This window comes from Artibeus jamaicensis, unplaced genomic scaffold, assembly GCF_021234435.1.
Source record: "Artibeus jamaicensis isolate MK-2021 breed Jamaican fruit bat unplaced genomic scaffold, CSHL_Jam_final contig_241, whole genome shotgun sequence".
Lineage (NCBI taxonomy): Eukaryota > Metazoa > Chordata > Mammalia > Chiroptera > Phyllostomidae > Artibeus > Artibeus jamaicensis.
The window spans coordinates 7,137,371-7,209,459 of record NW_026521509.1 but is presented as its reverse complement, the minus strand read 5'-3'; the positions used below and the strand labels follow the sequence as shown (position 1 = coordinate 7,209,459).

General features: G+C 36.8%; 2 protein-coding genes across 2 annotated transcripts; one reads left to right on the top strand and one right to left on the bottom strand.

The window, feature by feature from the left end:
* Positions 1–15,246: 15,246 nt before the first annotated feature.
* Positions 15,247–41,640, bottom strand: LOC119057660 (charged multivesicular body protein 1B2). Its single transcript, XM_037156542.2, has 8 exons — positions 41,457–41,640; positions 30,384–30,481; positions 29,086–29,232; positions 28,660–28,728; positions 28,478–28,585; positions 23,931–23,974; positions 21,501–21,573; positions 15,247–17,287 (listed from the first exon to the last, which is right to left on the bottom strand). The coding sequence occupies exons 1-8, from the start codon at positions 41,470–41,472 to the stop codon at positions 17,243–17,245; spliced, it is 600 nt and encodes a 199-aa protein (XP_037012437.1). The 5' UTR covers positions 41,473–41,640; the 3' UTR covers positions 15,247–17,242.
* A 25,049-nt stretch (positions 41,641–66,689) lies between these two features.
* On the top strand, positions 66,690–67,865 carry TENT5D (terminal nucleotidyltransferase 5D). The gene has a single exon (XM_037156532.2). It carries the CDS (start codon positions 66,690–66,692, stop codon positions 67,863–67,865), a length of 1,176 nt encoding a protein of 391 aa, XP_037012427.2.
* The last annotated feature ends 4,224 nt before the right edge of the window (positions 67,866–72,089 follow it).

Here is a 72,089-nt window from a genome sequence, read left to right as displayed (position 1 = left end):
GTATGTAAAAAAGTTAGCAAAAGGCTGCATGTCTTTTGTGCGTTAGCTCCTTCACCAGTCAACAGTGTGGGCCCTGCCTCTCTCTGAAGCTTTCCAATGCCTCCACCTGGCTTATGGTCAAAACAAAACCAGGATCAACTGATCAAGAAACAAAGCTGCTGGGGATAGGCTAGAATGGCAAGAATAAATGAACAGAAAATTCATTGGCCAAGAAGGGACTAGAGTATATGCCATCGGGCAGTTCAAGACCTTGGTCCTAATTAGAGCACCAGGCAGACTTCTCGCTCATTTCCTACTTCTCCCCCTGTAAAGCCAGCTGTCCCCAAACCCATTCTGTCCCTTTGCTCTTGCCCTTCTTGCTACCTGAAATACTCACCCCCTTTCTTCCATCAATAATCTTCCAAGGCCTATTTTTTTAAAAGATTTTATGTATTTTTTTTAAAGAGGAGAAGGGAGAGAGAAAGAGGAGAGAAACATCAGTGTGTGGTTGCCTCTCACGTGTCCCCTAGTGGCAGCCTGGCTGGCAACCAAGGCATGTGCCCTGACTGGGAATCAAACCAGCAACACTTTGGTTTGCAGTAAGGTTTGTTTTCTTCACACAGCCTTCTCAGCTTCTCAGATTCTTCAAAGCCACAACTGCAACATAATGAAGTGCTAAAAAAAAAACCTGAAGGGAGACAGAGTTTACACCTTTGCCACTGCCACTTTCTAGCTGTTTCATCTTGGGAGAATCACCTAAACTCTCTGAGGTTCAGTTTCTTTAGTTAAATAGGAATAAATAGCCACTTGATATTTTATTACAATTCATCCCCCCTCTGAAATCATGCTACTCGTACCCGTAAGACCGAACACTTCATAGTCTGTATTTTAATTATTTGTGAAATCACTTATCTCACTTGCTGTGATCCCCTGATGACAATTATAACTGACTCAAAACTTTCTATTTGAAATTGGCAGAAATCCAGCTAAAACTGGGATTGGCAATAAAGAAAATTTATTCATAACTGAAAACTAGGAAGATTCAGGGGTTCAAAATAACACAAGGAATCGGTCTCTATTTTTCTTTCTGTGTGTGACTTGATGATGGGGAGGGGTGGCATTTAGCAGCTATATTCCTACATCTAAGAAGCTTGAAGTGCAGTGGAAATAAATGACTTCTTTTAAAATTGTCCCAGCAAATATTCTGCAGTTGATTCTTAGTCCAACTTGCCCAGTCCTAAACCAAATGTCTATGGTTTAGGAGTCAGTGATACTGATTGGTCAAACCTGAACAAAATGACAACCCTACTTATCTCAGAGTGATGTCAGTCCTACTGGACTCACATAGACTGGAAGTGAGAAAGGAATGTTTTCTCAGAGAAAAAATGAACATGTATGACTCTAAAGAAGGAAAAGGTCCTGGCTGGTGTGGCTCAGTGGATTGAGTGCTGGCCTACAAACCAAAGGGTCGCAGGTTCCATTCCCAGTCGGGGCACATGCCTGGGTTGCGGGCCAGGTTCCCAGTTTGGGTGCGTGAGGGGCAACCACACATTGATGTTTCTCTCCCTTTCTTTCTCTCTCCCTTCTCCTCTCTCTAAAAATGGATCAATAAAATCTTTTTTAAAAAAAGAAGGAACAGGTGATGGGACAAAAAATTAATGGTTACTTCTTCCTTTTTCTCTTTTTAAAAAGTTAATCATGACATTTTTTGAACTACACCCTCTAGGCATCACAGCCAGTCTCCTCAGACTTCTGCATTCAGTTTCATCCTAAGTGGCCTTCGAGTTCACATACACCCTGAAGACAACCATGGAGGGGAATATCTTAAAAGCAACTATCTTGAATGTCAGATCACCTTCAGTTCCCTCAACTTTCACATCTGTCCAAAATGGAGGAACGCAGACCAGATTTACCCACCTACTTTAAACAACCAAGAAAGAAAAATAAAAAGATAACAGTTTCTAAGATAGTGGATATCAGGCAACAAAAGACAATGATTTCTGAGAAATAAATGAGAGACTTCCGCCAAGATGGAGGCATAGGTGGATGTGCCGTGCCTTCTCACACAACCAAGTTTAGAGACAACTAAATATTAGCAACAGAAAACACAGCCAGAACACGGAAAATTGAACTTTTCGGAAGTCTGTTAACAACAAATTCTTCAGCCTGACTGGTAAGGGGCGAAACCAGCGGCTGGGGAAGCTGGATTGCACAGGAGGTCTCGGTCAGCCGGACTCAGGCACGGAATCCAGACGCGCGGAATCCAGGCGCAGGGTTGGACCTAGTGAGTGACCAAGCGAGCCACCAGGCGAGCGACTGCGGGGGGGGGGGGAACAGCGGGGGAGCGGTGCTGCGTGTTGACTGTGGTCGCGCATTTGTGCACGGGCGGAGAGGCGAGGGAGTGGGCGATTGGACCGGGGCCGCAAGCAGCAGTGGAGGGCGCCGCCATTTCCCCGCTCTGACCCCACCTCCACATACAGCGTCATAACCCAGCGACTCTGAGTGCCCCGGCCCAGGTGAACCACCTAAGACGCTAATCCTCACCCAGCTGTGAGAAACAGCAGAGGGAGCCCCCATTTCCCCGCTCTGACCACGCCCCCCACATACAGCGTCACAACCCAGCGACCTGGGAATCCGAGGCACCGCTTCTCACACTTAAAGGGCCAGAACAGACCAAAAATGTTGCAAGAATATCTCAAAGCCCCAGAGCCCATAGATCTAAGCGATGAAGAAATAGCAAAACTCTCAGATGCACAGTTTAAAACACTGGTCATCAGGATCCTCACAGAACTGGTTGATTATACCGACAAATTAGACAAATATATGAAGGCAAAACTAATTGAAATGAATGGAATTGCACAGGACACCAATAGCAATGAAAAGGAAACTGGGACTCAAATCAATGGAGTGGACCAGAAGACAGCAAATAATGGTCAAACAGAAAAGAGTCAAGAAGCAAGAATTCAAAGAAATGAGGAGAGGCTTAGGAACCCCCAGGACATCTTGAAACGCTCCAACATCCGAATTATAGGGGTACCAGAAGGGGGAAAGGCACAGCCACCAGTGGAAAACTTATTTGAACAAATAATAAAGGAGAATTTCCCCAATCTGGCAAAGGAAATAGACTTCCAGGAAATCCAGGAAGCTCAGAGAGTCCCAAAGAAGTTGGACCCAAGAAGGAACACACCAAGGCACATCATCATTACATTAGCCAAAATTAAAATGAAGGAGAGAATCCTAGAAGCAGCAAGAGATAAGGGGACAGTCACCTACAAAGGAATCCCCATCAGACTGTCAGGGATTTCTCAAAAGAGACCTTACAGGCAAGAAGGGGCTGGAAAGAGGTATTCCAAGTCATGAAATCCAAAGACCTACAACCAAGATTGCTCTATCCAGCAAAACTTTCATTTAGAATGGAAGGACAGATAAAGTGCTTCTCAGATAAGATCAAATTCAAGGAGTTCATCATCACCAAGCCCTTATTATATGAAATGTTAAAGGGACTTATCTAAGAAAAAGAAATTAAAGAAACATGAACAGTGAAAGGACAACAAACTCACAGTTATTAACAACCACACCTAAAACAAAAGCAAACTAAAAGGACAGCTAGATCAGGAGTGGAAACATAGAAATGAAGATCTCAAGGAGGGTTAGCAACAGGGGAGTGGGAGGAGGAGAAGGGGGGAGAAGGTATGGAAAATAAGTAGCATAGACAGTAGATAGAAAATAGATGGGGGGGGCAAGAATAGCATAGGAAATATAGAATCTAAAGGACTTGAGACACATGGTCATAAACTAAAGGGGGGTAATGGTGAAGAAGGGGGGTAGGGTAGAGGGGAATGAAGGGGGGAATAGAACAACTGTAACAGCATAATCAGTAAAAATAAATAAATAAATAAATAAAATAAATAAATGAGATGAGCCTTAAAATTGCCCCAGGTTACTGTCTCCAGAGATTTTTTCAAGGCACAGAGCAAGGAAAGAAAACAAGAAAAGGGAGGCTTAGTTGGCTAGGGTTCACAATAGGAAATACCAGAGAGGAGAGAGGTACAGAGAAGGAACCTTGAAGAGTTGCAGATGGTATTTAGCTCATACTCATCACTGAATTAATGTAAAGAAACTACTAGAGGAACAACTATTTAATAGGATCACAAAGAATATACTCATCTAGGGCTATAATTTGTGCCTATTCCTAGCAGTCAGATTAGAAAACCTCATAATTTACAGGCAAACTGGCACTCAGAAAGCACCTGCCTCAGTGGTGGGGAATAATGAGGCTTGAGTCTAGACTCCAGACCAAATGCTCACGTCCTGCCTGACAAATCTTACAGTGAATACCAGGAATTATCTACCTCTTTGCAAGTAACTTAACTGTCGCTCAGAATAAAACCCAATGAGATATAAATACCATTCCAAAAATATACACTATCCAAAAATATAAAGTTGATATCCAAACAAAAACTAGCAGGCATGAAAATAAGGAAGGAAATGCATGCCATAACAAGAAATGTCAATCAACGAAAAGTGATTCAGAACTGATACAGATGTTAAAATCAGCAGGAAAGGACGTTAAAACAGCTATTGCAATTATATTCCATATGTTTGAAAAGCTAAGTGGAAACATAAAAGATTTTTAAAAGTTAAACTTCTAAAATGAAAATTATAATGTTTGATTTTAAAATTCATTGGCAGTGATTAACAGCAAATTACAAAATTACACATCTCAGAAGAAAAAGTTAGTGAACTTGAAAGCATAGCAATACAAGCTATACAAAATTAAACACAAACAGAAACAAGAATTTAACTGAATGAAAACAACATCAGTGAGCTCCTGAACAAGTTCAAGAGATCTAATATATGTATGTGTAGTTGAAGTACTCGAAAGAGGGGAGGCAGAGAAATATTTAAAGAAATAATGGCTGAGCAATGGCAAATGTGGTCCAGTGGATTGAGTGCAAACCAAAGGGTCACTGGTTTGATTCCCAGTCAGGGCACATGCCTGGTTGCAGGCCAGGTCCCCACCAGGGGGCACATGAGAGGCAACCAACTGATGTTTCTCTCACAGGTTTCCTCTCTCTCTCTTCCTCTGTCTAAAATTAAATGAAATCTTCTAAAAAGGAAATAATGGCTGAAAAGTTACTATCTTTGGTGAAAATTATAAACCCATAGATCCAAGAAGTTCAACAAACCCTAAGCACAAGAAACACAGACTAAACTGTACCAAAGCATATCTTACTCAAATTACTGAAACAAAAGATAAAGAGAAAATCAAAATCAGCCAAAGAGGGGAAAAAGGCATCATATGCAGAGGAACAAAGATAAAGATGGCAGCACTTTTTTTCTCATCAGAAACACTTCAAGCAGGAAGACAGTGGAATGACATTTTTAAAGTGTGGAAAGAAAATAAACTATCAAGAAAAATTCCATGCTTTCATTAATAAAAACTGGATTTCTTAATGTCATACAAGCTTTGTTTGGAGAAGAAATAGAAAGAAGGCTGTTTTCCAAATGTTTGCTGAATGTGCCAATAAGAAAAATGGTCATTTTAATTTCATGCAGTAGTAGAAGCCAATATATTTTTCATACTTTTAAAAAGTGTACTTTTACATTTATTTGGGCTATTGTGAGATTATTATCTATCTCCTCGATTGGATGGTAAATTTTCAGGGGTGGGAAGGAATGGGGTTAGAAGAACCTGTACCTGATATTGCTTGTAGTTTTCTCCCATGATTCTACTCCCAGGACTTTGAGTCACACTTTTTAAATGTTTTCTGAAGGGACAGATTTGTCAGGATTTGTGAAGAATGATAAGTTCATCCCTGGATTTCTCTTTAAGGCTTTTTTTCCCCATTAAAACAAAGTTGTATTTTAATTTGCTTTTGTTTCTTTTTTAATGCTTACTAATTACCATAATGGATGCTGCTAAGAAACTATGAGCTCTTTTGATCAAGACATCATCCTACAAAGATGACTGGATGTGGCTGGACAGTTATGAAAACTTCTCAGTGCTGAAGAGTCGTTTCTACAGGCAGCAGTACAGAGGCCACCCCTCCTGAATCTCTCTACAGCAGAAGTGGTTGATGCCTAGAAATCCTGCAGAATGAAGCCAATAACATTTTAACAACTGGTACTCTGAAGACAAATAAAATGAGAAAGCCCTGATTTATCTTGGAGGATGTGCTCCCATTGTGGTCAGTTTCAAGCTACTTGAAGTTAAGCAGCTCACAACTTTCCTGAAAGTTTAACAATAAGCTGTTATGAGTCAGTCCTGGAAAGCTTCAGCGTACCACTGATTCCATGCTATCAACATGTGGGCACATGGTTATCTCATTCCTGCCAAGTGACCATTCTGAAGCAAAGGTATTTAGAATTGTTGTTTGGTATTTAAGCTCTGAAAAATTAAAGAGCACCCATAAAATCTGGGGGCTATGAATGGATATGCTCTAACTATGAAATAGGATTGTTAGCGGCATCCTGTAACGCCCTCTTCCTTATTGAATTTGGCCCCTTTTTTGGCCTTAATAAATCTGGACACCTGCAGCCGAAATCAATAGAAATCTGGTAAGAGTAACATTTCACCATGGAAAGTAAGTATGCCTGGGGAAGATGAGAGAACAGGCCTTTTGGGATGTTCAAAGTGATTCTGCTTATTAAATTCTCAAAAATTTAGTGTAACTGTCATAGATTTTATCAATTTTCAGGTCATATCAGTTTGTCTTCTAAAATACTGGAACTAAGGTGTAACAGTGTTGGGAGGCAAATTGTTCACTTGTGATGATTTTTAAATGAAATACTGATAGACTTTGTAAATTATTTCTACTGTGTGTGGCAGAAAGGGAGAACGGGGATGCTGCTGGATTTGATTTTAGCTCTTTTCACATGATTGCTAGGTAGGTGCTAGGTGCTCTTCCACATGGAATTTCATGTATAAAATAGGGTGGTGACAATGGACAATGGTGGGATTTCAAGCACCCCATACCTTAAAAGTCTAGGAGATAACTTATCATGAGTGTGACTTTTCAGTTAACCACACATAACCCTGCATTTGCAGCCAATTCCTCTACTTTGGCTGGCAAAAGGTGGGCCTTCTTCACTTTAGGGCTCAACACACCACCCTCCTCTCAACCAACCTCTTACAGTGAATTGATAAAACTCTCACCTACTCTGACCAAAACAAAAAATATCATGTCGCATCTGTAAGCTACATAAGGGAGGGAAAAGAAGTCCTGATCTGGGCAAAGTTTTCCTTCAGTGTGTTAGGGAGTTGAGGCCAGTGTGTACTAGCTGAGTCAAGTCCAAAGGCACAGACTGTTAGAAATACCTCACATGCACTCCTCAGTTCAGAGTTTCTAGATTACTGACTTACACAGACTGTGCTGTGCACAGGCTGTGAGGGCAAATCCTATTTGACTATGTTAATTCTATGGTCTCTAAAAAAGAGCAGTAACGCTGCTTAATAGTGCATGGCAGTTCAGCCTGTTTGCAGATCAGGACATGAAGAGGGTGTGGGAGGTGAGGGAAGAAGGAAGATAGGGGCAGAAATATGTACAGAGTGTGATATGGAAACAAAAGCCCTCGGACCCAGAATCAGAAATGCTGGGGTTTCCTGTTAGCCCTGCCACTAATTTCTGGTGACTTGCCCAAGTCTTTTTTTTTTTATAATAAATTTTATTTAGTTACTTTTCAAGTACATTTTTTTATCTATTTCTCCCATCCCAACCCCCCCGCCCTGTCTCCCCTCTCCCTCCAATTTCCCCTCCCCCAGTCCTCATCCCTGTGTCTCTCATACTTGTTCCTCAAAATCCCTCCCATTTTTTCCCCTTAAATTCCCTTCCCTCTCCCCTCTGGTCGCTGCCCACTTGTTCTCTATTTCAGTGTCTTTGTTTTTATTCTGTTTGCTTGTTTGTTTTATTCTTTAGCTTCCTGTCAAAGGTGAGATCATATGGTATTTGTCCTTCAATGCCTGACCTATTTCACTCAGCATAATGCTTTCCAGTTCCATCCATGCTGTTGCAAAGGGTACTACCCTTAGCTACTGCCCAAGTCTTTTTATTCCCTAACTTCCATTTTTATCATCTGAACAATGAAGGTGGTGGACTAATGGTTTCTAAAAGCCTTTCCAGGCCCAAGATTCAATTTCTTTAACCCCTCTGACAAGGACCCTTACTCTATTAACCTTAAGGAAAGTGACAGCTTCTCATGACCTTGTATAAGCTCTATGGTCTAGCTCAGGTTATAAAGTGAGGTACACATATACACTGTTTTGATCATGACAATAGCTTTCTGAGATAGGTGGAGTGGGCGTGTTCGTCCTCAGTTGACTCATGAAAAAACTGAAGCTCAAAGGCTAACAATGATCACTTACTCTTTGTCATTGTGTTAACCGTGTAACATAAACCACCTCTCTTAATCCTCTCAATGACACTAGAGGATTTTTATGGTAGGTAATACAATTACCATATTTTGCCGAGTATAACGTACAGTCACGTTTTTGTTCACATTATACATGGGATTACCATCTCCATGGTATGTAATCATTATACCCATGTATGATGTGCAACCTAAAAATAAGGAAAAATACCCTCAAAATGTTGGCCAAAAAAGTATGCATTATACATGGCAAAACATGGGGTATTCACATTTTACAGATGAAACTACTGAGTCACAGAGCTGCAATGACCTGCCCACAGTCTCCTAGGTGGCAAGTGCCAGTCTGGTTTCAGAGCCTTGCACCTAACAATGATGTCATGTAGTGCCTCTCTTGTCAGAACAGAGATGGGAATTTGCTTTTAGGAACAGGAGATAAGGACAAGAAAAGAAATTCCCAGAATTAAAGAAGCTGTGGGTGGGTTACAAACCTGCTTTGGGCAGGGAAACTCTTTGGGAAAATGTGAATACACTGTGTCTTTGTTGTTTCCTAGCACTTCCAACCCTAGCACCGATCAAGACTCATTCCATAAGTCCTACTCTTCAAAACTTGAGGAGGTGGTAAAGCAATGTCTACAAAAGGGGTTCTCATCTCCATCAGCTAGGTAAAAACCTTTAAACAGCCTCAGCTTCTAGAATTAGGTTCCATTGGTAAAATTAAGATTCAATTTGTAAGCTTTCTAAGAGATTGTAATGTGCACTCAGGTTCCAGAACAAATGTCTCTCTCAGTCTTGGCTGCACATCAAAAGTGGTGGGACCTTTACACAATGTACTATTACTCAACCATAACAAAGAAGGAAATCTCATCTTTTGTCAATGGCACAGATGAACCTGGAGAGTTATTATGCTAAGTGAAATAAGCCACTGACAGAAAGACACATACCATATCATTCCACCTAATGAGCAATATAAACTAACAAAGCAGAAATAACTACATAGATATAGAGAACAGACTGACAACTGTCAGAAGGGGCATGCAGGGGCTGAGTGAAATTAGATGAAGAGATTAAGCAGAGAAAAAAAACCTCACAGACACAGACAACAGTATGGTGATGACCAGAGGGAAAGGTGGGTGGGGACACATAGAAGAGGGTAAAGGGGGTATAAATGTTGATGGAAGGCTAGACTTTGGATGGTGAACACATCATACCACATAGAGATGTATTATAGAATTGTACACTTGAAACCTATATAATTTTACTAACTAATGTCACCTAAGTATATTAAATTTATATATATGTATGTATGTATATGTATAGAGAGCCTGTTCAGAAAGTACCCAGCCATGTAATATGAAATGAGGCATTTATTGAAGAAGATACAAGACACCAGAAACATTGTACATAAGACAATGACGCCTCAGTGCCCTTCAAAGCAGGCACCTTGGGCCCTCACACAGATCTCCCAATCGCCGTCAGCTGCCCTGTTGTATTTTCCTGAATCTCATCAATGTCTGAAATCTCTTCCCTTTCAAAGGTAATTTTAGTTTTAGGAAAAGCCAGTAGTCACAGGGCACCAAATATGGGCTGTAGAGGGGCTGAGTCACCTGCATGATTTGGTGTTTCACCAAAAAACTCTGTAGGAGACAGTGATACACACGTGAGCACCTTATCATGATAAAGCTGCCAGTACCAGTTGCCCATAGCTGCAGCCTTATGAACTATCTGAATAGTTTCCATGGAGGAATATTCGAGCTTAACACAAAATTGGATGCAGATTCCTTGGTTGACTTGCTCAGTCATTTTGAGTATGACAGCCACACAGTACACATGTTCATTCAAAGGCGTGTCTACCACCCCCACTGACTAGTACAGTGAAGTTGTTATTATTTACACATGAGCATTCCAGTCCACTCTCTTTGCTGCCAGGTTACACTGATGCCATGCAAACCATTCTCATTATATTAACAATGGCTGGACATTTTCCGGATGGACCTCGCGCGCGCGTGTGTGTGTAATACACAGAGCTTTTAAAAGTTACCAAAGTGTCTAACCTCCAGAAATTCAGAGATAACTGTTCTGGGGTATCACCTTGACTTTGGGGATTTTTAAAGCCCCCCCCCCCAGTGATATTAATGTAGAGCCTAGAGCCAGGGTCAAAACTTATGGACCTGGAGTCAGAAGGCCTGCGATCTACTATTGACTCCATCACTTACTAGCTTGAGCTAGTTACGTACTCTCCCTGTCATAGTTTTTCATCTTAAAAGTACAGAAAATAATACTACTACCATGTGGGTTTATTCTGAGAATTAAATTAGGTAAGCCTTGTAATGAACGGGTATCTGGCATGTAATGAGTGCTTAAAAAGTTATAATGATAAGCTACTATGCAGGATAGGAAGTATTTGATAAATTAAACCCTACTCAGTCAATTGTTCTCAAACTACAGCATGCATCAGAACCACTTGTAGAGTTGTTAAAACACAAGATTGCCTCTTCCACCCATTCTTTAAGTCTGGGATGGGACCAGTAAGTTGCATTTCTAACAAATTTCCAGGAGATGCTGATGCTGCTGCTGGTTTGAGCATTACACTTTGAGAACCACTGTATGAACTTTAGCAGTTTACAGTTCCCCTCCAAAAGACTACTGAAGTTTTAATGCTTGGTGCTGTCACTCTCCCATCATCTCATTCATTTAATCTCTACAGGACTTAATGTTTGGTTGAATGTAAAGAAGAAATGATCAAAAGTCCATACAGAAAGGCCTTGTTAATTATTACATTACTTCAACACCCTAATCCCTTTATGGAAGTGACATAAAATCACTGTGCGCTAACACTGTGTTCCAAACTTTTTCATCCAAATAATTTCATGACATTTTTATAAAGCAAAAGCTAAACATGTCAATTCTGGCATGATCAAGTTTAAGAATCTTATTCTAGGAGCTGAGGTTTACTTCAACAGTACATTTTATGACCTTTCATTTGGAACATGGGAACCACCTTCATTATAATGGTCACACAACATATTAAATAAAGACTTCTTCCCCTTCCCTTTCTGATGTTGAGAACAAACATAAAACAGAAGAAATAACTTATTTTACTAGGCATAATTTTTCCTTTAGTGTTCTATTGGATTTTTCTAAGCAAAGGTAGAAAGGCTTTTAGCTATCTGGCAGACAAAGTAATTCACGAGTCATTGCCTAATATATATTTATTAAGTACCACAGGCATATCAGTTGTTTCTTTGTAGTCAGGCATTTTCAAAAACTTGGTACCTGCCACTACAGTAGGGTAGTAGGATATTTACAAGAATATAATGAGTTGGCTGGATGGATTTTATTTTTGCAATTTCCATTTAATGATTTTTACCAGTTTATCTTTTTGCTTGGAAATATTTTTCAGTGTGGAAATGAAAAACTTGAGTATGTATACCACTTTGTAACAAATTAATTACATTTGTTAACTTATGAAAATAGCTATGATTTCCATCCAAATTGGAAGAAAGTCCTGCTTTTCTTATAGCTCAGATGGCTCAGGAAAAAAGCCAACAATCCTCATCTAGAAAACACTTTCCTAAACACCTGCTTGTCTCGAGATGAACTACCCCTAGTCAAGAATTGATTAGGCCTTAACTGGTATAGTTCAGTGGATTGAGCACCAGGCTGGGAAGCAGTCACCGATTTGATTCCCAGTCAGAGCACATGTCTCCATTGTGGGCCACATACCCAGCAAGGGGCGCTCAAGGCACAACCACACATTGATGTTTTTCTCCCTTTCTCCCTCCCTTTCACTCTCTAAAAAGAAATACAATCTTTAAAAAAGAGAATTGATTAGTATTTTTCACCATCTGTCTCAGCAATAAAATCAGAAAATTATATAGAAGAGATAAAATGTAGATGAGGTACAACAACACTTGTCTTGAAATTCCAGCTAGAATCCAGGTATAGTAGTGTCGTGACAACTGGATTTGAAGTGAGACACCTCTGTAACAAAATCCTAGCTCTGATTTTTAGTAACTGTCTAAATCTTGGCAATTTACTCACACAATCATCTGTTTCCTCTTCTCTAAAAATTGGGTTAACAAAAATTCAACTCACAAGAATCTTTTGAAGATTAAATAAACCATAGCATATTAAAGTACCCAGAACCACTCCTAACACATACCTACATGTTAAACAAATATATTTCATCTATCTGGTCTCCTCTTCTGTAAAACAGGTGGTGGGGTGAAGTAGATGTTCCTCGGGTCTTCTGAGACAAAAGATTCTAAGATCCACACACCTTAAAAAGGCATTTGAGATTCTTTGGGGGAGGATGGTAGAAAACAGAATGGAGAGAATATACCCATATTACAACAACTCACTTCAATTTACAAAACCAATATACAGCAGGTCCTTGAATAATGTCATTTTGTTCAACACCATTTCATTATATTGGGTTGGCCAAAAAGTCCCTATGGTTTCTGTTTTTTGGGTTTGTTTGTTTTTTGGTTTTTTTTTGTAAAATAACAGACAGTTTTCATTTTCACCAATAACTTTATTGATTTGGATATTTTGAGTATGTCAGCTATTTCCTGCTACAGGCATCTAGTGAGTAAAAGCCAGGGGCACTGCTAAATGTCTCCCAATGCATAAGACAGCCCCATAGCAAAGAATTATTTGGCCAAAATGTCAATAGTACCAATAAACTTCACAAACCACTTTTGACACATTCCATCAGTCACAGCACCTTCTCCATACACTGTGCAAATATTTTTTTTGCATTTCAGTTGCATCTTTATCTCTCTTGATATAATAAAGCATAAGTTGAAAATGTTGCATATATTCTTCCATCTTCAATATTAAAATGGCTACACAAAAATTCACCCATTTTGATGTGTTTTTCAAATGCATGCTGATATGACAGCTGTCACAATACAATCTAATGAAATTGTTTTTGAATGAAGTTAAAGACAACTAAGCACTACTAGAGCCATCATACAGAAAAAATGAAACAAACTTTTTGGCCAACCCAATTATACTGATGAAATGCAGTAAGAACTTAACTCCTGTTTATATCAATAGGCTTTAGCAGCGATTTTCGAACTTTCATCTCATGGAACATATAACGTAATTACTAAAATTCTGCAGCACAGCAAAAAATGTATTTTTGCCAATCTCACAAAAATTGGTATAATTTTGATTCATTCAACACTGCCTGACTACTGTTTGTTGGCTGTTGTCATCTTACTAGACCAACTAAGGGAAAAGAGGCCACTGTCCCTGACTAAAGTCAGGTACTGCATGTCTTAAAAATTCTTGCAGCACACTGGTTGAAAATCTCTGGTACGTAGTAAAATAGGTTTTGCTGTATGTCATTTCGCTTAAGGCCACAGAAAATATTGATGACTGTAAATGAGAATCTTATACTTTGAAAAGATTCATAAAAAGGAAATCAAGACCCAGAATGTGATAAGAGAATTATCTAACTTACAAATTAATATCAGAGCTAGGCCTAGCTACCCAGATCAATGTCTGTAGATTGGATTCAGGGCTTGCTTTCTTTTTTTCCCCTCTACCATTTACACTACAGCCAACACTTTTTCTTGAAATTGTTTATCTATTAACTTCAGTAAATCCATACAAAATTAGGCTAAGTTTGTCTTTGGCAGCCTATCCATCATTATATTCTTATTTTCTTAAGCGATATAGTACCCTTAGACTCTCTTCAGATAGTCTGTCCAGAGGTTCCATTTCCATAACTTTGTAAACTATAAAGCAAAATCATCTCTTAAAATTTACCTGTTCTCCTAAAACATCAATTTCAAAGAACCTATGCACCACAATGTTCATAGCAGCACAATTTACAATAGCCAAGAAGAGTCGGAAGCAACCTAGGTGCCCGTCAGTAAATGAATGGATAAAAAAATTGTGGTACTATATATACACAGTGGAATTCTATGCAGCAGAGAGAAAGAAGGAGCTCCTACCCTTTGCAACAGCTTGGATGGAACTGGAAAGTATTATGCTGAGTGAAATAAGCCAGGTGTCGAAAGACAAATACCATATGATCTCACCTTTAACAGGAAGCTAAACAACAAAACAAACAAGCAAACGGAATAAAAACAAAGACACTGAAATAGAGAACACAGGGACAGTGACCAGAGGGGAGAGGGGAGGGAATTTAAGGGGAAAAAATGGGAGGGATTTAGAGGAACAAGTATAAAGGACACAGGTACAATAACTAAGGGGGGTGGAAATGGGAGGGAGGTGGGGAGCAGGGGGCAGGGTAGGCTGGGATGGGAGAAATAGACAGAAAACTGTACTTGAACAATAAATAAATTTTTTAAAAAAAGAAATAAAAAAATTTACCTGTTCTATCCCCTGTTCCTATTTCCTCTCTATAGCAGTGACTGGTAATAAGTTAACAAGATAAGTAATCCAACGCATAATGCTTATGCAAATTGGTTCACAGGAAGGTAAAAGAATTGAGGCATCAGGGTACAGGATTGGGGATATCTTTGTCGGGGGCGCTTTTTAATACCTCTTTAAATGACAGCCACATTGTCTACAGGGTAAAAGTGCAGTGAAATGTTTCTGAGCACTTGATCTTATATATTCTATCTGATGGTATAGTCAAATACTTAATTAGACTGATAAGGAACTAAAACTAAAGGTAAATGAAAAGTGCCATGGTGACTACCTTTCAAGAGAGCATAATCTGACATGTGTTACTTTCCAAATTATCCAATCAGTTATCAAACTAGAAAAGCAATTTATACTAACAAGGTAAGAGTTTGCAGACTGTAGGGCTCCTGGCCTAAGAACAAATTGTAAAAGATAAGTTTTTAATATATTTATGAGATAATACATAAATCCAAAAGTAAAGCATGGTATCTATCAAAGAGCAATATTTTTTAAAAACAAATCTGATATGGCTGTTAAACAAAACTATGAACAGTTATTTTTAGATCAGAACCATGTATATTTCTAATTTTAAGGAAGCCGTATTCACAATTAACACTTTTTATTGAATTCAAATAAGTTCCCATCAATGGAAAATAAGATTAATGTTTCATTGGTATTTAGTCAGTAATAATTTCTTCTATGCTTTCCCAGGATGTTCCAATATAAGCAAATTTACCCTTTAGGTAAAAAGGACAAAGCATCAATTACAACCAAAATTGAAGATTACCACATTGAAGTCATACCATATAGTCAGTCAAGTACCAACAAAGTGAAGTAGGTTTAACTGAAACTTAGCAAAAGAGTAAGTTCTCATTTCATTAACCAGTGAAAACAATCTTCATTTATGCATGCTCTCCTTTACCATAGAAAACATATATGAATGGGAAATACTTAGCAAAAAAGTCTCCATAATTGCACTTTGAATGCCTTCATGATTTAACAATGGTTAAGATTTTCTAAACAGATCTGCTCTTCAATAGAACTAAATGAGATGTATTTTAAATAACTTGCAAAAAAGAACTAAATATTAAAATTCCTTCATGGATCAATCATGCAGTAAGTAATGAAAAATACCCTACCTACTTAATGTAAGTTATTAGTGTACTAGCTAAAATATAACTTGGTCACTTCTCCACATTTGAGACTGCTACAGCAGAAAATTGCAAGCATTTGTTCATATTAGGTGGGTAAAATAGAAGTATTTCTGGGAGGATGGAACATAGTACACCTGGCCATCAAACACTTTTCCCCAAGGATCCTGGCCTTCCACAGTCTGGCCTGACCCTGCAGACTCTAGTCTCTTTTGGACCTTAGAACCTTTCTGCGCTCCCTTCCCTGTGTGGTACACCAACTTCCACTGGTCTGGAAGTGATTCACATGGCTAGACAAAACATTTTATCCTAACATTTATTTTGAGGTCATTTCTTCCAGTTGTTAAAACAGTTTTTGTTTGAGATAAAAGGACAAACACGTTTAACCAGGACTTATGGTAGTTATAACATGACTTGATTAAGTTTTGTTTTCTTTGTTATGTTTTGTTGGCTGCTTTAAAAATATAGGCTAAGATTCTTAGAAAACAATCAACAAGCTTATTAAAAATGTAAATGACATTAAGAACATGTAAATTAGTCTTTTAAAATACAGTGTACTGAGCAGAGTAGAAATAGAAGAATCATTTAAAATGTGTTCCAGTTTTATTTGACAGTATGAGAGGTTAAATTTCACCAAGTCTGAACAACAGTGATAGTTAGCAAAGAAAAAATTTTTAAACTAACCAAACCATGATTTTTTTCATTTAATGTTGTACAGCTTTTCTAGTTACATTGAAAAATTATCAATGAAAATTTTTTTAATTTCAGAAATTCAAATAATAGTCATTAAATTACTGGGTAAAAATTCCAATGATGGTCATCTACATTTAAAAATTGATGAATCCAAAGTAAAAGTTAATGGATTTGTGCTTGAACAGCAAAAACACACACAAAACATAAAACACAAACAATAACAATGTCCATTGTATGACACTAAACGAGGTGTTTTTGGCTATGTAAGCATGTTCAGTAAACATGCTTTCCCTGCTTTAACTTTTATGCATCACATGTGAGTACACACTTAAAACAACTTTGAATTAAAGAGAAACCAAAACCTTTCATCTATAATTTCTTCTGTAGTACTTGGCTGCTAGATTTTTGATGCAATTTTTAAGGAAGATGTTTCATGTACAACAAACTAATGCCAGCTTGGTTCAATGTAATATACAAACTCTAAAATCTGTCAAGGTGGGAACTCTCTGGAATTTCTGGAAGTACTGGAAAGAAAGCATTCTATATAAACAGTGTTCAAGCATTCTGTAACATATAGTGTTCATAGTATAACTGGAGTGCAACTTATCTATATACACACATGAAACAGAAGCAGGTGAAGTAAACAAAAGCACCAGTTCTTTAAATTATACTTGATCACGTAGACGAGCAAGTCTCTGTGAGAGTTCATCCTGAAGAAATAAAACTTTAAAAGTCAGAAGGCAGTGACATATATACAGCACTAATATTTTAAATAGCTCACATTTTAAATAAGATTAAATTAGTCTAAAAAATTCACACAAAAACCAACACTAAGAATTTACTTTTTTAACCGTTTCAAGAACTAAATAATGCAGAAGCTATGAATGGGGGCAAATTCAATCTCTAAATGACATGTGCATGCAACACAGACTGAAAGTGAAGAGATGGAAACAAATATTCCAAGCAAATGCACAGGGAAAAAAAAAGCCAGGGTAGCAATACTCATATCAGACAAAATAGACTTCAAAACAAGGGCCATAAAAAGAGATCCAAAAGGTCATTTCATGATACTTAAGAATCCACCAAGAAGACATTAACATTATAAATATATATGCACCCAACATAGGAGCACCCAAATATACAAAGAAAATCTTGGAGGACTTCAAGAAACATATAGACAGCAACACACTTATACTAGGGGATTTGAACACCCCACTGTCAAGAACTGGTAGATCTTGCAAATAAAATATCAACAAAAATATTGTAGTACTGAACAACACCCTAGATCAAATGGACTTAACTGATATATATATAGAGAGCCTTTCATGCCAAACAAGTAAAATACACATTCTTTTCAAATGCACATGGAACATTTTCAAAGATGGACCACATGACAGGACACAAAACAAGCGTCAACAAATTCAAATTGAAATCATACCAAGCATTTTCTCTGACCACAAGGGACTGAAACTGAAAAACAGCCCCAAGGGAAAAGACCCAAAACACTCAAAATCATGGAGATTGAATAGCATGCTATTAAACAATGAATGACTCAGGAATGAAATTATGAAAGAAATCAAAAAGTTTCTGGAAACAAACAAAAATGAACTCACAACAACCCAAAACTAATGGCACACAGTGAAGGCAGTCATGAGGGAAGTTCATAGCAATACAGGCCTACTTAAAAAAGATATACACATTTCAAACAAACAACCTAACCCTACACCTACAAGAACTCGAGGAACAACAACGAAGACAGCCTAGAGCTAGTAGAAGGAAGGAAATAACCAAGATCAGAGCAGAATTAAATGACATATACATGAAAAGCACAATTCTAAGGATCATGAATCCAGGAGGTGGTTCTTTGAAAAGATAAACAAAATCGACAAGCCTTTAAGCAGGCTCATCAAGAAAAAAAGAGAGAAGACCCAAATAAACACAATCAGAAATGAAAGAAGAGAGATTACAACTGACACCACAGAAATACAAAGGATTGTAAGAAACTACTATGCAGAACTGTATGCCAAGAAATTTGAAAACCTAGGTGAAATGGACAAATTTCTAGAAAAATATAATCTTCCAAAACTCGATGAAGATGAAGTAGAAAGCCTGAAGGGACCAATAACAGCAGATGAAATTGAAGCACTAGTAAAAAAAATTCAGGCCAATATTGCTGATGAACATAGATGCCAAAATCCTCAACAAAATATTGGCAAACCAGATCTAGCAATACATTAAAAAAGATCATATCCCATGAACAAGTGGAATTCATCCCAGGGATGCAAGGATGGTACAATATTCTCACATCAATAAACATAATACATCACATAAAGAAAAGCAGACAAAAAACATAGGATCATATCAACAGATGCGAAAAAGGATTGGATAAGGTGTAGCACCCATTTATGATTAAAACACTGAGCAAAGTGGAAATAAAGGGATCATTCCTCAATGTAATAAAGGCCATATCTGAGAGACCTACAGCCAAAATCATAGTCAATGGGCAAAAACTAAAGCCTTTCCAACGAAGATCAGGAACAAGAAAAGGTTGTCCACTTTCACCACTTCTATTCAACATTGGAATTGGAAGTCCTAGGATTGGAAGTCCTAGCCATAGCAATCAGACAAGAAAAGGAAATAAAAGGCATCCCAACTGGAAAGGAGGAAACAAAACTGTCATTGTTTGCAGATGACACGATAGTGTACATAGAAAATCTTATAGACTCCACCAAAAAACTACTCAACCTAATACGTGAATTTGGCAAAACAGTGGGATACAAAGTCAATACTCAGAAATCAAAGGCATTTTTGTATGCCAACAATGAAATATCAGAAACAGAAATCAGGGAAAAATCCCATTTGATATAGCAACAAGAAAAATAAAATTCCTAGCAATAAACCTAACTAAGGAGGTAAAAGACCTGTATTCAGAAAAGTACACAACACTGAAGAAAGAAATTAAGGAAGACACAAAAAAATGGAAACATATACCATGTTCACAGATTGGAAGAATTAACATTATCAAAATGGCCATACTACCCAAAGCAATTTATAGATTCACTGCAATACCTATTAAAGTACCAATGATATATTTCACAGAGAGAACAAACATTTCAGAAACTTATATGGAACCATAAATGACCCCAAATAGTTGCAGCAATTTTGAGAAAGAAGAACAAAGTAGGAGGGATCACAATACCTGATATCAAACTGTATTACAAGGCCACTGTAATCAAAAGAGCCTGGTAAAAACAGGCATGTGGACCAATGGAACAGAACAGAGAGCCCAGAAATAAATCCAAGTCTCTATGGTCAATTAATATTTTACAAAAAGGACAGCAGCATAAAATGGAGCAAAAATAGCCTCTTCAACAAATGGTGTTGGGAGAACTGGACAGCTACATGCAAAAGAATGAAACTGGATAACTAACCTACTTACACCATTTACAAAAATAAATTCAAGGTGGATAAAAGATTTAAATATAAGTTGTGACACCATAAAAGTCCTTCAGGAGAACACAAGCAGGAAAATCTCAGATATTCCATGCAGCAATATTTTCACTAGAAATTATGTCCCCTAGAGCAAGGGACATAAAAGAAAGAATAAACATATGGGATCTCATCAAAGTAAAAAGCTTCTCTACAGCTCAAGAAAACAGCATTAAAATGAAAAGAGAACCAACTATATAGGAAAACATATTTGCCAATGATATCTGAGACAATGGTTTAATCTCCAAAATATATAAAGCACTCACATGACTCCACTCTAAGAAGACAAGCAACCCAATTAAAAAATGGGCAATGGAGTTAAACAGACACTTCTCTAAGGACGACTTACAGAGGTCCCAGAGACATATGAAAAGATGCTCAGCATCACTAGCCAGCACAGAGATGCAAATTAAAACCACAGTGAGATACCACTTCACACTGGTAAGAATGGCTATCATAAACAAAGCAACAAACAAGTGTTGGAGAGGTTGTGGAGAAAAGGGAATCCTAGTGCAATGTTGGTGGGATTGCAGACTGGTACAACCACTGTGGAAAAACAGTATGGAATTTTCTCAGAAAACTAAATATGGATCTGCCTTTTGACCCGGCAATTCCATTGCTAGAATTATATCCTAAGAACCCTGAAACACCAATTCAAAAGAACCTATGCACCCCAATATTCATAGCAGCACAATTTACAGTAGCTAAGTGCTAGAAGCAACCTAAGTGCCCATCAGTGAATAAATGGATCAAAAAAATATGATACATTTACCTAATGGAATACTATGCAGCAGAAAGAAAAAGGAGCTCCTACCCTTTGCAACAGTGTGGATGGAACTGGAGAGCATTATGCTGAGTGAAATAAGCCAGGTGGTGAAAGACAAATACCATATGATCTCACCTTTAACTGGAACCTAATCGACAAAACAAACAAGCAAGCAAAATATAACCAAAGACCTTGAAATTAAGAACAAACTGACAGTAACCTGAGGGGAGAGGGGAGGGAATAATGGAGAGAAAAGGGTGAAGGGTTTACAGTAACAACTATAAAGGACACATAGACAAAAACAAGGGGTAGGTGAAAACAGGGGAGGTAGGTGGAGAAGGCTAGGGTGGTGGGGAGGGGTGGAGGGAAAATGCAGAAAACTGTAGTTGAACAACAATAAAACTCAAAAGTATTTAATAAAAATAAATAAATAAAAAGATTTTGATTAAAAAAATTTTTAAAGAAATGTACATGCAAATACAAAATGTCCATCATTGAGGAGTAAAGACTAACCACAGTTTGCTAATTTATGATGACGTCATATTATAGTAGAAAATCTCTTTATTAAAAAATGGTATATATATTACTTATATATAAATATAATATATACACAATACATACTTAATTCAGACATCAAGTTCATAGCAATCAAGACAAAATCTGACTACCTGTTCCGTGGAAGCAACACTAGTGCCAACAGATCCAGTCTGACCCTGTGGTAGTTCCATGTTGAGGTCAAGGCTACAATTTTTAAATGATTAGCATAAACAAATGTTAATATAGGTAGTTTCCATCTTATGCAATTATAAAAGCAATAAAATAGGCTTATTGCAAATTAAAATATTCCACCTAGCATTTTACCTTAATTTAAATAAAAATAAAACTGGTTAAATGTTATAAATATAAACAGAAAAGCTAATAAAAATTATCTGGTCATCTGAACAAAAGAGCAAAATAAAAATCATACAATGTATTCAATTTACTGGTGGTTACTATATGCGTTGTACTATAGAGGAAAACTAATATGCCCCCCCAAAGATAGAACATGTTAGATAAATGTAGCCTCAGGATCTATATCCAACATTTAAGCTACTTCAAGTTCAGTGAGTCTAGCTTCTAAGCTACCCTTAGCAGGAATCATTACTGGCATCTACCGGTACAGCTTAAGTTTAGAAAAATTAAGTTCACTTGCCCAAGATCCACCCTAGTGAGAAATAGGATTTGAGAACAGGACTTACTGCCTCCAGGGCCTGTGATCATAATCTACATTGTACAACATAGAAAGTAACCTTTCCACCTGCAGACCAGTGCATGTCGACTTCAGTTGGAAAACACCACAGAGAATACAATACCTTTAATAGTCATTAGGAGGGTCTAGAGACAGATTTTTACAGAAATGTTAAAGATATGCTATACTAAAATTTTGTTGACGGAATCACAAACTCAAACAGAATTCAGACAGAAACATTTTTAAGGATGGGCATCAGTATCTCTACATCAGAGCTTCTATCAGTTTCTACCGCTCCTGTCATCATCCATTATCAACATACCTAATTTCTCTCAATTTTGGCCCCCAACCATGTCCTCGCCCTCAGAACAGGTGGCAATGTCTACATGCATGTCTGACTGTCACAGTGGGGCAGGGCAGCTACTAGTGTATTATCGGTAGAGGACAGAGATGCTGCTGAACTTCCTACAGTGCATAGGACAGCCCCCAGGATTACGTAGTACAAAATGCCAACAGTGTCAAGGTTGGCAAATCCTGCTCTAAATGTTCTCAAAAAGTTATCTACTGAACTTGATTTCTGCTGAGGGTTAGCAAAGCTGTAATGTGGCAATATTCATTTTATAAGACCTCCTTTGCTGTACTTTCAAGCCTAATCTTGTTTTTAAAGAGTTTATTTATTTATTTGTAGGGAGGGGAAAGGAGGGAGAAATAGAGGGAGAGAAACAAGAATGTGTGGTTGCCTCTTGAGTGGCCCCCCCACTGGGGACAAGGCCCACAACCCAGGCATGTGCCCTGACTGGGAATTGAACCAGGGACCTTTTGGTTCTCAGGCCAGCACTCAATCCACTGAGCCACAACAGCCAGGGCTCAAGCCCAATCTTCTTAGTCTTCAGTGGGAACAGAAACAAGTCCTTAGCCACACATCGCTAAGATGGAGTCCTCTGAGATCAAGATGAAGCCTTGGTCTCTTAAGTACTTAGTAAAAATCACCTTTCTTGATAGCTTCCCTGTTGGTATGTGGGCTATATCAGGATACTAACAAGGAAAAACAATGTACAACCTAACCGCTAGCCCCGTTCTCAAATATTGGAAACTGGATTTATTAACCTGGGTTTTAATTCATTATTGACACATTAGTTATCTAAACAGCTGATAAACTTAACTGTTCAGTCTAATCAAGAATTAGCTTAGACACTAGAAAAATATTCATCAATGCTATTTTCTAGGTGTCTCCGATCCTTCTCTTTTCAACACAAAAGAATAAAGTACATAAACCCTATTCCAATCTATTACTTTACCTTTCAGGATAAAGCATAAAACTTTAGTATCACCTAGTTTAAATCTTTATTTTTGAAAAACATGTATTTTTATTATTTATCTACAATAGTCTCTCAAAGTAAATGATATATTAGAGATACTGGTATAACATGACTTCTGTAGCACTGTTGTTATCATGGTCAAGTCATTCCCTCCAAACGTGAAGGGTCTGAAATAAACAGCCCATTATCAGATACCCCATTTCTAATAGCAGTACCACAAAGAGTGTCAATTATTTACTTAAAAAAATATATATGACCATTTTCAATAATGCAACACTGCCATCTTTTAAAGCCCTTGAACATTTTGCACAGATCATTCTGTTCACAGGACTCAAACTGGGCTTAACATTCAGTGGCCTGATCATAGCAGAATTTTTTTCAAAGATCCTTTTTATAAAAAGAATATAGCCCTGAGTGGTGTGGCTCAGTGGATTGAGCACCAGCCTGTGAATCAAAGGATAGTAAAGACAAATATTTTATCCACATTACATAATTTTAGGACCTCCAGATATTAAATCAAGATTATCTAAAAACACTGAATAACTTCTTACCCAGCTTCATCTGCCATTTCTTGAAGCAGCATATCCACTTGGTTCTAGAATAACAATATGACAATGTATATGTTAATGACAATTGCTTTTTGGGTGGTTTCTGTTTGTGATATTGCTTTAAAAGGAGGGATATATGGTCTACAATTTTTAAAAGAAAACTTTTTAAAAAAGTATTTTTTACCACCAGAGGGAGCCGAATTATTTCAAAAAGATTTATTTCTGAAGAGTGTTAAATGAAATCCTTAAACTATGAGGTTATGTTAAACATATTAACCATGATATTCACATATAATTTGAAATCTGGGTAAGGACACTTTCTTTCACAAAGTGAACCAATTTAGAAAGTTCTTTTCTAACCAACTTTGCTTGTATTTAAAGTATAATAGATATGAATCTTATAGTAATCAGAACTGTTCTGGTAATTGATAGTAATTTGATATTAAGGATTAATCTTTTAAAATATTTAGAGATAAATAAAATAGAAGTATTTTGAGATATTTATTCACTATAGTACAAGAGTTCTCAGGAAATAGAGTCTGATTAATCAAAACAAGTGGTATTTTTAAATTAGTTGTTAAAAATATTTTGGATATACTGGTGGGAGTTTTAAGATGTCCCAGCCCTATCATTAACAAGGTATAGGATTTGAAGCAACTCACTAATCCTGCTGTTGGGCCTTAGTTTCTCTTTCATTCACTTTAAAATATTTTTAAAAATGCAGGAAAAGTTCAGAAAATAACAGATTGAATACTGTGTACATTTACATTTTTGTCTTTATATCTAAAATAGCATTATTTGTTTTTAAAATTTACTTAATAGTAGTATACTATTATGCAACTTGCTTTTCTTATTCAACCTTGTAAGATCTAATTATGTTGAGATCTAGTTCATTCATATTCACTCCTATATAATACTGTATAGAAATACCCTCAATTTTATTTATCCATTTCTAGACATTTAGACTTCCCCCCTAATTTGTCCTGATTATAGACAAGAGTGTGATAAACATTGTCATGTATCTTTGTACACACATAGGGATTTCTTTGTATATAAATTTGGAAGTAAAAGTACTAGATTATAAGTTACATGCATTTTCACACACTCTGATTTATTCAACAAATATTCAGTGAGAACCTACTTTATGCCAGATATATCATTTTAAGTACTAGGGATGTATCAATGAACACAAATGGTAGAAATTCCTGCCTTCTTTAAGATCACATTCTAGTGTGTGCTTTTGAAGGGGGGAGGCAAATAAAAAATTTTTTTAATTATATGGTGTATTAAAAGTGAGAAGCACTATGAAGAAAAATAAAGCAGGGATGTAGGGCATACAGGGAACGGTGGGTGTGCTGTTGCTGTACTTTTCAGACGGATGATCAGGAAGACTGCACTGAGAAAATGACACTTGATCAAAGAACTGCAGGGGGTGGGGAGGAGGCAATGAGGATACCTACTGGATGGAGGAAGAACATTCAGGCAAAGGAAACTGCAAGAGGAACAGCTTTGAGGCAGAAATGTACTTGGTGTGCTTGAGAATTAACCAGTAGACCAAGTCCCTGACTAGAGGGCTAAGCAGCGATAGGACATAATAAGGTCAGAGAAGCAGGGAGAGGCGGATCCCATGCAGGGGTGTCCAATTTGCGGCCCAGGATGGCTATGAATGCAGCCCAGTAGAAAATCCTAAATTTACTTATAATCTTGGCTTTTGCTTATCAGTTTTCATTAGTGTTTGTGTATTTAATGTGTGGCCCAAGATAGCTCTTCTTTTTCCAGTGTGGCCCAGAGATGCCAAAGGGTTGGACACCCCTGCAGCACAGGACATTACAGGCCATTGTAAAGAATTTGGCTTTTATTCTGAGGGAGGTATGGAATCACCAGAGGATTCTGAACAGAAAAGTGGCATGATCTGACATGTTTTACAGGACCACTCTGGCTGCTATGTTAAAAGCACACAGTAGATATTACCAAATGATTTTCCATAGTGGATATGCCAATTTACATTCTAACTGCTCATTAGCAGGGTATGAAAATTTGGGCAACCACATGTATTCAACCAGATCCCTCACCATATCTGTTGAAAGTTTTGGTTGAATTTGTATGAAAAATGTTTCATATATATTTCACCAACCCCAGCACCTAGCACAAACACCTGAATAGGCAGTGTTCTGCAAATGTGTGAATGAACTTAAAGATTTTTTTTTCAGAGCTAAAAGGCATTTAGATATGACTGGACCCAACCCCTACATTTTACAGCTAAATATACTTAGGCCCAGGGTAAATCTCTTAAGGGCCCAAAGTTAATTAGTAGTAGAGTGGGGATTAGGAGTCCAAGTGTACTGACTTCAAGTCATTTTTCCAATTCACCTGTGTTTCCTAAATTTTAATGATCACCTGGGGATGAACCTAAGGAGCCTGAATAAGAACCAGCAAATTCAAGACACTGCTTCTCAGACTAGGTACGTAAAAATCACCTGGGAATATTGTTAAAATGATTTTGATTCAATGTCTGTGGATGGGGTCTGAGTTTCTGCATTCCTAATGGGCATCCAGATGATACAGATGCCCTTGATTCCTGACCACATTTTGTGGAACAAGGCTCCAGAGAAGGTATATGAGTAATGGCTAAATATACAGGGTCTGGCACAAATTATGCCCATTTTATTACAAAATCTTTTATTACAAGCTCACAAGCATGTAGCTCTGTAAGATAAGAATATCACACTCAAGTACACCATCTTACATTTTAGGTGAAATGTTCAAATTAAAACTATATACACCCATATTATTATGCTACGAACCACACTCAAGCAGGCCTTACTTCTGCCAGACCCTGTATACATTCGCTATAAGATATACACATGAATGTTTTCTTTCTTTACTCTAAAATCTAACTCTAAGCTTGTTATCTTATTATTCAGCTTTTTGTGAAGAGTCATCTGCATTAAAATATTGATGGACAGCTGCTAATTTCCTCCTAACCTATACTGTAAATTGTGTTTTCTCCATATTAACAACCAAAGAAGTAGCAGCCAGTTCTTTGTTCATTTGATTAACCATGTGACAGGTACTGGAGTCAAAGAGAAGAGTGACAGTGAGAGAGCTCTTCTGTGTGAATATTTAAATGTCATAAAACTTTGTTTCTGGATTGTGTCACGTGCAAATTATTTTCAAATTTTAATTTTCTCTGCAGCACATCTCTAAGTTGCAGGTTTAGAAAAACATCCTAATTTTCTGGAAAATAACTGATCTTTTAATGTAATATTTGTTCACCTGTGACTTGTGCATAAATAACACAACCTAAAGAGTATGGAGGAAGCAGAAAAATATTTGCAATGAGATAAAATTAGCTGAGGATGAGGATAATACCTAGTACCCGCTGGCCTCAGGGAACCTCTAGTATAATACTTTAACAGGAAGGAACACTGGCACCCAGGCAGAAACAAGTTCCAAACTCTCTAGACATGGGACCTAGGATGATTCTTATTTAGAATTTCAAACAGGTGCTGAAAGACAAATACCATATGACCTCACCTTTAACAGGAAGCTAAACAACAAAACAAACAAGCAAGCAGAAAAAAAAAACAAAAAACCAAAGACACTGAAATAGAGAACAAGGGGACTATGACCAGAGGGGAGAGGGAAGGGAAGTTAAGGGGAAAAAGGGGGAGGGATTTGGAGGAACAAATAGGAAGGACACAGAGAGGAGAACTAAGGGGGGTGGAAATGGGAGGGAGGTGGGGAGCACGGGGTAGGGGAGGCTGGGATGGGAGAAACAGACAAAAACTGTACTTGAAAAATAACTAAATAAAATTAATTTTAAAAAAACAATAAAAAATAAAGGTGGATAATGATGATAGAGATGTGGTTGATATTGTAAATTTCCAGTCCTATCAGCTTTCAAGTTCTGCCACCCAAATGCGTCCTCTCAGTTGGCTGTAACTAACACCTTTTTATTTAAAAATAAGAGCCTGTCGAAATCTGCAGTAATGTTTCAATACTTTTAAGGTGTTTCTTTTAGAAACTATCATTTCTTTTTTAAGAAAGTATTATTTTGGTTCTGACCAGTTTCAAAAAGGGCTTGAATTTTCTGCCCTCTTAATATGGGAGTAAATCTGGTGTTTTTTCCTGTAGTTGTGTGAACAGTGGTAAACATTGCTTTATGCAACAGGGATGTTCTTGAGAATTATCTGTAAAATGAATCACCAAAAACATAATTTGACACTCTTAAACTAAAGATTGCTTTTACAGGAAATATCACTTACTGATGTTTGTGAGTTTATAATATCACAGTTGGCTTGTTCAAATGAGATTATACCTTGAAATTTTCTGGGTGTAAAAAAAAGAATTTCAAAATAAAGTAGAGAATATGGCACTGTCCAACATTTCCTCAGGAATCCAGGGGCAAAGCATAACTTCCTACTTGTGTTTCGGGATACACCATGTTTACTTCGCATTCTAGAGATGATTTTGGCTCAAAAAGCCATCATGTATTTTGAAGTTGAGTCATTTGAAAAAGTTATTGTAAGTAAAGAAACAATCCTTACTTGTGGTGTTGTTAGGGTTGTAGTGCTACTCATTGTGTCTTCCATTTGTTGTGTCTGGACATCCAGTGTTTCGAACTGGTGTTCAAATTTATCCATCAGGGCAGAAATCTGTAAAAAGAAATATGATGAGAAAAACTTCCACTAAAAAGATAATATCTGAACATCAAGTAATTTTTTTTTACCTTCTCAAGGTTCATAGTCCTCAATGTAGCATCCATAGACTTAACCACACCAGCCATGGACTTGGTTACCTATTGGGAGTACACAAAAAAGACTGAGTATGCTATAAAAGTAATCTCAAAACAGGCAGTCTCTTAAACACATGAGTACTACTTACAGATCAACTTAAAAAATTTGCCTACCTTTCCTTACCAGTATGTATTCCTAGTCTTCGACTCCACTGGAAGACAACACCTAGGACTTAGTTTAAAAGCCACTGCCAGAATCATTTTCCTCACCAAGTACTCTGACTATGTCTCTCTTGCCCATAAAGGCCTTTGCTGGTTCCTACAGCACCTTACAATGGATTTGGACTTCTGACAAGTCCTAAACTGTACTTGAAAAATAATTAAATAAAAAAGAGTTCCTTTATAGATACTAAGCCTTACCTTGCCCATTGTTACTGCACTTTGAACTCTGGCTGCCACGGCATCCACCCTAGCACTCATTCTCAAGAAATTAATTGCCTGGTTCTTCTGGCGGATTGCATTTTCAGCATGTATCCTTGCAACTTCTGTATTGCCTTTCTGAATAGCCTGTTTTAAACAGAACAAAAATAAATAGTGGTGAAGAGTACCAGTTAAGTATCGGCAAAAGAACAGAACAAAAAATATTTCAAAAAGGAAAACAACCCCAAAGTAACCTATTTTAATAATATTTAAGAGCTTTTACAATTACTTCTTACGGTATAAAATGAGAATTTATAATTCTTTAATTTTTAAATTTCTTATAACCCCATCACTGAGCCATTACCACTGTGAACCTTTAGTTTAGTGTATAGTATTCCAAGTATATATACCCATTTATTACCATGTAAGTTTATTACAAAGTAAATGCACAAAGCATACTGTTTTCTCACATAATTTAAAAAATGCATCTTCTTAAGTCATATATATCACTACATCATCATTTTTAAAGGCTAGTAGTATGAAAGTGTCATTAACCATGGCTTTCTGGGTGGCTGGCACAAACTCTACAGAGAGTACATAAAATGACTTTACATATTTAGAAAAACATCTTCACTTTAATAATGTCTTTATTTAAATGTACTACTTGAAATGGATATAACTAACATAGATCCAAAGCATAGATCCATGCTTTCCTGTTAGCATAGTTTTGGCCAGGGCTAAAGTTAAAAGTTAATTTAGAAGAAAATATTAAATAGCTCAGATGGATCTCCAAAAAAAGCAAAACGGAGAAGGTACAGAAGTGACAGAAATCTGGCCCTGGCTTGTGTGGCTCAGTGAATTGAGCGCTGGCCTGCGAACCAAAGGGTCACAGGCTTGATCCCCAGTCAGGGCACAGGCCTGGGTTGCAGGCCGGGTCCCCAGTAGGGGGCACACAAGAAGCAACCACACACTGAAGTTTCTCTCCCTTTCTTTCTCCCTCCCTTCTCCTCTCTAAAAATAAATAAATAAAATCTTTTAAAAAAGAAGAGACAGAAACTTGAGAATGTGCATCCTTTCATGGAAGATTAAAGGTCCTTTAATGCTGGGAATTAGTAATAACAAAAGAAACCATTATTAACTATGACAGGTAATAAATAATTTATTTAAATATATATTTGGTTTAGAATGCTAAAGCTAGTAATCCTTCTTCAATGTGAAATAAAGTGAAACATCTACACTTCTATGATTAATTGTGCTCATGAGTTTAAAAGAAGATAAAAATATTAAAAATAGCATACCTTTTTAATTTTGGCCTTTTCAGCCTTTTCTTCTTTATCACATTTCTTGGCATTCCTATTAAGCTCTTTGGCAGCAAACTTCAAGTTAAATAGGTGTTCTAGAAATATATGTTAAGGCTATTCAAAAAAGTCATTTTCCAACTTAATTATTAAAAACAAGTTGTTAAATTTATAAAACAAGCACATAAGATTCTGCTACTTAAGCAACTATTCACAAAGTATTTGAGAAAACAGAAAAAAATGTTTACCTATTCCACATTTGGTTTTCCATTAAAAATTTCATTAAATTAAAACAAGAAAATATTTATTAAAAGGAGCTACTTTACAGTAGGGAAACCTGACAGACAACACTTTACATGGGATAACATCAGCAGCAGTAAGACATTTCAACATCATGTACCTTCTAAAATGATGAACTGCAAAGGCTGCAGCATCACTTCTATGGTGTTGTTGCCAAAAACAAAAGCTCTGTCTCCTTAAGACAAAATGTCGGACAATCCGGAACTAAGACACATTCTATAACATAAATGACCAGTGTACTCTTGTAAAGTTCATAAAAAGCAAAAGACTGAAGAACTGGCACAGAGTGGACAAGAGTAAGGAGACAGGCTGGCGAAATTCAATGTGGGATCCTGCATTAGAATGTGGAACAGAAAAGAGACATTGGTGGAAAAAGTGGTGAAATCTAAATAAGAGCTGTAGTACAGTTAATGACACTATAGTGATGATTTCCTTTTCTTGATAATTATACTATGGTTTTGTAAGATGTTAGGAATAGAAACTTGGTAAAGTGAATAACTCTGTACTATTTTAGCAATTTTAAGTCTATAAATATTTAAGATTAAAATTTTTATTTATTTTTAAAATATTTTTATTCTTCTTTAAGCTGTTACAGTTGTCTCCAATTTTTTAAAAGACATTTTATTTATTTATTTTTAGACAGAGGTGAAGGGTGGAAGAAAGAGAGGGGGAGAAACATCAATGCGTGGTTGCCTCTCATGTGCTACCTACTGCGGACCTGGCCTGCAACTCAGGCATGTACCCTGAGTGGGAATCAAACTGGTGACCCTTTGATTCGCAAGCCAGCACTCAATCCACTGAGCCACACCAGCGAAGGCTGTTCCCACTTTTTTCCTCTTCCTCTTCCTCACCTGGCCCTAAGCCAATCTCTGCATTGTTGTCTGTGTCTATGGGTTGTACATAAACATTCTTTGGTAAATGAAGAAATGTTAAAAATTTAAATAAGAAAAAACAATAATGGGAAGGAAAAGTGCCCTGTTCAATAGACCCCAATGAGCAAAACCACAAATATTTCACTTTCATGACACAAAAACAAACATAAAGTGTACACATGCTCATATGACAAAGCAAGTGGTTTGTGTCATGAATAAATCACTAGTTAGAAAGATTCTATGCGTTTTCTGCCCTTAGAAAATGGTAAAATCTACTTACTCTTTAACCTTGATTCTATATTTCTTTAGGATATCTATAAAAGAGATAAGGGGTTCATTTAAGCTTTTTGAAAGGTACACTTACAGCAATATAAAGGACTGACTTTTGTATTGATTTTATCACTATCAAAAAACAAGAATAGCTTTATTTATGAAAGCTAAGTCATAAATTAAACTACCTTGTTCATCTTTCAATGGCTTCATGGTTCTAATTTAACACCTTGTTTGTAGATAATAAGAGGGACTCTTTGCTACCCTGAGTATTTGTCATCAATGACAGATATGCCTAGAATTGCTAAGAAAATAAGTATATATGTATGAATTTCTTAGTAGTTTTAATGCAAAATATACTTTACATTTATAAGTAACACCAATTTCAGCTAGATGAAAGTTATAGGTCCTTTTATAACTAGGGGTTTTCAAGCTAAGCACTATTGATATTTTGGGCCACATAATACTTTGCTGTAGGGCTGCCCTGTGAATTCCAGGAGGCTTATGAGCATCCCTGGCTTTTACCCTCACAGGGGTGTGTAACCTGCAGCCTGTGGACTGCATGAGGCTCAGGACGGCTATGAATGCAGCCCAACACAAAATCGTAAATTTACTTAAAACATTTTTTTTGGCTCAGCAGTTTTGTTAGTGTTTGTGTATTTAATGTGTGGCCCAGAGATGCAAAAATGTTGGCCACCCCTAGGCTTTACACTGTTCCATTTTAGTTTTCCCATTTTGACTTGATCTTGAAGTCTCATCACAAACCAGCAACATAACAATTACCAATAAAGCTCTTAAAAAATACAGAGTTCTGGACCCAGCCTCTGTAATGTTCAAGTTCATAGATCTGGCATGCGTCTCAGAAATCTACAGTTCTTAAAAGGTCACCAGGTGATTTTTATGAATATCTAGGTTTAGAAAATACTGATTTAGTACCCTCTTCCACAGGAATAGTTGGAATATTGCAATGTTTCTCTTGCAATCATAGCAACATAAGAGATCATGGAGATCTCTTATGAACTTATGATAAGAGATCTCTACTTTGATTCTCATGATACATATAAGTAGGGACCCAAAAAACCCAGAATTTATTTATAAAAAATTATGTATTCATTATTACATGTTTAAACTTCAGTCACCTTCAAAGTACTCTCCATTTGATGTAACACACCTATTGAGTTTTTTTTTCCACTGCTCAAAATAGTTTCTGAACTTGTCAATTTTGATATAAACTTTTAGTGCTTCTGCCTCTTTTTTGTTTCACCTCTTCTATACTGGCAAAATGTTTCCCTTTGAGGACTTTTTTTCATCTGGGGAAAACCAAAAAATGTCACTCAGGGTGAGATCAGGTGAATAGAGGGGGTGGGGCACAGGAGTCATGCCATTTTGGGTCAAAAACTGCCAGATACTTAGCATGGTGCGGGCAGGTGTGCTCATAAATCACCCATCATGAAGTGGGCAACTGCGTTGAAAGAGTCTTCAAAAAAACTTCACTAAAGCCAAACACAACCTTTCACAACAATGCCAGTTGGTGTACCAATACACCAGATGGGTTCCTACAGAACTACCTAGCAGGGGAAGCCTGTACTACAAGGGGCCTCCCTGCTGGATGGTAATTCCTGTTTTTTGGGGTCCCCCTATCTATCCACACACACACACACACACACACACACAGTCTCATAAATAGATAGATATTGAAATGCTTCCGTTGCTCCTTCTTCTGTTACTTCCCTCCTTTCTATCTGTTTATCTATTTCCATGATCAGTTATCCACAATCACAAAATTCAGAAAGTTCTGAAAACTGAAAGTTTTACATAATATTTAGTAGCAAAACATGACCTGACTAGGAAAATTTGATGACAAAACCTTAACTAACAAACCTTATCACACATTTCAGTGTAGAAATATTCTGTGTGATTACGTGATGATTCCTGAAGCCACCAAGGTATAATGCAATATATGGCATGTGTGCCTTATTGTCATTCTAAAATTTCACAAAGTACAAATTCTGATTTGAATATTAAAACAAATGGCAACTCAAATTAAAGCCTGTTTCCCTGTGTATGGCAATTTTCTCAATTAGCCATTATATGGAATGGTGACTGTTTAAAATGTTCACACCTTAAAAGTATAAATTTACCCAAGAGTGAGGAATAAGACTACTTTTAAATGCTCCTTTCTGGAAAAGAGCTCCATGTAAACAGTTACTTTCTTGCACAAATATTTTACATATATCTTCCTGTCAGGAATATTTTCTCTCTCAGAACATATGGGGTTTAGTAAATAGTCTAAACCTTTATACTCTTGAATACTTATACATTTTAAAAGAATGTAAATAATTTAAAATGAAATTGACTTTTAGTTCCCAGAAGGAATATTTTAATTATGAAAATCCTTCATACAATGCAATAATAATTAGTGAAATAAAGCATGAGAATATTGATTATATCATAATTACTAGCAGTTCTGAAAACTACAGCCCTATTATTATACTTGTCATAATAAATTCAGAGTAACAATTTAGTTCCATGAAAGTAGAAAATGCATGTGCATATATATTCATTCTCATTCCCTGTCCCTTTTCCTTTCCCTCCCTCCGTCCCTTCCTCCCTCCCTCTCTGTTTCCAAGTTCTTTTCAATTAAAGAAATACTAACTGTTCATAGCTCAATTTAGTATTGCCTATCTTAAATATTTTAGTTGGCTCTAAATCCCCAGGGTATTTTTCTATTTGGAAAAATAACACTGGCAGAATCATCTCCTTCACTGGCTAACATAAATTCAACCTGGCAAAGTGGTTGCTATTAAGACACCATTTGTTTTGCTTTGTCCACAGAAAAGACAATGGCTGAAATACTTTATTATTAATGGACTAAAGGTTTAGCAAAACTGAACAGTGATATTTATCAATATGTAGAGAAAGATACACAAGGCCCTAAACTAGGTGCTGAATTACCCCAGGCTCCAGCACCCTGTGTATCAGATACCTCACTCTGTTACCTCACTCTGTTCATATACAGTTCTTTTGCCTAGTGTACCCTTCTTTTGTCCCTCCCTTCCACCCTCCTCTTAACCCCTGTGAAGTTTACCACATACCGCCACATTTGCTCTTTAGCTAACATAAAAAATAACACTGACTCTGAGAAACTGGTCTCGAACACCTCCATTAATGGCAACAGGTTTCCCTCTTCCTGTCAAAACCCACGCAAAAAAACTTACTCGCGCCCTGGCTGGCGTAGCTCAGTGGATTGAGCGCAGGCCTGAGAACCAGACAATCACGGTTCGATTCCCAGTCAGGGCACATACTGGGGTTGCAGGCCAGTTCCCTGCAGGCCAATTCCCAGCAGGGGACGCATGATAGGCAACCATACATTGATGTTTCTCTCCCTCTCTCCTTCCCTTCCCCTCTAAAGATAAATAAATAAAATCTTAAAAAAAAACAAAAAACATACTTTATAAAAAAAAAAACTTACTCGCTTGGTCCTTGGAATTGACAAGTATATAAAAAGAAATAAAATAAACCACCTGAACATTTTGATTATTTCAAATTTCCAGAAAGTCTTAAATTCTCACTTTCCAATTGTACAAAATTAAATTTTAAAATATTACATCAAGGTGTTCCTTTTAATAATATCTATGATCCAGACTTGTCTTCATAAGAATCTAAGCTAGGTTGTCCCTAAATGGATTGTGGAGATTCATGGTTTTCCACACTTTTATAAAGCAAAATCTCAAGTGGAATGTCAATATGCTAAAAAAGTAGCTCTACATATACCCCGAACTCCACCAAACACAACTGAATTGCCTAGTAAGTTGTGGAGTCTGTGCAAAAGTGAACACACAGACTTTGGAGCCTGGGCCAGATCCTTTCAGGGGTGTCTAACCCATGGCTGACGGGCTACATGCAGCCCAGCACGGATGTGAATGTGGCCCAACACAAAATCGGAAATTTAGTTAAAACATGATGAGATTTTTTTTTTTGTGATGACGTGTTGCAATGTATTTAACGTGTGGCCCAGAGATGCCAAAAAGTTGGACATCCCGGCAACTGTATGTTACAAGCCCTGTGCCTTTCTTAGCTTTAATTTCCTCCTCTATAAAATGAGGGTACTACCACCTAACTTACAGTGTTGAGAGTCTGAAATAATATATGCAAAATCCCCAGCAGGGACTTTGGCACATAGCAGGTATTCAATAAATCATCATTACCACCTGATGACTTTGCTAACTTGCCTATCTTAATTGGGCAATGTGGTTAGTAAGGAACTAAAAAGTCCCGCTGTCTCTTTAAAACATTCTATATATATAAGGGGACTACATGGTAATGGAAAAAATACAATAAAGATTAAATTAAAAAGAAACATTCTATTTGGTTTCATTTATTTGCAATCATACTACTGACAGTCGAAGGATGGAAAACAGCAATATATTAATAGATTATTGCTTTAAATTTTAAATAAGAATCATTCGTCATGTTTATAGAAAGAAGCCTTGCTTTAAGATGTCTGTTTCCTCAAAAAAAAACTATTAGTTTACTAGAAGAAATTCATAGTAGAAATCTCAGGTCCTGCCTGCCTCCCTGAAGTGGGTGGAACAACACCAAAGGAAAGGAAGTTATTCATACACAGCAGGGCAGAGTTCCAGGATTCCAAGTACCAAACGTAAGATTATGCAATCCTTTCAGCATACGGAAGTTGAAGATGAAAAAAGAAAAAGAAGTAAGAGGACGGAAATGAAAATGTTCCACTAGGACCTGCCTGCCCCAGAATAAAGCAGTGGTAGCCACAGCACAGATTGTTTCTGTATACCAGGGGGGATCCCCCCAAAACCTGGACTTGTCTTCTGGAGGGCAGGCCCCTTGTAGTCCAGGCTTCCCCCACTGGGTGAGTGTTCTAGGAACTCATCTGGATCTGTGTACCAGCTGGCATTGTTTGGGAGACTACATGCAGCTTCAGGGAATTTTTTTGAAGACTCGATTCAACTCGTTTACCCATTTCATGATGTAATTTATGAGCACGCCTGCCCACACCATGATGAGTGCTGGCAATTTTTGACCAAAAAAATAGCAGGACCCCCGTACCCCACCCACCCTATTCACCTGATCTCCCTCCAAGTGACTTTTGTTTCCCCCAATGAAAAAAGTCCCAAAGGGAAAAGTTTTGCCTATGTGGTAGAGGTGAAACAGAAAAAAAGTGAGAAGCACTAAAAGGCATCAAAATTAACAAGTTTAAAAACTGTTCTGAGCAGTGGAAAAAACATCTCAATAGGTGTACTGCATCACATGGTGAGTACTGTGGTGACTGCAGTTTCAACATGTAAGAATAAATACACAAGGTTTTATAAATAAATTCCTCGGGTCCCCCCCATACATTTGATGAGAAGTGCTATTATGCATCCGACTTTCCCCTTTTGCAGCTACCAGCATGGTGGTCATTCCTGTGTGTTTCTGGCAGATAGAGGTGAGGATCACAGAAATACAGGGAGATCATTGGAATTAAAAGGAACCCTAAAAATCACTTCACTTTCCTCATTTTACAGATGTGAAATCTGAAGCCTAGAGATGGATGATTGAGGAGTAATTGCAGAATTGGTACTCAACTAGCATTAAATGACAAACTATAAAGCAACCCTTCCTTGCAGTACTTTTAAAAAAATTTTTAATTAATTTTATTTAGTTATTTTTCAAGTACAGTTTTTTGTCTATTTTTCCCATCCCAGCCTTTAAGATGTCTGTTTCCTCAAAAAAACTATTAGTTTACTAGTGCCCCTTGCTCCCCACCTCCCTCCCATTTCCAACCCCCTTAGTTCTCGTCCCTGTGTCCTTCCTATTTATTCCTCCAAATCCCTCCCCCTTTTCCCCCTTAACTTCCCTTCCTTCTCCCCTCTGGTCACTGTCCCTTGTTCTCTATTTCAGTGTCTTTGGTTTTTTTTTTTCTGCTTGCTTGTTTGTTTTGTTGTTTAGCTTCCTGTTAAAGGTGAGATCATATGGTATTTGTCTTTCAGCACCTGGCCTATTTCACTCAGCATAATGCTTTCCAGTTCCATCCATGTTGTTGCAAAAGGTAGTAGCTCCTTCTTTCTCTCTGCAGCATAGAATTCCATTGTGTATATGTACCACAATTTTTTGATCCATTCATTTACTGATGGGCACCTAGGTTGCTTCCAACTCTTGCCTATTGTAAATTGTGCTGCTATGAACATTGTGGTGCATAGGTTCTTTGATATTGATATTTTAGGATTCTTAGGATATAATCCCAGCAGTGGAATTGCTGGGTCAAAAGGCAGGCCGATTTTTATTTTTCTGAGAAAATTCCATACTGTTTTCCATCTTGCAGTACTTTTTTTAAGAGCCAACATTCTACTAGCTAGCCACACCATAAATTATGTAACTATTGTCAGGTAAAATATAAAATGTTATTAATATATTGGTCAAACAAATCACAATACACTTGTGAACATAAGCAAAGCCTCAGAGACTTTGCTATGTCATTAGTTCTGCTTTAGGAGAGAAAGCCATTCATAATGGCAAACAGGCATTTTTAAGGTAGGTCACAATCTTTGCCTGAAACACATTTAGTCTTATCTGCTTGAGAGATTACAAAAGGAGACAATGATACAGACCAGTCCAGTTCATACCCCTTTCTATACTCTCAGAACACATGCAGTACCTAGTATCTACTTCACTACCTCTCAACCCTTTTCTAGGTTAGAATCCCTCTCCCTCAGAGAAACTAAGATGCCAGCTATGGATATTTTCCCCAGGAAACAGGCACATACTAACAAAATTTTGTATACAACTTTAGGGAGTTTAGTAAATCCACAGATGGGATCAAGAATTGCTGTTCTACTATTCATCTAAGTTAGTATGTGCAATGTCACACTGCTATTTATCTCCACACAAGAGTGTTCTGGCTCAGTTGTATGAAAAGTTGCTCAGAGTTGGAAATGGGTCTTATAACCCTCTGTATCGACAGCCTGGGTACATTGCTCAGCCCACAGAAGAGACTCAATATATGTTAATTAATTCCTAACAGAAATTCCTTACCCACGTTGTGTCTACCAGTGTGACCAAGTGCTCTGCAAGGAAATGAGAATTTGAAGACTAAATAAGGACCCCATCCTCCAGAAATTCAGTCTAATGGAAGTGATAAATATGTACACACTACAAAAGTGGAAAAAAAGGCTAAAATGGAAGGGAAGATGTGAGGAAAGGAGCACGGAGTAGAACTGATAGAAACTGGTGCTCTCAGAGTTCTAGTTTGTTGGGGATGGTGGATTAAATTAGAAAGATGACAAGGAAAGTTTCCTGGAAATGAAGCATGCTTGATCCAACAAAACAACAAAATGCCAGAAGAGGGGTAAAAACATAAAGTAGCACAAAAGGGGGACATGGAGTATGGGAGTAGGAAAGTATCCATTAATTGTTCCCCTTCAATTGTTTAATTCTCATAGTTAATCAAACATTACTCCTGAAACACACTGTGTTAATACTTCACACATATTGCTATTGATGTTGTACTTGTAAAGCACCTATATGAACATGTTACAACAAATAAATTTGGTCATTCCAGAGTTCTTTAAAGTGAGATTTGATCTAATCCACCACAAATAAATTCAATGTGCTTTAACTGTCCAAACACAGAAGTCACAATTACCGTGCTAACTCAATTGATAGCACACATGATCTTCTTATATACGGTCACAATGAGATGTTTGCATTATATATGGGTATCAAATAAATGTACTTAAATTTAAGTTACTTAGTTATGGAGGACAGATCTGAGTCAGTATGTCAGTCTCCCTCTCTATACTCTAAGGAAAAGGTCTGGAATCTACAAGAGGAAACCAAGAGAAGTAATCATTGATAGATGGTATGAGCCAAGTTAAACCTCCTCACTTCTTTTGACAACTGAAGGGTAGTTAATAGTTCATCTTTAAGATATTAAACTATCAATAATGCTACCATTAATTTCAATTATAGTCAGGCACAGTGAAAGAAAATTAGTAACCAAGTATCCTGTTACTGGAAACTGCATAAGGTATGCTTAGGTAGAGGAAAATTAACTTGCATTATTAGAGTAGAAAAAAGCAATTTTAGACCTATTAGGTCAAATCATTTGAAAAGTTTTTAGAAAGAGATAGCAATTAGTACTTTATTTCTTAATTCTTAACAGCATGTTCAAAACTTTATGATTTATATGCCCTTCCATTTCATTTTATCTTCATAACAGCTCTGTAAGGTTGGCAGGTCAGTTAGTACATTTACAGATGAGTAAACTTTGCCCGCAGAGGGTGTATGACTCACCCTAACTGACATTTCTTAACAGGTAAAACCTAGGAGGTGGAGGAAATGAGCAAAAAGGAAAAAAGGACACAGGTAACAGTGTGCTATTTGCTGGGGGAAAGGAACATAAGGGAGCTAACTGGTAATGGAAAAATACAATAAAGATTTAAAAATAAATAAATAAAACTATATCAAAATGCTAAAAAACAAACTGATATTCTGAGTTAATCTAGGGGCCATTCCTTTATGAGACTTCTTTTAAAAAATTATCTAACGTGCCTATACGTTTATCAACTAGAACCTTCAAGCTGCAGTGATAACTGGGCCTTTTTTAGTCATCTATTCTGTTAATAAAACGAGCTATTTTTGCACCTCACATTTTCTTCTTTGTTTATGTGTTATCAATATTTCCAGTATGGCTTATATAATTTAACCCTCTCATCAAAAGGCTTCCTACATTTCAGATTCACAAACTAATGAAGGCAAAGAGCTTTAAAATGAGCTGTCAAACGAACACTATTACTCACATTTTGTCATTTTGGCCAAGTTTAATTCAATGGCAAGATACAAAGTTACTCTATTCTCTATAATGCCAATTCCTGGAAAAAAGGAGAAATTACAGTGACATGGAAAACCCGTGATGGTATTTCAGTTGTGAAAACCTATTTCATTCTTCTTGGATTTGGAAGGGTTTCACACAGCTTGGTTCCTAACCCCATTTTCATTGCTTAAGTGGGAGCACAGGTGCAACTGATGAATTTTTATAGCGTTAGGTAACTACATGAGTTTCTTCACGTTCTAAAACAACTGACAGTATTAACACAGAAGCACTCAACTTACTTTGGAGGGCCGACATTAAGCACTTTACCTTATTACCAGTGACCTCCATTCAGAAAAAGAAGTTCCACAGAAGCTGTCACCTTCAAAATCTGTACCTCCGCACCAAATCTACGGAAAAGTCCTGCCGCCTTTGGTTTCGCACCATCCCCCCGGTTATATTGCTAAGAAGTGGATAAAATCGCTTAAAGGACGGAGGACAGTGGTAGCCCTCTACGTGGGAGGATCCACGCTCAAGGATCCAGGCTCAAGAATCTCCACAAACCAGTACTGTGTCTCTGACGTTTCCCAAAGCAGTGCCAAATCCCGATTCTAGGATGGCGGCGGCTATCGGAAAACAATAACAAACAAGACAAGGTGCCGGTGCTTTCCAATAGGCGCCCTCACCCCTCCACAACTAGACTTAAAACATCATCCCCACCGAGTTCTTCCCACGGCCCCAGCCCCTCCCTGCCTTTCCCCACGCCCTTCCCTAAGCCCTAGCAGCAGCTTTTCTGATGGGAAAGGATACTCTCCATATTCGACATGGTCTTACGATTTTTCCTAGGAAGCGACAGCGACGGGCAGCTGCAGGAGTCTGAGGCGAGGGCACTCGAGAATTCGGTCTTCGTCTGGACCTGGGGGTAGCCTGACACCTAGGCTACTGATCCCACTTCCTGTTTCTGCGCCAAGCCGGCTGGGAGGCGGAGCTGGGGCAACGCCAAAATGGCCGCAGCCCGCAGAGACCGTCGGGGTGGGCTGCAGTTGCGGGGGGACGTGAGGATTCTAGGGCCAGAGGTTACGCCCCGCCCACTCATGTATCTTACACTACCCCAGAGCTTGACGGTTATCCCCAGTTAATCTAGTACCGAATCTTCTTAATCTGCGGTTCCACCGCTTCCCTCAGAGCTCATCCCATCTCTGGCCCCTCAGTTATGTTCTCAGAGATTAAAGCTTACGGATGAAGGAAAAAGGTATAGGGCTTTTAAGTACTTAAAAAAAAAAGTGGTAATCGTATGAAATAAGGACGTAAGGGTAAAGGGGTTTGGCAGTTTTCCACTGAGATGTTAATTCAGTTGAAATTGTATAAAGAATCACGATCCCTAAACTTTTTCGTTGGAAGGTGAGAACACGAAAGTAAATCTAGTTAGTATAAGAGGTAAAGTCGCTGTGAGATACATATGCATAATCAATCGATTATTATTGTCGTTTACAATAGTGGTGTAAAATACAAAAATTACTACTGAATCTCTCTAAACTATCGTGGACAGGGAAGTTAATCGAAATACTCGATAGCAGTTGGTATTTTATATGTGACATTAAAATAACCTGAGATATAATACACCACCTCTAGATTTATGGGAAGAGACGGGATCTTTGGCGCCAGTGTCACTGCGTTTCAATTAAGAACTCTTGGAAATTCCAACAAACTGCTAAAAGGTATTACTTTAGGAAAAATAGCTAAAATACTTTCTTAATGAAGACTTTTATAAGTTTAGCTTTAAGTTTTTCCTCATGTTTAAAATTTCAATTGTGTGGAATATAATGAGTACACAATGTTGTTTCCTTTTTATCTTTCGGATGATTTCCCATTGAACCAAAATGGTTCCAAAACCTACTATTTTTCTCTTAATGATGATTGGTAGGTTTCAGACTGGTACCTAATTATAAACCTTTGATGCTGGAAAAACAGGGCCTTACTAATATAAGCTTAACCTGCAAACCACTTCCATAGATGAAACAGTATAAACACTGCATTTATTTTCTCTCTCTCTCTCTCTCTCTCTCTCTCTCTCTCTCTCTCTCGTATTTGAGACTAACATACATTTCTAGAGGGACACAAAACTTGGCAGATTTCACTGTTTCATCAGTTTGCATACTAACCGATGTATTTCACTGTTTGAGAACTTTTTTTTAGTATAAAGGTAAAAAATACTTTATAAAAGTTCTTCCCTAGGAACTTGATATGAATTAAAACAGCTCTTTTAATAGATCCACATGTAGACCAGATCAATCCACTAAGGCTTGAACATTTCCATGTTTTATGTAAAGATTTTTTTGTTATAATTAGGTAACCAATAAGGACAAGCCTTATAAAATATGTTTTTTAAGTATTTTTGCATATTGTAGAATTTCTTTTTTTTTAATTTTATTTATTTATCTTTAGAGGGGAAGGGAAGGAGAGAGGGAGAGAAACATCAATGTTTGGTTGCCTTTCGTGAGTCCCCTGCTGGGAACTGGCCTGCAGGGAACTGGTCTGCAACCAAGGCATGTGCCCTGACTGGGAATCGAACCGCGATTGTCTGGTTCGCAGGCCCGCGCTCAATCCACTGAGCTACACCAGCCAGGCGTAGAATTTCTTAAGAGAAGGTCCCTTAGGATAGGGTTAGGTTTTTGGTAAAATAAAAATCTGGAGATACTTGTTCACTTAGGAAATTTGTTACTTACCTCCATTTTAAATAATATATATGTATCCTGTATCTTAAAAGATTATGAAGTTTGTTTATAAGTTCTGACCTAATTTTGACCCCCAAAATTGTTCTAATTTTTATTGGATATTTTATTTCTTAAACTTAGATTTATTATCTTAGGCATAGTAATAGAACTAAAGTATATGTATATTCAATTCTAACTGCTGCTGTTGAAATCAAGGAATTCAAGTCTGTTCAATTTGTTTTATTAAAAAGAGCATAGAAAGGAAAAACATCAAATTTTGTTTTTATCAAATATTGAATACTACTATAAATATTTTCAAAGCAAGAGTACAGAATAAACAAAAGGAACACAGCAATCACCTGTGACCGGTCACTCAATTTTAAAAAAGAAAAGTAGCATTCCCTTTAAGTTCCCTTATGTACCCTTTTCCTAATCGTGTTCCTTCCCTTCCCTTTTTTACAGATAATACTGTCTCAAATTTATAATTTTCCTGTTTTGCTTTATTGGTTTGTCATAGTATTTTCATCCTTAAATATTGTTATTTAGTGTTGCATGTTTTTGCACTTTGTGTAAATTAAATCATACTGCTTTATCTTCTTTGATTTGCTTTTGTAACTCATCATGATGTACTTTATTTGTGTTATTGCATGTAAGCATAGTTCATTCATTTTTATTGCTATAAAGCAGAATTTTCCCTGGGATAATTGAGATGTAAAGAACCAATGCAGTAGTTTAACTCAGCAACTACTGAATATGTTAATGTTCGACATGACTGAAGTTAAGATAGTAAATTATAATAATTCCCCAAGGAATTGAGTTATTTTTCAGTATTAGTCAATTTAGTTCTCTAAATATTTTGCAATCCACTGTGTTACACACAACAAGCTTTGTTGTTTTTTTTATTGTTTCTCACAGTAGGTTATAGTTTTTCAGTTTTTTTTATTGTTGTTCAAGTACAGTTGTCTCCATTTTCCCCCCACCACTCCCTGCCACCCCAGCCATCCCCACTTCCCACCCACAAGCTTTGGTTTTTTAATTTAAAAACATTTATAAAACAATTGAAGTTGAAATCTAAATGATTTAATTTTTAATTTTGGTTGTTTTGTGGCAATACAACATTTTTTGTACTTTCTAGCAAATTATTTCAAGTTAAACTTCCACTGAAGTAGAAAGAAAGGAGTGCATCAGAAATGCAAATGGTATAGTATTATATAGTATTTCTCAAATTTCAGGTTCCTTGTTAAAAATACAGATGGTTCGCCTCACCTCTATAGATTCTAAGAGAATAAGTTTGGAGTTGAGCCCAGAAATCTGTATTTTGCCCCTGTTCATGTAATGGAAATGAACATTTTAATATAGAGTAATATAAATCCCATGTTGCCTAATATAGCTAAATTTGGATGGAATTTCATAGTTTATAAAGTGCTTCTTATATATCACTTCATTTGATACTTAAAGTAATCTAAGGCAAACTGGGTGGGCATTATCTTCTTTTTACCTTAAAAACAAAGGAAGAACAAAGCTCAGATAAATAATATGATTTGCTCAAGCAAGTTTTGAGCAAATGGTGTCTGTATTCAATTCAGGCTTCCTTGATTCCTAATCCAGTACTTTTGAATGTGTATAGCAGATTGACACGGAAGAATCATAAATAAGAACATTTCTGCATCTTCCTTTCTATAGGTTAGGGGCACATTTAGTATAAAAGTAAAGGGAAGAATTATTCCAGCTGACTGGCAGTCTGTCTGGTTTCCAAATATTTCAGGCCTTACATTAAGTCTTTAATGTATTTTAATTTTCTATTAAATTTATTGGTTAATAAGATTATATAGGTTTTAAGTGTACATTTCTATGATACATGATCTGTATATTGTACTGTGTGTCCATCACCCAAAGTGAAATCTCCTTTCATCACCATATTAGTTAAACCCTTTACTATTTACTATCCCCCCTTCCCTCTGAACCACCATTTTGAGTTTACTTTTATATACGGTATAAGAGAGTGGTTCAGTTTCTTTATTATTATTTTTTTTGGCATGTATCTGTCCAGTTCTCCCAACACCACTTGGTGGAAGGACTGCCATTATTCCATTGTACATTTTTACCTCCTTTGTTGTAGATTAGCTAACCATATAAGCTAGGGTTGATTCCTGGGATCTCTATTCTATTTCACTGATCTGTGTGTCTTCAGTCTCAGAGTTGTCAGAGTACAGGTCTCTTACTTCTTTGGTTAAATTTATTCCTAGGCATTTTATTTTTCTGATGCAATTGTAAATGGGACGGTTTTCTTAATTTCTCCTTTTGACTATTCATTTATTAGTGTACATGAACATGATAGATTTCTGTATATTAATTTTGTATCTTGCTACTTAGTTATTTTATTCTCTTAATTTTGAGATGTATTTTTTAGGGTTTTCTATATATAGTATCATGTCATCTGAAAATAGAGACAGTTTTACTTCTTCCATTCCAATGTGGATGCCCTTTATATCTTTTTCTTGTTTGACTATTTTGGTTAGGACTTTCAATACTACATTCAATAACAGCAGTGACAAGGGGCATCTTTGCCTTGTTCCTGATCTTAGAGCAAAGGCTTTCAGCTTTTCATCATTTAGTATGGTGTTAGTTGTGGGCTTGTTCTCTATATCCTTTATCAAGTTGAGGTAACTTCCTTCTATACCCACTTTGTTGAGAATTTTTAAATTATAAATGCATGTTGAATTTTATCAAATGATTTTTCTGCATCTTTTGAGATAATCAAATGATTTTTGTCCTTGGTTTTGTTGATGTGGTGAATCACATTAATTGTTTGTGTATGATAAACCACCCTTGTATCCCTGGTATAAATCCCAGGGTGTATAACCCCTTTATATAACTTTATTTTTATTGTTGACACTACTACAGATGTCCCCATTTCACCTCCTTTGCCCACCTCTCTCCAGTTCCCACCCCAACCCCCATCCATCTAGTTATCACCACACTGTTGTCTGTGCCTATGGTTATGCACATGTATGTTCTTGGGCTCAACCCTTCACTCTCTATCATCTGGTCCTCCCCTGCTCACTCCCCTCTAACAGCTGTCAGTTTGCTCCATGTATCCATGCCATTTTTCCTATTCTATTTATGTTTATTTTGTTCATTAGATTCCACATATAAGTGAGATCATATTGTATTTGTATTTTTAATTTTTTGAGGAAATTCCATATTGGCTGCACCAGTCTACATTCCCACCAATAGTGCAAAAGGGTTCCCTTTTCTCCACAATCTTGTCAGCAGTTGTTGTTTGTTGATTTACTGACAATAAACATGCTGACAGGTGTGAGATGGTATCTCACTGTGGTTTTAATTTGCACCTCTCTGATAATTAGTGACGTTGAGCATTTTTTCATGTATCTCTGAGCCCTCTGTATGTCCTCTTTGGACATAGAAGTGTCCTCTTTTCTCATAGAAATAATTTATAAAATATATTTAGCACCATTATTGTTGAAAATCTGATCATGTATAATTCATAAGATGTGAGAATTTCACAGGATTCTAGGATTATCATTAAAAATACTAACTACAGTATATAATATGGTTTAGAATATTTAGCTGAAGCTATACTAACTTATACCAGATGTTTACTTTTCTCAAGTCTCTGATATAAAATTTTTGTCATAAGTTCATTAGACTTCCATGAAACAGAATGTATAAAACAATAATTTCAGTTGCTTTTAAAGATTCTCAGTGAGTTGAGTTTTACAGAATTTATTCTCTTTCTCTTCCTAACTATCTTCTATCATTCATCTTACTTTATTTGCAACATTACATTATCCATTCTTTTGGGGATCTTTCTCTTATTTTTTGTTGAATGTATTGGGGTGACATTGGTCCACAAAATCATACAGATTTCAAGTGTAAAACTCAACAGGAGTTCAGTGAAGGAATTGAGGGTTTTACCCTAAAATATAACAATTCACTCAGCAATCTGTAAGATCATTCTTGTTTGAAAAGAGGATCTTTAATATTTTTTATTTTTTTAATCTTTTTGGCATTTTTCTTTTTAAAAATATTTTATGGTTTTTGCTATTACACTTATCCCACTTCGCTCCCCTTCCACCCAGCCTGCCTTCCGCCCATAATCAGTCCCTTCACCATTGTCCATGTCCATGGGTCTTTCATATATGTTGTTTGACAAATCCCTTCACCTTCTATCAATCAGTTCTCCCACCTTCCCCTCTTACCGCTGTCCGTCTGTTCCGTGATTCTATGCCTCTGGTTCTATTTTGCTCTTTAGTTTATTTTGTTCATTAGATTCCCCTTATAAGTGAGATCATATGGTATTTCTATTTCACCAACTGGCTTATGTCATTTAGCATAACACTCTCCAGGTCTATCCATGCTGTGACAAAAAGTAGGAATTCCTTTTTTTCTTTCTCCTGCATAGTCTTCTTTTCTGTAGATGTACCACAGGTTTTTTTGGTTGTTGTTTTTTTATGGTCTATCACTTGCTTTTCTCTTTAAAGATTTTCTTTCTTTATTTTTAGAGAGAGGGGAAGGGAAGGAGAAAGAGAGGCAGAGAAATACCAATGTGTGGTTGCCTCTTGCACACCCCCTACTGGGGACCTGGATGGCAACCCAGGTATGTGCCCTGATTTGGGATTGAACCGGTGACCCTTTGGTTCACAGCTCATCCTCAGTCTACTGAGATACAACAGCCAGGGCATACCACAGTTTTTTATCCACTTATCTACTGATGAGCACTTAGGCTAATTCCAAATCTTGGCTATCATAAATAATGTTGCTAGAACATGGGGGTACATAAATCTTTTTTACTTACTGTTTTGGGATCCTTTGGGTAATTTCCCAACAGTGGAAATGCTGGGTCAAGAGGCAGTTTCATTTTTAACTTTTTGAGGAAAATCCATAATGTTTTCCACAGTGGCTGCACCAGTCTGCATTCCCGCCAACAGGGTACTAGGGTTCCCTTTTCTGCAGAACTTCTTGAGCACTTGTTGTTTGTTGCTTTGTTTATAATGGTCATTTTAACCACTGTGAAGTGGTATCTCATTGTGGTTAGAATTTGCATCTCTCTGATGGCTAGTGATGTTAAGCATCCTTTCATATTCCTTTAGGCCTTCTGTATGTCCTCCTTGGAGAAGTGTTTGTTCAAATCCTTTCCCAATTTTTTAATTAGATTATTTGTCTTCCTGGTGTTCATTTGTATATATTCCTTATATATTTTATAGATCAAATCCTTGTCTGAAGTGTCATTGGCAAATATGTTTTCCCATACAGTTCGTTACCTTTCTATTTTGCCAAAGTTTTCTTTAGCTGTGCAGGAGCTTTTTTATTTGATGTGGTACCATTTGTTTATGTTTTCCTTTATATCCCTTGCCATACAGGACACATCAGTGAAAATACTGCTGTGTAGGATATCTGAAATTTTTCTGCCTATGTTTTCCTCTAGGACTTTTATGGTGTCACAACTTATATTTTAAGTCATCTATCCATCTTGAATTTATTTTGGTGTATGGTACAAGTTGGTGGTCTAGTTACATTGGTTTGCATGTACCTGTCCAGATCTCCCAACACCATTTGTTGAAGAGGGTATTTCTATTGCATATTATGCTCCTGCCCCCTTTGTCAAATATGGATTGACCATAGAGACATGGGTTTATTTCTGGGCTCTCTATTATGTTCCCTTGATCTATGTGTCTGTTCTTATGCCAGTATCAGACTGTTTGATTACACTGGCCTTGTAGTACAGTTTGATATCAGGTATTGTGATCCCTCCTACTTTGTCAAAATTGCTATAGCTCTTTGGGGTCATTTATGGTTCCATAAATGAATTTCTAAAAACTTACAAGTTTTTGAAAAGTTTGTTCTATATCTGTGAAATATTTCATTGGTATTTTACTAGGGATTGCATGAAATCTAATAAATTGCTTTGGATAGTAGGGACATTTTAATGATTTTAATTCTTCTAATCCATGAGCACAATATATGCTTCTACTTATTTGTGTCTTTCTTAATTTCTTTGTTGAGTGTGGTGTAGTTTTTGGAGTATGGGTCTTTTATCTCCTTGGTTAGGTTTATTCCTAGGTACTTTATTATCTTGTCACTATAGTAAATGGGATATTTTTTCTATTTTGTGTTTCTGATATTTCATTGTTGTTGTACAAAAATTACCTCAATTTCTCAATATTGACTTTGTATTCTGGGGTTCAGCCAAATTCACTTATTAGGTCAAGTACTTTTTTGGTGGAGCCGGTAGGGTTTTATATGTACACTTTTCAGGTCATCTGCAAAGATTGCAAAGAGTAACAGTTTTACTTCCTGCTTTCCAATTTGGATGCCTCTTATTTCTTTTTCTTGTCTGATCACTGTGGCTAGAGCTTCCAGTACTATGCTGAATAGAAGTGGTAAAAGTAGGCAGCCTTGTCTTGTGCTTGATCTTAATGGGAAAGCTTTTAATTTTTGCCCATTGAGTATGATATTGGCTGTAGGTTTCTCATGTATGACCTTTATTATGTTGAGGTATGCTCCCTCTGCTCCCACTTTGCTCAGTGCTTTTATCATAAATGGGTACTGTACTTTATCAAATGCTTCCTCAGCATCGATTGGTATGATCATGTGGTTTTTTATCTCTCACTTTCTTTATATGATGTATTACACTTATTGATTTGTGAATAAGGTACCATCCTTGCATCACTGGGATGAATCCCACTTGATTGTGGTGTGCAATCTTTCCAATATGTTGCTGGATCTGGTTTGCCAATGTTTTGTTGAGGATTTTAGCATCTATGTTCACCAGTGATTTTTGGCCTGTAGTTTTCTTTCTTTGTTGTGCCTTTATCTGGCTTTGGAATTAGAATGATACTGGCCTCGTAAAAAGAATTTTGGAGTCTTTCGTCATCTTGGATTTTTTTGGAATGGTCTAAGAAGGATGGGGGTTAGCTTTTCCCTAAATGTTTGGCAAAATTCTCCTGTGAAGCCACCTGGGCCAGGGCTTTTGTGTGCCAGGAGTTTTTTCATTACTGATCAATTTCACTAACTCTTCTTGATGTAGCCAGGCTTTCTGCTTCTTCTTGATTCAGTTCTGGAAGGCTGCATGTTTATAGATAGTTGTCCTTTTGGCCCAGGTTGTCAAATTTCTTGGCATGTAGTTGTTTGAAGTAATTTCTTATAATCCTTTGTATTTCTGTGGTATTGGTTGTAATTCCTCCTCTTTCATTTCTGATTTTATTTATTTGGGTACTCTCTCTCTCTTTTTTTTCTTGGTGAGTCTGGGTAAAGCCTTGTCGATTTTGTTTATCTTTTCAAAGATCAGCTCCTGGATTTATTGATTCTTTGAATTGTTCTTTTAGTCTCTATGTCATTTAATTCTGCTCTGATCTTGATTATTTCCTTGCTTCTACTCACTATGGGCTTTGTTTGTTGTTGTTCCTCTAGTTCTTGTAGATGTAGAGTTAGGTTGTTTATTTGAAATTTTTCTATCATTTTTTAGGTAGGCCTGTACTGCTAGGAACTTCCCTCTCAGGGCTGCCTTTGCTGTGTTCCATGGGTTTTGGGCTGTTGTATGTTCAATTTCATTTGCTGCCAGAAACTTTTTTATTTCTTCCTTGATCTCGCTGTTCACGCATTTATTGTTTAATATAATCTTATTCTGTCTCCATGAATTTGGCTATTTTTGAGTTTTCTCCTTTAGGTTGATTTCTAGTTGTAAGACAGGGTGGTCCAAGAAAATGTTTGATATGATTTCAGTTTTCTTGGATTTGTTGAGGCTTGTTTTGTGACCTGCCATGTGGGCTATCTCTGAGAATGTTCCATATGCATTTGAAAAGAATGTATATTTTGCTTCTTAGGGGTAGAAAGTTCTGTATGGATCAGTTAGGCCCATTTGACATAGCGTGTCATTCACTGGCACAATATCCTTGTTGATGTTTTGTTTGGAAGATCAATCCATTGTGGATAGTGGGATGTTAAAATCCCCTAGTATAAGTGTGTTGCTATCTATATCTTTCTTGAAGTCTCTTCTTGTTTGTTTCTGTGTGTTAGATTTACCTGTCTTCATGGTGTGACCTTCTGTGGTAGGAGACCTGAAGGACTCACTGGTGCAGTCTCCTTCATCTCCTGAGCTTGATGCTCTTGGGCTGCCCTTTATGCCATTTATGTGGGCTCTGTGGTTGCAATCGGGTGTTGATTGTTGTTGGGTTAGTCTTTGTTGGGTCCTGCCCTCCAGCTTGCTGACTGAAAGTCTCTCCACCCACCCCATCTTATATGCAGTTGTGCAGGTGCTGCTGGAACAGAACCACACAGCCCAGGAAGCTAACCCACACCCACGAAAATGACCCCCACCCACCATCACACTATCAACAGCCAAGGAGCCAATATTAATAAAGGTGTAAAGTGATTAAGACTTTTATAAGAAAGAGAAAATGAATATACGATGACTAACTGTAAGAAAAGTGATTTTGAGAGGGTAGAGGGAAGAGCAATAACAAGAGTAGGGAATAGAGACAAGGTAAAGAGAGAAGAGATAGAATGTACATCATAACTAAAAAAGGAAGTAAGAAAGGTGGAATGGAGTAATAGAAGGAAAGGATGATATTAGGTTTAAACTGAAATTGTAAAAGTACATATGTAGGGAGTTCCAGCCAAGATGAAGGTGTAGGTCAGGGGTGTCAAATTCATTTTCACTGGGGGCCACATCAGCCTCACAGTTGCCTTCGAAGGACGGAATACACTTTTAGGACTGTATAATTGTAACTACTCCTTAACGGTTAAGCGAGAGGTCGGCGCTGCTGCTGGGTGGAAACAAGGTGCCAGGCTGCATAAGACAAGGTGGAGGGCCAAATTCAGCCCACACAGACCTTATGTTTGCCACCTGTGGCATAGGTAGAAGCACTTCACTTTCTCACACAACCAAAAGAAGGGTGACAACTAATCTACACACAATAAACAACCAGAAGTGCCACAGAATCAAACTGCATAGAACTCTGACAACCAAGGAGTTAAAGAAACATTCACCCAGACTGGTAGGAGGGGCAGAGACAGGCAGCCCAGTGGAGCTGTTGAAAGCCTTGGACCACATGGGTGAGGCAGGCTGGCTGAGAGGACTTGTGGCAAGGTGGGGGGCTCCATGGGCAAGGCAGAGCTGGCTGATTGGGAAACTAAGGACTCAAAGCTAGCTGTAAACTACTGTGTGGGTTGCCACAGTGGGAAAAACTCCCAGTCTCATATGAGAGAGTTGGTTGGAAAGTGAGGCTAGAGCAGAGCAATCTAGCTGCATTGTTCCCTCTCTGACTCCTCCTCACGGGCAGTGCCATAATGCAGCAAAGAGGGTTGCCTCACCCCCTACAATACACCAGGTGCACAGAGACAAACAAATATGGCCCAAATGAAAGAACAGATCAAGACTCCAGAAAAGAGCGAAGCAACGAAGAGATAGACAGCCTGTCTGATGCAGAGTTCAAAACACTGGTAATCAGGATGCTCACATAATTGACGATGCTCGGTCACAAAATGAAGGAACAAATGAAGGCTACCCAAAGTGAAATAAAGCAAAATATCCAGGGAGCCAACAGTGAAGGGAAGGAAACTCACATCAAAGCAAAAGGAAGGACAACAGGAAGAAATAAATACCCAAGGGGAACAGAAGGAAGAGAGAAGAATTCAAAACAATGAGGAGAGCCTTAGGAAACTCTGGGATGACTTTAAATGCTCCAACATCCGAATCATAGGGGTGTCAGAAGGAGAAGAACGAGAGCAAGAAGTTGAAAACCTATTTGAACAAATAATGAAGGAAGAGTTCCCCAATCCAACAAAGGAAACAGACTTCCAGGAAGTCTGGGAAACCCAGAGAATCCCAAAGAAGTTGGACCCAAGGAGGAACACACCAAGGCACATCATCATTAAGTTACCCAAGATTAAGGATAAGGAGAGAATCTTAAGAGCAGCAAGAGATAAGGAGACAGTTACCTACAAAGGAGTGCCCATTAAGACTATAGGCTGATTTCGCCAAAGAAACCTTGCAGGCAAGAAGGGGCTGGAAAGAAGTATTCCAAGTCATGAAAGGTAAGGACCTACATCCAAGATTGCTCTATGCAGCAAAAGCTATCATTTAGAATGGGAGGGCAGATAAAGTGCTTCCTAGATAAGGTCAAGTTAAAGGAGTTCATCATCACCAAGCCCTCACTATATGAAATGTTAAAGGGACTTATCTAAGAAAAAGAAGATAAAAAAGATGAACAGTAGAATGACAACATACTCACAACTATCAACAACTGGACCAAACAAACAAACAAACAAACAAAAACTAGTTAAACAACTAGAACAGAAAGAGAATCACAGAAATGGACATCACATGGAGCATTTTCAGTGGGCAGGAGGAAGAATGGGGGCGCAGGTACACGGAATAAGAAGCATAATTGGTAGGCATAAAATAGATGGGGAGAGGTTAAGAATAGTATGGGAAATGGAGAAGTCAAAGAACTTATATGTACAGCCCATGGACATGAACTAAGGGGGAGTGGGTTCTGGAAGATTGGGGGTGCAGGGTGGATGGGGGATAAAGGGGAAAAAACTGGGAAGACTGTAGTAGCATAATCCATAAAATATACATCGTCCCACCACAGCAATATCAACAACAAATGAGCTAAGATTTCCATAGGTGGGTTGGGAATAAGAGGGGGAAAAAAGAAAGAAAGCATATGAGATGTCTAGAGCAAAGAGAAGTTATTTTGACAGGACAGAGGGAGAAGGAAAACTAAGAGTCAGGAATGGAAACAAGGTTATGTCTGGGAAAAATTAAACTTTAATTTTTCAAAACAAAAAAGAAAGAAAGAAAGGGCAGGAGGAAGGCAAAATGCAGTAGAAGAGGGGAATGGTAAAATTTTAGATTTGCAATCCAGAAACAGTGACTGTGTAGAAATAAGGTTGAAGAAATGCAACAATAACCACCTTATCCACAACCAATGAGCAAAGACTGATAAAGGTGGAGAGAGAATAAGGGTATGTTAAGAAAGGGAGAAGGAATGTGAGATGACTCATGACAATCACAAATGGTTTTGAGAGCCTGGAGGGAGAGCAGCAGTAATAGTGCAGAATAGAAACAAGTTGTAGCAAGAGAGAAAGTAGAGCTTAGAACAAATATATGAGGAGGGGGGATGGAGGTAGTGTGGAATAAGAGAAGGGTAGAACAACATATGAGATTTGAAAGAAACTATGTCATAAAGCCTGGTGCCTTATTATGCCAAACTCGAGGGGTAAGAAATGAATGTTAATCTGCTTTGCAGTAGAGAAGATAGTGTCTTGTTGTGCCTGTCTCCATTTTCTCTGCTCTGCTGGGTTTAGTACATCAGGGCCCAAGGACGAGCTGTGTAGCACAGAGTGTCTGGCTCAGGGCCTTCTCCTTTTCCCCGAGGAAATGTACTCAGCAGGAGACACCTGAGCCTGACCTGGCCACTCTGTGGAGCCTATAATGCAGCAGGTGGGTGTTGGGTTCGCCTGTCTGTGAAAGGCTCTGGCTGACTGGAGCAAATCTCGGGCATTCAGCTCCTGCCTTCCAGACCTGATGCCCGCTGCTCTCTCACAGGAGGTTCGGCCGGAATTCTCCACTCTGAGGTGCCCTCTGCTTGGGAGGTGTGCTGGGTGGGGTCCTCCCGTTCAGTGTTTTCTCTGCCTTTGAGTTGTGTAGTTAGCAATGGTGCTGCATCCCCTCTGCACGCACTGGCCTGCGCACCTGGGTGCCTGCCAAGGCCCCGGTACCTCTCAGCTCCCCTTTTGAAAGAGGGTCTCTATGTACCCCACGATGCAGTACTGGTCCCTGGGAGTCCTGTTCTTCAGGTGCTCCCCGTCCCCAAAAGTCACAGGGTCTCTAACCGTCAAGGCTGGCTACCTGCTTACAGGCACTCCTGCAGTTCTACATCAAGTTTCTCTCTGAATCTTTCCTGGATGGTGTTGGGACAATCCCTCATCTACTGTAACAGGAGGTGGTGACAGCGTGCGTGCTGACCCTGCTCCCTCCAGAGGTCTCAGCCTCTGACCTGTCTGTCCCTGTGGTGCTCTTTCTGGAGCCCCCACCTCCCTTGCTTTTCCTCAGAAGCTGCCCTGGTTGCTCTCGGGTCTTGAGCCGAGCTACAGCTGCCTGGACTCTGTGCAGCCAGCAGTGCTGGGATCGGCTGGGCTGGTCAGCGGTTGCTGCCCCCTAGAAAGCCCAGTCGTTGGCAAGTCTCCAGCAAGCAGCCTGATTCCTGCGCACTCCCCACACTCTTCTCCCAGTGTGCTCTTACAGACGTTTTGACTCACTCTCAGCTCTGAGTTATGACTTCAAGTCCGGTCTGTATCTGAGAGGGATGAATACAGGGGCTGGCTACTCTGCCACCTTCTTGGATCTCAAGTTGTATTTTTTATATATCTTCGTATTCCATTGATTAAACACACTGATTCTTTAAGTCTTGGGAGACCAAGTTAACAACCAAGAGAGTGTGCATTCATAGTGGTTGCCATAACTCTATTCTTAACTTTTTTAGAAGCCCCCATACTGTTCAGGTCCTCTGCCCACTTTTTAAATGGATTGTTTTGTTTGTTTGTTTGATTGTTGAGTTGTATGAGTTCTGTGTATATATATATTGGATAGTAACCCCTTGTTGGAGCTGTCGTTTATGAATATCTTCTCTCATTTAGTTGATGGCCTTTTTATTTTGTTGGCAGTTTCTTTTGCTAGTTTGATATAGTCCCATTAATTTATTTTTGCATTTACTTCCCTTGCTTTTGAGGGCGAATTCATAAAATCTTTTCTAAGACCAATGTCCATAAGTTTAGTACCTATGTTTTCTTCTGTGTAACTTATTGTGTCAGGTCTTATATTTAGATCTTTCATCCATTTTAAGTTAATTTTTGTATATGGTAAAGTTGCAGGATTCAAAGTCAATGTACAAAAATCCACTGCATTCTTATTTACTAAAAATGAAATTTCAGAAAAAATGAAATAAATCATTCATTTTACATTTGCAGCAAAAAGAATAAAATACCTAGGAATAAACTTAACAATGGATGTGAATGTCCTGTATACTAAAAATTACACAGTACTATTAAAAGAAGCTGAAAAAGACACAATTAAATGAAAGGTATCTTGTATATATGGATTGGAAGAATAAATATATTTTAAATGTCCACACTACACAAAGCAATGGATATAATTCAATCCCCATTTTTTTAAAAAAAGGAAAATTTTAAAAAATATAAAACAAATAATTATTAGATTTGCATGGAACCACAAAAGACCCAAATAACCAAAGCAGTCCTGAGGGGGGGAAAAAGAATGAAGTCAGAGGTATCACACTCCCTGACTTCAAATTATACTATAAATCAATAATCAAAACAGAATGATATTGGCAGAAAAACAGACACACAGAACAATGGAACAGAATTGAAAACCCAGAAATAAAGCCACATGTATATGGGCAAATAATATTTTTAAAAGGAGCCAAATACATGGAATGAAAATATTCTTTTTTTAAGAAGGTTTTATTTATTTTCATTTAGAAAGAGGAGAAGAGAGGATGGAAGAGAGGGAGAAAAACATCTATGTGTGAGAGACACATCAGTTGGTTGCCACTTGCACGCCCCTAGTGCAACCCAGGCATGTGCTTTAACTAGGGATCGAACCAGCAATTTTTGGTTCACAGGCCAGTGCTCAGTCCAGTAAGCCACACCAACCAGGACTCTATGAAAATACTCTTAATTCTAAGAGCGTTGATGATGCAACAGTAGTATTCTTCGTCTCCTAGCAATAGTATCCATGATACTGTGGCAAGTGGAGTGCAGAGAATGTGGGGAGATCAGTTAATGGGGAACTCTGAAGAAGAAAGTTAGTCTTCTGAGTAGGAGTGCTATCAAATTAACAAAGTGCTACCAAAAAACAAGGTAAGAAATTCCATAGAAAGGGAGTTTTGATACTTTTTGTTTTAGTTTTGACTATGAGTAGACATTGAAATTGACATTAAAATTACATTTTATTAGAAAGTTTTGTTCAACTGAGATGTATATAATGAATTTCTAGAAAAGTAGTTATTTTATTAATAATTGGGTCTATAATTATGGTTGTGGTAAAATTGAACTGTTAAGATGCTTAAGATGCATTATTTTAATACTTTGACTTATGTGCTAATTCGACAGTAATAAATGAGAGACATAATATAAATGATGTGTTAATGTAATATCAAGAATTACATTATTGACAACTCCAGGATAAGTAAATTACAAAATCTTCAAGATCAAATACCACATTGACATCTCAATAAATAACCTGATAGTAAATTATTTATAAAAATTTAACTTCAGACATTTCTAATGTGAAATATTTAATTAAAATTCTGTATCTAATTCTTTTTTTTAAAGATACCAAGTGTGCTTATCTCCATTATCACTGAAAGAAAGTTATATTCAGGTAATCTAGTATGTTTACATACATATTTTTTCTATAATTCTGAACTTTTCAAGATTTTTTTCTTATCAGTTACCTCTTTTGTATAGTCTCTAGGTACCCTCAAAGTGAATCATATTTAATGGTAATAGAACAATTTAATGCAAGTAAGGATTAGAAACATTTGGATTAATACATTTAATATTACTAATAACACATTTAGTGGATTTTATTAAGGCAATTTTAAACTATCAAGGACTGAATTTTGAAATTGATTTGAAAAGAACAATATTCAGCTATTTTTCTCTTATGAGAAGTATGTATGGGAGATATGAGAGATAGAGATATGGTGAAAAACACAAGGAACTAAATATTTCTAGTCAAGCCAAAAGAAGAAGGTATTGAAGTCAGGGGGAGAACTCTTCTTGATAAAGACAGTTAAGGAAAAAAGACTAGTAAGATAAGCCACTTTTTAAATAAAAACTGCCTCTGGGAATGAATTTAAGTTGTACTTATGGTGGCAACGATTGAAGTAGTGTGGGGAGAAGGCATCATTTGTGTGCCTGTGTGTGTCTCTGTGTGTAGGAGGCAGTTGGATGGGTAGAAGTTAGGAAAGATATAGACCAGACTTTATTTGTGTGGATGATAGGAAATTTGTTTCTTATGTTAAAAGGGAGGGAAGGTAGTATTATTCCACTGGAGAAAGTTCAGGACTAAAGAGAAAGGAAAGTAGTGGAGAGATTGCCCTCCTGTGGTAGGTGGAACCCATATGACAATACTATGGATCACCTTAAATTGTGTGAGGACAGGTTCTCATGCAAATGTTTTTATGTTACAAGGGAGATGAGCCTGGGAGGAAGGGGAGTTTGTGGAGTGGGTGAGTGGGACTAAAGGGGTGTGTTGGGGGACATCATTTCAGCACCCAGTTGCCTTTGGACAGCAGCAGCTTAGCAGCCTTTGCAGCCGCTGTTGCAAGTGCTTGCTCTCAGCATTCTCTTTTTCTTTCTTCCTTGATTTCTTTCCTACCTTCCTTCTTCCCTTATTTTTCTTTTTCTTTTAACTTACAGGTGTTTCTTTCTTTTGCTTTCTTTGATCACCCTCCTCTTTTTTGTGTGCATACTAGGAAGAGTCCTCCAGAGCCTCGCTTTAGCAACACATCCTGCCTCCTTGTGGTTGCTCTTTGCCTGCACGGATTTGAAGAGAAGCAGCAATTGGTAAAGTGAGTTGTTGTGGCTGACTGGGTTCAGTGAGGGGAGGAACTAGCAAGTATTACTTTTTGTAAAGCTGAGACTTTTTCCTGGAGGATTTTGGTGAGTTCCTACTTCCTTGCTTCTTCAGATATTGTTCATGAATCATGTGGAACTCATATATGCTATTGGCTATAATTACTGAATCTTCTTTATTCTCCAGAGAATCTTTGATCCCTTGAGTGTTGACAGGGTTATCCACAATGGGATAAGAGATCTGGAATGACTTGGGGAGTGCTTACCTAGTTACTGAGTTTATTGTGAGAGTCATGGTGAGCTGAATGGAGTCCAGTGAAGAGGGGATGGGGTTCAGGCCCACTAGGTAGCTTTAGCTCCCAGTTTGGCCAGAAGCCTATTGCATGTCAGTCTTCTCAATATCTCCATGAAGTCACTCCAAAGGGAACTAGAGTTCTCTCTGGCCAGCTCCACTCTTTGAGATTGATGACAATTTAGAGAGTCAGGAGCCCTTTGCATTAGGTATATCAGAAGCAGAAGAAGCCTGACTTGCTGCCTGGTAAGTTCTGACAACTGTCAACCTCAACCAGCCACTATAAGGAGCAGAGGGGAAGATGAAGGAGGCACTAATGCTGGGAGCTCTCGCACTGCCTGTTGTAAATTGGGGTGGCACTAAACCTGAAAATAGTTGAAAGATAATTTCTTCAGAACAGTGCACACTTTTAACACAAAATCAACAACAACATCACCCTGCAACACACACAGAAAAACAAAAACAAACACAAGAAAGTGTATGTACATGGGTTGGGGCAGAATGGGAAGAAAGTGATCAAATTTCTCTGGAATTAGGGGCTGATCTTTAATCTGGGGGAAGGCACTTTCTTTTAAGCTTCTGAGCATGACACTTTTAAACCCAGAGCTGTTCCTCTTTAAGACATTTGTGTTCTTTTCTCTTGGTGTCTTGCATGTTTATATTTTTCAAGTTAATTAATTAATTAATTAATTAATTAATTTTTAGAGAGGGGAAGGGAGGGAGAAAGAGAGGGAGAGAAGTACCAACATGTGTTTGCCTCTCGCACGCCCCCTACTGGGAACCTGGCCCACAACTCAGGCATGTGCCCTGACTCAGAATCGAAGCACTGACCCTTTGGTTCACAGGCCAGTGCTCAGTCCACTGGGCCACACCAGCCATGGCCTGGCATGTTTATCTGAATTTTCCTGATGCACCTTTCACTTGAGCTTTTCAACTCAAAACCTTTCTTTTAGCATGCTTCTACCCACACATGTATAATAATTTCACAAACAAGTTATTTTCTTATTCATCAATGACAAGAAACTGGGAATTCATGTCAATACTAAGTCAGTAAAAACAGTGGCTACTAGAATTGGAAACAGAGCTAAGCAGAGCATTTGAAAAGAGATGGTCACAAGCAGAGAGAATGACAGACCAGGATATGAAAAATTCTGGAACATAAACTATACGCTTGCCTTGTTCTGGGTCTAAATAGAAACTTTGAATACTTCTACCATCTTTCGGTACAGGATAAATTGATGTTCTCCTTCCCCTCCCTCCACTGGGCCAAACCAATTATAATAAGCCAAATAACATCTCTGTGAGCACCTCACCACTCCTAGTAATTGAAAATAAAGTTATTACACATATTTTAACATAACTAAAACATTACTTTAAAAATTAAGAACATTTAAATTGAAACACCTTTTTCTCAGCCTTCAAAATTATCTGACATAAGAGGCTATAAATTTGGAAAATAAACTTATCTGTTTCATTAGTAGAATCCTAGATTAGTAAATATTTGCAACTTTAAAAGTTTTTAAATTAACCTAAATTAATACTTTTTTGGAAAGTATTCAATTTTGGAAACTTTTTAAAATTAAATATTTTATTGTTCTATTATAGTTGTACCAATGTTTCCCCCTTTGCTTAGCATCAGTAGTGAATTGACGCATTCTTCAAACCAAATTTGAAAATGACTAATGCTGAAAGTGATCTGGTATTGAGAATTCCCTGCTGAATCTTTAAATGTTATAGACTTGTAATATCAACAATGCATTGTGGTGTAAGTGATACAGTTTTTTGTGATATAAGTATTATTCCAGGACTCAAGCACTATGGTCAATCATATAAAAATTATATGCATACAATAATGAAAGCTTCACAGAGGCATTCAAATAGCTTAATCTTCCCATGACTTCCTCATGCTTTTTCAAATCTGTTAAAATATCACACTTCAATATTAATCTAAATTAAACAATGCATAAAATAAATATTTAAATGTTTAAAAACTTTGCAAATGTATGGCTTCCCTTTAAATATTTATACTTTTTATTTAAAACATTCATCCTTTGCCATATTTGAACCTAAAATATGTTTTAAAATTGCTTTGTAGTTAAATCTTTTGAATTTAATGGGCTAATAGAAAAACCTCAGAAGGAGGATAGACAAATACTTTATTTTTATTCAGCAACTTTTAGTCAAGATATTTTGAACAAATTATAAAATAGATGTTTATTTAGAGCAACTGATAAACACATTGTGATTATGGTGTTCATTAAAAGAATGTTATTATAGGTTGCCCACAGAGCTTAATGTTAATACCTGTTCTTATACAGAGAATGTATTTCCTTTAAAATATTTTTTATTTACAATTAGATTCAAAACACAGGCTTATTTACATGTTTCCTTGTAAGCACAACCTACTCAGATTTTGGTGGAATAAAGAACTAATAAATGTAATTTAAAGGGAAAATGGTTCTTTAGAAATTTTTAACTTCCATTTTAACTTATACACATTTTAAAACTTTAGTCGTCTCAGAAAAAATATATTGATACAGAAGTTTCTGAGATTTTATTGCCTATGCTTTTTTTCTAGGATTCTTATGGTTTTGAGTCTTAACATTTAAGTCTTTAATTCATTTTGAGTTTATTCTTTGTGGAATATAATAAATAAACTAAGCTTACAAGCAAAATAGAGACAGACTCATACATAAAGAGCAGGCTGACAGCTCTGGGGTAGGGAGGTGGAATGGAAGGATCAAGCAAAAAGGGAAAAGATAAGAGAAAGAACTCATGGCCATGGATAACAGTGTGGTGATTGTGGGGGATGGGCAGGAGTGGGTAGATGTGGAAGAGAATATGGGATGGATGTATAGTGCTGAAAAAATAAATTAAAATGAAATAAAGGAAAATATATAGGGAATGAACAATGAAGGAAAGGAAATTGGAACTCAAATCAATGATTCAGAACAAAAGGAAGAAATAAACATCTAACCAGAAGAGAATGAAGAAACAAGAATTCAAAAAAAAAATGAGGAGAGGTTTGGGAACCTCCAGGACAACTGTAAATGTTCCAACATCTGAATTATAGGGATGCCAGAAGTAGAAGAAGAAGAGCAAAAAGTTGAAAACTTATTTGAACAAATAATGAAGGAAAACATCCCCAATCCAACAAAGGAAATAGACTTCCAGGAAGTCCAGGAAGCCCAGAGAGTCCGAAAGAAATTGGACCCAAGGAGGAACACACCAAGACACAGCATCATTAAGTAACCCAAGATTAAAGGTAAGGAAAGAATCTTAAAAGCAGCAAGAGAAAAGGAGAGAGTTACCTAGAAAGGAGTTTCCATTAGACTATCAGCTGATTTCTCAAAGGAAATTTTGCAGGCAAGAAGGAGCTGGAAGGAGGCAAGCACCTCCATCCAAGAGTATTCTATCCAGCAAAGTTACCATTTAGAATAGAAGGGCAGATAAAGTGCTTCCCAGATAAGGTCAAGTTAAAGGAGTTCATAATCAACAAGCCCTTATTATATGAAATGTTAAAGGGACTTATCTAAGAAAAAGAAAAAGATAAAAAATATGAACAGTAAAATGACAACAAACTTATAAATATCAACAACTGAACCTAAAAAAGAAAAAATAAGCAAACAACCAGAACAGGAACAGAATCACAGAAATGGAAGGTTATCATTGGGAGGGGCAGGGTGCAATGTGGAGGGAAAGTTACAAGGAATAAGAAGCATAAATGGTAGGCACAAAATAGACAGCCGGAGGTAAAGAACAGTATAGGAAATGGAGAAGCCAAAGAACTTATATGTATAACCAATGGACATGAACTAAGGTCAGGGAATGATGGTGGGAGGGGAGTACAGAGCAGAGGGGGAATAAAGGGGGGGAAATTGGGACAGCTGTAATAGCATAATTAACAAAAATATACTTAAATAAATAAAGTGAATTAAAAAATTTGAGCTGTCTTATTTTTTAAAACTTCAACTATCACAAGCATAAATTAGTATGACAGATATAGTCTACCTCAAGGTGTTGTAACTGAGAATCTTTATTCAGAGATTAGACTACATGAGATCAAGTCTAAATGTGTATATGTATATATATGTATATATACATATATACATATATATGTATATACACATATACATATATATATGTATACACACACATATATACACATTCTATCCAGAAGGTGTGCAGCCATGTAATATGAAAAATAGAGATATATATTAAGATACATATATAAGAAACAGTGTACATAGGACAATGATGCCTCAGTCTCCTTCAAAGTAGGCATCTTGGGACTTCACACAGTTCTCCCAATCACCATCAGCTGCCCTGTCATATTTTCCTGAATCTCATTGACAGTCTGAAATCTCTTTCTTTTCAAAGGTGATTTTAGTTTGAGGAGAAGCCAGAAGTCACAGGGCACCAAATCTAGGCTGGGGTGGTGGTGAGTCACCTGGGTGATTTGATCTTTCTCCAAAAAACTGCACCAGACATGATACATGAGCAGTCATGTTGTTATGATGAAGCTGCCAATCACTAGTTGCCCACAGCTGCAGCCTTCTGAACCATCCAAACAGTTTTCACAGAGGAATGTTCAAGCTTGAGACAAAATTGGATGCAGATTAATTGCTTTACTCACTCAGTCATTTTGAATGCTATGGCCACACAGTACATGTGGTCACTGAAAGGCGTCTACCACTCTCCTTGGCTGCCGGGTTACATCGATGTCACAAAAACCCTTCTCATTCTATCAATAATGGCTGGACTTTTGCTGGACAGATATATATATATATATATATATATATATATATATATATACACACACACACACACACACACACACAAACACACACGATCATTTATGATAGATGCTGGTACCAGTTATACTTGTACTTTAGAATCCTATTGCAAACTTTGTAAAGGCTTCCTATTACCTTTAATTTTTAGTTGAGAAAACAATATTGGGCTCTTAAAATATAAAGGAAAACATTCACTTAGATTAGAATTATCTATGTTACTTGATATAATACTTTAAATTAAATAGAAATAGCCAAATTATGAGGAACTAGGTGCTGTTATTGGGACAACTGTGCCTTTGTCAGTTTTCTTTAGGTTAGGGGTGGTTAAAATGGTTCTCTAATCAGTATCATCAGCATTACCTGGGAAGTTGGAAAGTTGGTATAAATGCAAATATTTATGCCCACCTCTGACCTGAGAAATTTTGGAGGTGGGACCCAAAAAATCTGTGTGTTACAGGCTCTCTATGTAATCCCAATATATGCTAAAATCATCTCCCCCTCTCTGTCTGTCTCTCTGTCTCTTTCTCTCCCTATAATTTGTAGGACTGCTGGCCAGGTTTCATCATATTACTTGTATCTCTGTATGTAATATTTATCAAAGAACTCTATTGTTGCTGTTTCGCTCCCTGCAGCTTCTCTGGCTAGTTTATGACTTTATTTAGTGATAACAAGAAAATTCCTATCTTTGTATTTATTTAGCAAAGAACTGCATTGTTCCCTTTTTGCTCCCTGCAGTTTCCCTGGTTGCTTCATGACTTTATTCAGTAGCAAGAAGAAAATTTTTATTTTCTCTGGAAGACTCACTGAAGGATCCACTAAATCATCTAACTAATTCAACTGCATTACCTCCTTGAAAGTAATCCCTCCACGGTAAGTTTTAAGCTTTTCTTATTCTATCTGGGAATATATTCTAATGCTAATACAAATATGAAAACAGTAGCTAACTTTTTCTTGTCTTCCCATAGTCAGAAGAACCACAGGGTGACAGTTGGGAGAAAAATTATACCTTTTTATATTGACTACAAACATCTATTTGCAATACTTTGTGAAATCTTGGCAACATAATTGTTTTGGTTTGCACTCTCTGTGAGTTTATCCAGTTGAATAAAGGAAACCACTATGCTTTGATTTTAGTGTTTATTATACTCGGATACATTATCGGCACACTAATATTAGTTAACCTACATGGAAAAGGTGATCACTTTAAGGATAAATTGGGAGAAGGCAGAGTCAGAACAAGATTTATATGCTCTGCCAAATAATGAACTACTGCTGATAATCCACCTTCGGAAAAGAATAATTAGGAATTTCAGATTTTGTGCATGTGTTTGGGTTTATGTGGAAAATTATTCAAGGATTTCTGCCTTAAATTTGAGGTATAGTCCATAGAAATATAGCTTTGTACTTTATCCTGAATAAATGCACTTTCAGTAGCTAAGAACTGTATTATACCCAAGACAGATATATAAGCAATGTGGATGGATTTGTTGTAGTCTTCTCACTTTAATATGACAGTCATCCAAAGTTTATATTCAGCCATGCTTTTTGTTTCAGTAATTCAAATTAATTAAAGTTTTGTAATTTTTGTCTTTGATATAGTATAAGTATTTTACTGTGCTATACGAGGTATAACTGTTAAATCTTGAGCCATGTTCCACACATGAAGACAAGTCTTATTATTTTAATGTCATATTTGAAATTTGTACTTATAACATTGTATTATATTATATATTGTGTGAAAATAGATGTGCCAATGAAGCATAACATTACTCTCAGATCTTAATTTTCCATGTTAATAGAGGTGAGCATGGTAATGTGTATATAGTTTCCAGGTCAATATAAATCACTTACATTTATTCCATTGCAACATTTATTTCATTATATTTTTGTGTTCATATATCTCTATATGTGTATATATATTTGGGTGTGTGCCACAAATATATTATCGCAGAGAATAATGTGTCACATTTATTTTCATAATAATGCTTACTTCCTAAGGCTATTTATTAATTCTAATTTAATCTTCTGAAATATATATGAAATGAATTCTCTCATGCTCTTGGATTACAAATGTTATATATTGCTTTTGAATATTATGCCATGATTATGCCATTCCATCAGTTGGGTCTAACACAGAGCCATGCTATCTTGATCTCACTTAAATTCATGACAGTGAACCTCAAAGATGTATTATGATTATCTCATGAACAAAATTTTAACACCAAATATAAGCATTATAGTATTTCCATGAGTAAAGATTGAAAGACGCCACCATTTTACATGAAAAATAATTGTAATTCTAATAAATCCCTGATAATGTCTGTTTACGTGCACTAATGCATCTAACAATTTTGAAATCAAAGTGGCTTTATTTCACTTACAGATTTAACCACAATTAGATACAGTGATAATTTACTTCCTAGTATTAGTTTGATTTATTTTATGTTGAGAATAAGTCTATTTTTAACTTTTTCCCTCTTTTTTATTTATTGTTCAGTTACAGTTATTTTTAGCTTTTTTATACACTTGGGGTATAACACTGATTTCATGATGCTAACATTTCCTTCCAATATTCTGCTTGCTTTCCAGTTGATTTACAGACTTCAAAATGTCTGAAGTTGCATTCAACGATCTCACTTGGGATCAAGTTGTGATACTGGATCAAGTGTTAGATGAAGTAATTCCAATTCACGGAAGGGGGAATTTTCCCACATTAGAGGTAAAACCAAAACATATTATTCATGTTGTAAAAGATCAACTGATAGAGCAAGGAATCATTGTTAAAGATACCCGATTGAATGGTTCCATTGCAAGTTACATACTTGCAAGCCACAATGGAATCACTTATAAGGATCTGGATATTATTTTTCGTGTTGAACTACCAAATGATCAAGAATTTCATGTTGTTAAGGACCTAGTTCTAGGTTGTCTACTTGACTTTTTACCAAAAGGTGTAAAAAAGGAAAAGATCACCCTAAGGATCATGAAAGAGGCTTATGTGCAGAAGATGGTCAAAGTTTGCAATAAGTATGATCGTTGGAGCCTCATCTCTCTTTCAAATAATAATGGGAAGAATGTAGAGCTCAAATTTGTGAATTCACTCAGACGACAATTTGAGTTCAGTGTAGATTCCTTTCAAATTCTTTTGGACCCCATGTTAGATTTCTACTGTGACAATAATGCTATGCTAGCCCAAGAATCCTATCCTGTTGTGGTAGCTGAAAGCATGTATGGAGATTTTCAAGAAGCAATGATGCATTTGCAAAACAAGCTTATAGCTACCAGAAAACCTGAAGAAATTAGAGGTGGTGGTCTTCTGAAGTATAGCAACTTGCTGGTTCACGACTTTAAGCCAGCTTGTGAAGCACAAATCAAGAACCTGGAACGTTACATGTGTTCTAGATTTTTCATTGATTTTCCTGAGGTAGGAGAACAGCAAAAGAAGATTGAATCATATCTCCGCAACCATTTCACAGGTGAAGAAAAGAGCAAGTATGAGTACCTTATGACCTTGCGTAGAGTTGTAAATGAAAGCACTGTTTGCCTCATGGGTCATGAAAGAAGACAGACGATCAATATGATTACCTTTATGGCTTTAAAAGTACTGGGAGAACAGAATATTCTACCCAATACAGACCATGTAACTTGCTTTTATCAACCTGCTCCATATTTTACTGGTGAAAGACAGTATCCTCCTTACTATGGTATACCTGGACAACCACCACCTATTTTCTTTCGGCCATACTACCCAATGAACATTTATATGCCAAATAGTATGAAGTAAAAAATGTGCAACAGAAACTTTGCTTTAATTAAACACCTCTTAAAAAGCAGGTTTCCAAATTCTGTAAAATTTAAGATCTATTTTTATTTTTGCATTGTTTCCAAATATTTTCCATCAGTTCTAGTTTAAACATTAAAGTAAATAATCATCTGTGAATTTACCACTTCAAATGACTTTCAAATGTTTATTACCTATAATACTTTTAAAATATAATAGACCACTTAAAATTATTTTCAAATCTTACTACTTGTGACTTTCAAATCTGCTGTGACAAATACATTAGACAGGCCTATATCTTTCATTAAAATATAAAGGAACGAACTCATGGTTTAAAACTGAGAGATGAAGACAAATGCCAGCATTTGGTCAATTCCTTTGTTACATTTACTTCATTTTTTTTTTAGTAAATGTTACTGTCAGTGGATTTTCAATACTTAACAGAAATGACTAATTTCAAAAACAACAGATGTAGAAGACATTAAAATCCTGGACTTGCAAGCATTTATTTTGTTTATCAGTTAAATTGCATTAAATACAAAATCTTACTGTTGTTTGAAGGAATATTTAAAAAAATGATACTGGAAAACACTGGGCATTAGTAATTTACCAACAATCAAGTTAATTTGTGGATTTGAAGAATAATATCATCTGACTGCAGAACTACTAATGTGACTAGTTATAGAGTTTTTTTTATTTTCTGCCAAATATATTAAAAAGAATGAAACTGACCAACTGTAATATGAAAGCTTGTCATCATCTATTAAATAGAGATTTTAAATGGTAAATAGCCAAAACAGGCAGAGTTTTTTAGTCATGGCATTTATCATTTTTATTACCTACTTGGGAAGCATCTCAATATATTTGGAGACATTCAATATTAATAAATGAAAATATTTTAAAGTAACTAAATGAAGCATGTTTTTTTTTATTTTAGCCTTACCAAAGATAAGTTTCTAATGTGCCACTCAAGTGCCTTCTATGTGAATTTTCCCATAACACCAATTTACTCAACAAACTGCATATATTCATCAAGTATGTGAATATCTACACATTACAGTATATCAAACATACTACTATCAAATCTACCAATGGGAGTAAAACAGTATTTTCTTAGTATAATGAATAAAATAATCCATGACAACTATTATCTGGTATGATAGAATGGGAACTGTCCTGAATGAATATAGATAAGGCCATCAGAAAACTTCAGCATTTTTACTTGCTTCTAATTTTTTATAAGTATCCATGTTAGTTTTCACTAACAATTCCAAGTTTTTCCATCACAACATCATCCAGCAGGCATATTATGAGAATTTGTCACTTGTAGACTGTGCTTAATCTGTCTTCTCTGTATTAGAGTGTGGGGCACAAGAAATATACCAAATATAGCATTTTCAGATAACCAGTGTTTTTCAGATGTTTTATACCATAGCACCACTGCCTAGTATATATGTTATGATATATATACATATATGTATGTATATCATATGATATACATACATACATATATATATATATACATATATATATATAAAGTCAGCCACACAATGCTGAGGCTTTAAAACATATGGATTCATCTCCTTGCTTGGGACAAGTAAAGATTTAATGAATGTTTTTTTAAGGAGAAAATTCAGTAATCTATTGACAGAATTTATAGATAAAAATGATTGATCTTTCTGCCCTAAGTATACTTTTTAGTGTTCAATTTATGAGAGTACCTAAAACTTGTGCCTAAAACTGGAATATATGCTGTATTAACAGAACAAAAAAGTATTCCAAAAGATTTAGGAAAAGCATGTAGGAATAAAAGAAGTATGATAGTGATGAGTTATGGGTAAAGGCTCAGTATTTTCCAGGGTAGCTTTTAATGCTGAATAAGCACAATTCTGAAACTTTTGGAAACATCTATCTCCCATATGCACCCTTAGCTTCCTTTCATCCTACTGCTAATTTCAACTCCTTCTCTAGACAAATTTCCCATGGTATTCTCCTAAAGCTTTAAATCCTGCTGGGAGAATGGCCTTCCTCCTAAATTTTTATGCATGTGTTTCCATTATAGTAATTTTTTAATTTATTTTATTTTTAATATTAAATTTTATTTAGTTACTTTTCAAGTACATTTTTTTAATCTATTTCTCCCATCCCACCCCACCCCCCCTGCCCGGTCTCCCCCCTCCGTCCCATCCCCCCCCCAGTCCTCATCTCTGTGTCTTTCATACTTGTTCCTCAAAATCCCTCCCCCTTTTTCCCCTTAAGTTCCCTTCCCTCTCCCCTCTGGTCGCTGCCCACTTGTTCTCTATTTCAGTGTCTTTGTTTTTATTCTGTTTGCTTGTTTGTTTTATTCTTTAGCTTCCTGTTAAAGGTGAGATCATATGGTATTTGTCCTTCATTGCCTGGCCTATTTCACTCAGCATAATGCTTTCCAGTTCCATCCATGTTGTTGCAAAAGGTTTTTTACAAGCTTACAATTGGCATGTAAGATTTACTCAAGAGAGACTCCAAACCTGTTGAACGGAAATGGTAACACTAATGAGGAAGCCATAGTTTTATCTCTTATGGCTTTCTTGATGTAGATACTACCACTAAGCTATGCTGTCCTTTGCTCTCAATCAAGCAGTAAGACAACATAAAGAAAAACTTTTAGATATAGAATGTGTCTTCAATCCCAAATTGAAAAATAATAATTTCTAAAATATTTTTAAAAATAAAAACTGGCATTAGACAGCCATTGACATTTAAAATTTCTGTTTTAAAAGATTTTTTTTACAAATGTTCATCTCCCTCCAGTAAAACTAGTCAACCCAAACACATATAGCAGATATTTCAATAAAGAGTATTGAAAATGATGTTCTTTAAGCCTTACACGTGACCTCTTTGAACAAAGGGATTGCTACATACATAAATTATTTTATGGTTTTGGGAGTTTTGTTAGAATATTTAGAGACACAGTATTAAATGCCTTCAAAAAGTGATGGTTGCTTAGGCAGTGAACGCCAAACAACTACCATCTTATTGGAACTTTACCAGATTTATTATCAGGTAAAATGCTTTCAGATAGTGTCGGTTAGTAAAAAATGAAAATTATAATAGTTTTAAGGTTAAAAATCAGCTTTTAAAAGCACCTTAAATACATCTTTCAAGTGAAAGGCATCATCTTCTTCTAGGTATATAGTACATATACTAAAACAAACCATGCCATAGGGGTCATCTGCTTTAGAAATGTAGAGGACTATTATATGCTGTCAATAATTTTACATGAAATTCAGTGCCTGTTTACTAAGTGAAGGAGAGTACCTCTGTAGAACAGACATACACATTATAATCTTGACAGTGTACAGAAAGAGGGCAGGTAATTAATTTTCCTGAAAAGCAAGTTGTTTCTGGTTGTTTATTTTTATCTTCACCCAAGGACATTGCTTATTGATTATAGAGAGAGTATAAAGGAAGCAGAGAAACATTAATGTGAGAGAGAAAAACATCATTCATTTGGTTTCCTCTCACATGAGCTCTGACTGGAATCAAACCTGAGACCTTTGGGTTTATGGGACAAAACTCCAAACAACAGAGCCACGTGGGTCAGAGCTGAAGAGCAAGTTTTTAATTCCTCCTCTGTTTCTTCTACCTTTTCCTTGCTTACTAAAAGGATACCTCTCTGTGCTCACATTGATAAGATGCAAGAAAGAAATGAAGTCTAGGGGCAATTTAATATGGCTTATATTATACCAAAATATAAAATGGCACTTTTCCTAGTTTAGTTTCTCATGAAGGGAGAGTCTGGCAATATCAGACTTACTGACCCAAGATAGACTTGTGATCATAGATGACCCTTTCTAGAGTAAAGCTTTGAAGTATGCATTTTGGAGAATTCAACTTTAAGACCACTGATTTTTCAAGGTTTCTTTGAACCAGGATATACTAACAACACTTTAATTCAGAGGTCATGATTCTATAGATAAACATTAACTTTTCAGTTCTTTAAGAACCCTAAAATTCTGAGCAACTAAGTGTGAAATTATGTACATGGCTTACTGTATCACTCAGAGTTCAGACTTGTATAATTATAAACATTTTTAGTAAACAGAATCATTATTAAGCATTGTTATGTGCTTTTGTATAATTCTTAGAAATTTCTTAAAGTTAGATAAGAAGTTTAATTTAGTTTATTTTCTTATTTTATTAACTCTTTATTATTTAAATACAGTTCTCTCCATTTTCAAGTAGTAT

Coding starts and splice junctions, on each gene's coding strand:
- LOC119057660 (XM_037156542.2), bottom strand. Junction 28,729..29,085: donor GTGCAGTAACAATGGGCAAG/GTAAGGCTTAGT, acceptor TACTCCCAATAG/GTAACCAAGTCCATGGCTGG. Junction 21,574..23,930: donor GAAATGGCAGATGAAGCTGG/GTAAGAAGTTAT, acceptor TAAAAATTGTAG/CCTTGACCTCAACATGGAAC.
- TENT5D (XM_037156532.2), top strand. CDS start 66,690: ATGTCTGAAGTTGCATTCAACGATCTCACTTGGGATCAAGTTGTGATA.